At 43.4% G+C, this 72,089-nt stretch overlaps 1 protein-coding gene across 1 annotated transcript; it reads right to left on the bottom strand.

Moving 5' to 3' along the window:
* Positions 1-26,024: 26,024 nt before the first annotated feature.
* TNFSF15 (TNF superfamily member 15) lies at positions 26,025-45,618 on the bottom strand. Its single transcript, XM_030858894.2, has 4 exons — positions 45,337-45,618; positions 30,886-30,928; positions 29,884-29,931; positions 26,025-26,479 (listed from the first exon to the last, which is right to left on the bottom strand). The coding sequence occupies exons 1-4, from the start codon at positions 45,616-45,618 to the stop codon at positions 26,025-26,027; spliced, it is 828 nt and encodes a 275-aa protein (XP_030714754.2).
* Positions 45,619-72,089: the final 26,471 nt, after the last annotated feature.

The raw sequence follows: 72,089 nt of genomic DNA, 5'->3' as shown, positions 1-72,089 counted from the left end.
AATCTCTCTGCTTTGCCCTCTGCACCCCTGTTGCTGTGCTGTGCTCCGCGGCCCCGAAGCTTCCCCGCTCCGCCACCTACAGCCTCTACCCGCGAAGAGGCCTTTCCTCCTTCACAGCTCCCTCCCACTGGTGCACGTCCAGTCCCTATTCTTTTGTCTCTGTTTTTTCTTTTGCCCTACCCAGGTACGTGGGGGGTTTCTTGCCTTTTGGGAGGTCTGAGGTCTTCTGCCAGCGTTCAGTAGGTGTTCTGTAGGAGTTGTTCCACGTGTAGATGTATTTCTGGTGTATCTGTGGGGAGGAAGGTGATCTCCGCATCTTACTGTTCCGCTGTCTTCCCAGAAGTCCCTCTAATAACCTGTGATCTTAATTTCCCTACTTGTAAACACTTGAGGCCAAAGGGGATCATATGGAGAAGTTGCACAGCAGAAACACCAGGAAAGGCTCAACATTCCAATTTTCAAAAGCCTTATAAATTGGAATCTCTGAGATTGGGCCTGGATAAGTATTACTTTACATATTTCTATGTGAGGTGATTCAGAATCTCTGTTCTAATCCTTCCTTCTGCAGGGGAATAAGCTGGCGCAGCAAGCAAATAATGAATGATCCCATTCTCTTGCTTAAAACCTTCCAATGGCTTCCCATTGCAGTTAGAATTAAATGTCCACTGCGGCGATTTGCTGACTGTGATCTACAAGGCCCTGCATAACAGGACCCCACCTGCCTTTAACCACGCCCCTCCAGGGATTCTCAGGGACTTTGCACTGGCTGTCCTTGTGCTCATAATGTTCCTCCCAGAATTTTTTGTGCCTCACTCCCTCCTATCAGTCTCAGCTCCAAAGTCACCTTCTTGGAGAGGCTTCCCCCAACCGTAGCAAGCCTGAACCCTACCCCTGCTCTCATCACTCTCTCCGTTGTTCCTGTTGTCCACTCAGAGCATGTACCACTATCCAAAATCATGTTTGTTTGTTTCAACCCAATTAAGAAATGGGCAGGAGAACTGAATAGACATTTTTCCAAAGAGGACCTCCAGATGGCCAACAGGCACATGAAAAGAAGCTCAACATTGTTAATCAGAGATGCAAGTTAAAACCACAATGAGATACCAGCTCACACCTGTCAGAATGGCTGTCATCAAAAAGAACACAAATAATAAACATTGGCGAAGATGTGGAGAAAAAGGAACCGTTGTACATTGTTGCTGGGAATGTAAATTAGTGTAGCCACTGGGGAAAACAGTATGGAGGTTTCACAAAAAAACTAAAAATAGAGCTACCATATGACCCAGCAATTCCACTCCTGAGTATATATTAAAAAAAAAACCAAAACACTAATTCAAAAAGATACATGCACCCCAGTGTTATTAGCAGCGTTATTTACAATTGCTAAGATAAGGAAGTAACCTAAATGACCATTGACAGATGAATGGATAAAGAAGATGTGGGGTGTGTGTGTGTGTGTGTGTGTGTGTGTGTGTGTGTGTGTGTGTATGTATGTATATGTATATACACGCACAGTAGAATACTATTCAGCCATAAAAGTAATAAAATTTTGCTATTTGCACCAACATGGATGGACGTGGAGGATGTTATGCTAAGTGAAATAAGTCAGACAGAGAAAGACAAACATGGTGTGATACCACTTACATGTGGAATCTAAAAAATACAACAAATTAGTGAGCATAATGAAAAAGAAGCAGATTCACAGATACAGAGAACAAACTAGTGGTTACCGGTGGGGAGAAGGAAGGGGGAAGGGGCAATATAGAGGTAAGGGGTTAAGAGGAACAAACTATTAGGTATAAAATAAGCTACAGGGCTTCCCTGGTGGTGCAGTGGTTGAGAGTCCACCTGCCGATGCAGGGGAAACGGGTTCGTGCCCCAGTCCGGGAAGATCCCACATCCCGCAGAGCGGCTGGGCCCGTGAGCCGTGGCTGCTGAGCCTGCGCGTCCGGAGCCTGTGCTCCACACGGGAGAGGCCACAACAGTGAGAGGCCTGCGTACCGCCAAAAAAAGGAAAAAAAAAAGCTACAAGGGAGAAAATGGCAGCCTGCAGGGGACCTCATGAGGAGGAATATTCTCTGGAGCTTCTGCCTTTAGTGTCTTTGTCCTCACAGTGAGTCACAGGCACCCCTACCTCCCCAGGAGACCCTCCAAGACCTGCAGGTCCTCTGGGAACTTGTCTTCCTGGTGGAACAGTCAATAGAGCCTGCAGACACTTCATGAAATCCATTTCTTGACCAAGGGCCCTGTCTGTAGGGATCAATGAACCCCCAGAGTTTTGGAGGCTCTCATCCATGAGCCAAGCACTTGGAATGGAAGCCATGTGACTGACAGGGTCTTGGTGCTCCGGCCAGGTGTCAGCCCTGTGTCTCTGAGGTCAGAGAGCCGAGTTCAGGACATTGGTCCACCAGAGACCTCCCGGCTCCAAGTAATATTAAACGGCAGAAGATCTCCCAGAGATCTCCATCTCAGTGCTAAGACCCAGCTCCACTCAACGACCAGCAAGCTATAGTGCTGGACACCCTATGCCAAACAACTAGCAAGACAGGAACACAACCCCACCCATTATCAGAGGGGCTGCCTAAAATCGTAATAAGGTCACACACACCCCAAAACACACCATCGGACGTGGTTCTGCCCACCAGAAAGACAGGATCCATCCTCATCCACCAGAACACAGGCAGCAGTCCCCTCCACCAGGAAGCCTACACAACCCACTGAACCAGCCTTAGCCACTGGGGTCAGACACCGAAAACAACAGGAACTACGAACCAGCAGCGTGCGAAAAGGAGACCCCAAACACAGTAAGTTAAGCAAAATGAGAAGACAGAGAAATGCACAGCAGATGAAGGAGCAAGGTAAAAACCCACCAGACCTAACAAATGAAGAGGAAATAGGCAGTCTACCTGAAAAAGAATTCAGAGTAATGAGAGTAAAGATGATCCAAAATCTTGGAAATAGAATGGGGAAAATACAAGAAACGTTCAACAAGGACCTAGAAGAACTAAAGAGCAAACAAACAATGATGAACAACACAATACATGATATTAAAAATTCTCTAAAAGGAATCAGTAGCAGAATACCTGAGGCAAAAGAATGGATAAGTGACCTCGAAGGTAAAATAGTCAAAATAACTACCGTGAGCAGAAGAAAGAAAAAAGAACGAATAGACTTGAGGACAGTCTCAGAGACCTCTGAGAGAACATTAAACACACCAACATTTGAATTATAGGGGTTCCAGAAGAAGAAGAGAAAACAGAAAGAGACTGAAAAAATATTTGAAGAGATTATAGTTGGAAACTTCCCTAATACGGGAAAGGAAATAGTCAATCAAATCCAGGAAGCGCAGAGAGTCTCATACAGAAAAATCCAAGGAGAAACACGCCAAGACACATATTAATCAAAGTATCAAAAATTAAATACAAAGAAAAAATATTAAAAGCAGCAAGGGAAAAACAACAAATAACATACAAGAGAATCCCTGTACGGCTAACAGCTGATCTTTCAGCAGAAACTCTTGTTAGCCAGAAGGGAGTGGCAGGACATATTTAAAGTAATGAAAGGGAAAAACGTACAATCAAGATTACTCTACCCAGCAAGGATCTCATGCAGATTCAGTGGAGAAATTAAAACCTTTACAGACAAGCAAAAGCTAAGAGAATTTAGCACCAGCAAACCAGCTTTACAACAAATGCTAAGGGAACTTTTCTAGGCAGGAAACACAAGAGAAGGAAAAGACCTACAACAACAAACCCAAAACGATTAAGAAAATGGTAATAAGAACATACATATTGAAAACTCCCTTAAATGTAAATGGATTAAATGCTCCAACCAAAAGACATAGACTGGCTGAATGGATACAAGAGCAGACTCATATATATGCTGTCTACAAGAGACCCACTTCAGACCTAGGGGCACATACAGACTGAAAGTGAGGGCATAGAAAAAGATATTCCATGCAAATGGAAACCAAAAGAAAGCTGGAGTAGCAATTCTCATATCAGACAAAATAGACTTTAAAATAAAGTATTACAAGAGACAAAGAAGGATACTACATAATGATCAAGGGATCAATCCAAGAAGAAGATATAACAATTGTAAATATTTATGCACGCAACCTAGGAGTACCTCAATACATAAGACAAAGGCTAACAGCCAAAAGAGGGGAAATCGACAGTAACAAAATCATAGTAGGGGACTTTAATACCCCCCTTTCACCAATGGAAAGATCATCCAAAATGAAAATAAATAAGGAAACACAAGCTTTAAATGATACATTAAACACGATGGACTTAATTGATATTTATAGGACATTCCATCCAAAAACAGCAGAATACACTTTCTTCTCAAGTGCTCATGGAACATTCTCCAGGATAGATCATATCTTGGGTCACAAATCAAGCCTTGGTAAATTTAAGAAAATTGAAATTGTATCAAGTATCTTTTCTGACCACAACGCTATGAGAGTAGGTATTAATTACAGGAAAAAATTCTGTAAAAATACAAACACATGGAGGCTAAACAATACACTACTAAATAACCAAGAGGTCACTGAAGAAATTAAAAAATACCTAGAAACAAATGACAATGAAAACATGATGACCCAAAACCTGAGAGATGCAGCAAAAGCAGTTCTAAGAGGGAAGTTTATAGCAATACAATCCTACGTCAAGAAACAAGAAACATCTCAAATAAACAACCTAACTTTACACCTAAAGCAATTAGAGAAAGAAGAACATAAAAAACCCAAAGTTAGCGGAAGGAAAGAAATCATAAAGATCAGATTAGAAATAAATGAAAAGGGAATGAAGGAAACAATAGCAAGGATTAATAAAACTAAAAGCTGGTTCTTAGAGAAGATAAACAAAATTCATAAACCATTAGCCAGACTTATCAAGAAAAAAAGGGAGAAGACTGAAATCAATAGAATTAGAAATGAAAAAGGAGAAGTAACAACTAACACTACAGAAATACAAAGGATCATGAGAGATTACTACAAGCAACTCTATGCCAATAAAATGGACAACCTGGAAGAAATGGACAAATTCTTAGAAAGGCACAACCTGCCAAGACTGAATCAGGAAGAAATAGAAAATATGAACAGACCAATCACAAGCACTGAAATTGAAACTGTGATTAAAACTCTTCCAACAAACAAAAGCCCCGGACCAGATGGCTTCACAGACGAATTCTATCAAACATTTAGAGAAGAGCTATCACCTATCCTTCTCAAACTCTTCCAAAATATAGCAGAGGGAGGAACATTCCCAAACTCATTCTACAAGGCCACCATCACCCTGATACCAAAACCAGACAAAGATGTCACAAGGAAAGAAAACTACAGGCCAATATCACTGATGAACATAGATGCAAAAATCCTCAAGAAAATACTAGCAAACAGAATCCAACAGCACATTAAAAGGATCATACACCATGATCAAGCGGGGTTTATTCCAGGAATGCAAGGATTCTTCAATATATGCAAATCAATCAACGTGATACACCATATTAAGAAATTGAAGAAGAAAAACCATATGATCATCTCAATAGATGCAGAGAAAGCTTTTGACAAAATCCAACACCCATTTATGATAAAAACCCTGCAGAAAGTAGGCATAGAGGGAACTTTCCTCAGCATAATAAAGGCCATATATGAGAAACCCACAGCCAACATCGTCCTCAATGGTGAAAAACTGAAACCATTTCCACTAAGATCAGGAACAAGACAAGGTTGCCCACTCTCACCACTCTTATTCAACATAGTTTTGGAAGTTTTAGCCAGAGCAATCAGAGAAGAAAAGGAAATAAAAGGAGTCCAAATCGGAAAAGAAGTAAAGCTGTCACTCTTTGCAGATGACGTGATCCTATACATAGAGAATCCTAAAGATGCTACCAGAAAACTACTAGAGCTAACAATGAATTTGGTAAAGTAGCAGGATACAAAATTAATGCACAGAAATCTCTTGCATTCCTATACACTAATGATGAAAAATCTGAAAGGGAAATTAAGGAAACACGCTCATTTACCATTGCAACAAAAAGAATAAAATACCTAGGAATAAACGTACCTAAGGAGACTAAAGACCTGTATGCAGAAAACTATTAGACACTGATGAAATAAATTAAAAATGACACAGGCAGATGGAGAGATATACCTTGTTCTTGGATTGGAAGAATCAACATTGTGAAAATGACTCTACTACCCAAAGCAATCTACAGATTCAATGCAATCCCTATCAAAATACCACTGGCATTTTTCACAGAAATAGAACAAAAAATTTCACAATTTTTATGGAAACACAAAAGACCCTGAATAGTCAAAGCAATCTTGAGAACGAAAAACAGAGCTGGAGGAATCAGGCTCCCTGACTTTAGACTATACTACAAAGCTACAGTAATCAAGATAGTATGATACTGGTACAAAAACAGAAATATAGATCAATGGAACAGTGTAGAAAGCCCAGAGGTAAACCCACGCACATATGGTCACCTTATTTTTGATAAAGGAGGCAAGAACATACAATGGAAAAAAGACAGCTTCTTCAATAAGTGGTGCTGCACAAACTGGACAGCTATATGTAAAAGAATGAAATTAGAACACTCCCTAACACCATACACAAAAATCCACCCAAAATGGATTCAAGACCTAAATGTAATGCTAGATACTATAAATCTCTTAGAGGAAAACATAGGCAGAACACTCTGACACAAATCACAGCAAGATCCTATTTGACCCACCTCCTAGAGAAATGGAAATAAAAACAAGAATAAACAAATGGGACCTAGTGAAACTTAGAAGATTTTGCACATTAAAGGAAACCATAAACAAGTTGAAAAGACAACCCTCAGAATGGTGGAAAATATTTGCAAATGAAGCAACTGACAAAGGATTAATCTCCAAAATATACAAGCAGCTCATGCAGCTCAATATCAAGAAAACAAATAACCCAATCCAGAAATGGGCAGAAGACCTAAATAGACATTTCTCCAAAGAAGATATACAGATTGCCAACAAACACATTAAAGGATGCTCAACATCACTAATCATTAGAGAAATGCAAATGAAATCTACAGTGAGGTATCACCTCACACCAGTCAGAATGGCCATCATTAGAAAATCTACAAACAATAAATGCTGGAGAGGCTGTGGAGAGAAGGGGACCCTGTTGCACTGTTGGTGGGAATGTAAATTGATACAGCCACTATGGAGAACAGTATGGAGGTTCCTTGAAAACCTAAAAATAGACCTACCATACGATCCAGCAATCCCAGTACTGGGCATATACCCTGAGAAAACCATAATTCGGGAAGAGTCATGTACCATAACGTTCACTGCAGCTCTATTTACAATAGCCAGGACATGGAAGCAATCTAAGTGTCCATTGACAGATGAATGGATAAAGGAGGTTTGGTACATGTATACAATGGAATATTACTCTGCCATAAAAAGAAACGAAATTGAGTTATTTGCAGTGAGGTGGATGGACCTAGAGTCTGTCATACAGAGTGAAGTAAGTCAGAGAAAAACAAATACAGTATGCTAACACATATATATGGATTCTCAAAAAAAAATTAAAGTGGTCCTGAAGAGCCTAGGGGCAGCACAGGAATGAAGACACAGACCTAGAGAATGGACTTGAGGACACAGGGAGGGGGAAGGGTAAGCTGGGATGAAGTGAGAGAGTGGCATGGACATATATACACTACCAAATGTAAAATAGATAGCTAGTGGGAAGCAGCCGCATAGCACAGGGAGATCAGCTGGGTGCTTTGTGACCACCTAGAGGGGTGGGATAGGGAGGGTGGGAAGGAGACGCAAGATGGAGGGGATATGTGAATATATGTATATGTATAGCTGATTCACTTTTTTATCTAGCAGAAAGTAACACACCATTGTAAAGCAATTATACTACAATAAAGATTTTAAAAAAATTGCCTTCTACGTAATAAAAAAATTAACTCATCATTGGTGAGTGATTTATCATTGCTTGGCTAACATATGAGCCAATTGGAACTTACTTTTATTGTGGCTTCATTTTCGTTTCTCATTTTTGTGAGGACATTGTGCTGTGAGGACATTTGTTATTTCTAAATTTTCTAGTTCTTCTGACCATTGCTAGCTCACGCATGGGGAATATTGTGACAAATGCTTAGTCTTGTGATGTTGACATATATTGTATTCTTTTCATACAGTTATAGTGCCATTGTATAATAAACACACTATATTGCCATCTATTTGGCAAAAAAATAATCCTCCACTGTATCTTAAAGCGAGACCTCGGAAGTCCACTTGTTTTTTTTTTAACATGACAGATTTGCATTGGTAATATTAGGAAAAGCTGCATTACAGGTATAAGTATGAAACTCAAAATGCTCTAAATTATGACTGCATTACTGTGATTTACAGTTTACTGCACAGCTGTTAGAGGTGATGGGAGTGGCAAATACCGGTTCTGTTGGCCTGCTGTGCCATTATTGTGCAAAAGCAGCCATAGATGCTGCCTAAGCAAATGAGCATAGCTGTGTTCTATGCAGTGAGTGTTTTTATGGACAGTGAAATTTGAATTTCATATAACTTCCCACATGTTGTGAAATGTTATTACACTGTTGATTTATTTTCAGCTATGCAACATTAAAAAATTTTTATCTTTATCAAGCCATTTTACCTTGTGGGCTGTACAGAAGTAGACAGCAAGCCAGATATGACCTGCTTGTTGTAGCTTGACGAGCTCTACTTTAAAGTCAATTGTCTTTTTTTTTGGGGCGTATAATTGTTTTACAATGTTGTGTTAGTTTCTGCATCACAGTGAAGTGAATCAGCCATATGCATACACACGTCCCCTCTCTCTTGGACCTCCCTCCCACCCATCCACCCAACTAGACCATCACAGAACACGGAACTGTCAATGGTCTTTTAAAAAATTAACAAATAAGGGAAAATTTCTTTTATATTCCCTCTTATATTTGCCATTTCTGGTGTTTTCATTTCTTTGCATAGATCTTTGTTTCCTGTGGTTTCATCTTTCACAAACCTGAAGAAATTCCTTTAATATTTCTTTCAGTGCAGATCTACTACTGATAAATTCTCAGTTTCAGTATATTTTAAATGGTTTATTTTGCCTTCATTATTCCCACCCCCCCCTTTTTTTTTGATGTGGACCATTTTTACAGTCTCTACTGAATTTGTTACAGTACCGCTCCTGTTCTATGCCTTGGTTTCTTGGGTGTGAGGCACGTGGAATCCCAGCTCCCTGAACTGGGATCCACCCTCCTGCCCTGTCCCCACACTGGAAGGTGAAGTCTCAACCACTGGACTGCCAGAGAAGTCCCCATTATGCCCTTTTAAGTATTTTTATTTTCACAAAGACAAAAGAAAAAAGCAGTACACCAAATAATGACAATATTAATAACATTTTAAGGAAATTAGAAGCAGTTTGTAGTTCTATTATGTAATCACTCATTTATATTCCATCTTGGCCGTCATAATATCCAATACTATTAATTTCCAATTAGCATTCACACTGCTTATTAGATACATTTTTCTCCTTTCTTTAGTTCCAACATGATGCTGGTACATTCGTTTATGTGATAATGCACATGTCAAGAGGTGTGTGTAAATAGGTGTATGTGTGTGGTATGTGCATGCATGTTTTGGTCCTCTACCCACAAGTTTACGAATGTCAAGAAAATCTGGAGTTCCTCTTTTCTGGATCTTCTTTTGTGTTACACCCTCTCAGTTGTCTCCATCTTCATCAAGGCTTCGTGGAAGCTAAGGTCTGCTTTAATTCCAAAACATTATATTCCTCTGCTCTCAATTTAACTCTTTTTTAAATAACTATCAACCAGTTGAAGTTATTCAGTTAGATGAAAATTCAAATTCTTAAGGTTACCAAAATAAAATTCATGTGTGCTTAAAATTCAGCACATGGAACTCTCCATTAAGGAGAAGAAAGTGCAGAAGAAAGTGCAGTGGCTTTAAAGACTTTTTTTGGTGATCAAGTTTAAACTGAAATATTTTTGTATGTTTCATAGTTTTCATATACCTCAGGAATAGAATTAACATTTTTTGTAGAATGTTTATACTTCAATTTCAACTTAAAATTTTATCTTACAGACTGGCTATAATTAAAAACTATAAAACTACTTAGTGTAAATATTTAAAGATGTATAATATATGCATTCCTGCCTTTCAGGAAGCTATTTTCCAGTTGAATATTCATTCAACACATTTTTGTTACATAGTCACTATAGTTAGGGCGCTGTGTTAACTGCTGGGATTCTTCAGTGAAACGGCAGATATTCTACCTTATAAGCACTTAAAAATAAACTATGCAAGGTGACATGAAGGAAACAAAAGGGATGCAGGGCTACATGTAGAGTTTCAGGGAACTCTTCACTAAGGTAATCAATGAATTGGACGACTTTGAATAATGACTGATAAAAACATGGGTGAGAGGGATGGTCTCTGTGGGCCATCTGAGACAACAGTAGATTCATTTCAGGTTACTTGTAGCCATATGGAATCTAGTTTCCTTTCGTTCAGTCTTAGAAGCGTTCCTATGTGTGGCTGCTGAACTGGAGCTATTGCCTATTGCTACAGCTGAGCTGTATTACCTGCTGAAATGTTAGTTCATCAGTGCCCTGAAAGAGCTGCTGCTGGGAACTGTGGTCCAAAAGACCTAGGGTAGCTTCTGAAGAGTCCACTGGTACCTGAATACCAAGACTGTCAACTATAAAAAGTCCAGATCAACTTGTTCCAGGTGTCCAGATTCTGTGTTTCAGCATTTGAAAATTCTTCAACTAGGGCTTTATTACCTATAGAATTAGGAAGAGGCCACAGTTCATCTGGGGGGTTAGTACTGGGGCCCAGATGCTCAACTACTTCAGTTGAGAGACTTGATGACTTCTAGGAGTACACTTAAATCTTTGCAATTAACCTCCATTCCATTTGATAGATTTTTAAAATTTATTTATTTTTTGTTTTTGTTTTAAATTTTTAATTTATTTTTTTACAGTAGGTCCTTGTTGGTTATCTATTCTAAATATAGCAGTGTGTACATGTCAGTCCCAAACTCCCAATCTGTCCCTCTCCCCGACCCCCAGAATCATTATCATCATCTCCTTTTTTAAGATCTCTGTCCCCAACTCCATCACTTTCTCCATGGCTCCTATTGCCCATATAGAGCATGTGTACTATCCAAATTGTGTTTTTAAAAGATTCTCCACTCCCACCCTACTAGAATGTTAGCTTCTTTTTTTTTTTTTGCTGTACGCGGGCCTCTCACTGTTGCGGCCTCTCCCGTTGTGGAGCGCAGGCTCAGTGGCCATGGCTCACGGGCCTAACCGCTCCGTGGCATGTGGGATCTTCCCGGACCGGGGCACGAACCCGTGTCCCCTGCATCGGCAGGCGGACTCTCAACCACTGCGCCACCAGGGAAGCCCTAGAATGTTAGCTTCTTGAGAGCAGAGACCATGCCTATGTTGTTAATGGTTATAGTCAGGACACATAGAACACTGGTACAAGGTAAGCACTCAACAAATACTGGGTGAATGAATGAGCTGAATGCATTGGCCTCCTAAAACGATATCAAGCCCATATGTCCTTTCTGTTGATATGTTGTCAATCACAGGAAATTCACCCTAGTGAAATTCTCTGGAGTATTTTAAAAAGGGAATCCTAGTTACTCAGTTCACACAATGCTTTCTGATCGCAGAGGCAGTATCACATTTACTGCATTGTTTCCATGAAAAAAACCCTGTCCAGATTTTCTCTGTACCATAAACTGGAACACTGAATGTTGAGAAGTTTCCCATGCAGTCTCTCTTCATTTATTGTCCCCCAAGAAATGTGCCTTTTTGTCGCTTTTGTTAAGGCTCCCAAGGAATCTTTTTCCATAGAAAAAGTTTTCAAAAAATTTTGGTAGTCAAAAGCTATTTCTGGGTGAACAAGTAGAAGAAATTGCCCTTCTGGTCGTGTGTCAGTAAAGTTATCATCATGAGATTTTAACCTGAGATTTTAACCTAAGAGCTTGAGAGTCATGGTTCATTTCATCCACAGACAAACCTAGACTACTGCAATTCTCTCAGGTCTCCCATGCTGAAATCTAATCTCTATTTTGCCTTCATTTCTGAAGAAGAGTTTCACTGAATACAGAATTGTGTGTTGATATATTTTTTCCTTCAGCAATTTAAAGATGTTATTCCACTGTCTTGTTTCTGTTAAGAAATCGGATGTCATTCCTATCATTGTTTCCCTGAATGTAATGTGTAGTTTTCTCTGACTGCTTTAAGATTTTTCTCTTCTCCATTCATTTGAATATGATAACCTTCGTTTGGTGTTCTTTTTTTCTTTTTAAAAAACATATCCTGTTGGTGGCTTTAAGTTTCTTTGGTTCATGTGTTGCTTTTTTTCCATTAAATTTGGAAAAATTTTGCTATTATTTCATGTATATTTTCTGCTTCAGTGAATTTTCTTTTCTCTTTTGGGGACTCTCATTAAACATATATTGGACCTGATTTTGTCCCGCAGGTCACTGGGTTTCTGTTAATATTTTCAGTATTTTTTCTTCTTCTGTCTTAATTTGGTTCATTTCTATTAACCTGTCTTTGAGTTCACCAATATTTTTTTTTCTGCAATGTCCATTAAGCTGTTAAACCCATCCAGCAAACTTTGAAATTCGTGATGTGGTATTTTTCAGTGCTAGAATCTTCTTTTGATTGTTTTTGTAGTTTCCAGTTATTCCCTGAGAGTCCAGATGTTTACTTGTCATGTCCATCTTTTGATTTAAAGCAATGACCATATATATAATATCAAATAGATATTGTCCCCTATTTCCAACAGCTCTGCCATCTCTGGGTATGTTTCAGTGATTTTTTTTCTTTCTGGCTGCAAGTCACATTTGTCCTGACTTTCGCACATGTCTGGTGATTTTTATTGTATGCTGGATATTATGGATGCTAGGTTGCTGAGAGCCTGGATTTTTGTTGTCTTTGAAAAATGTTGAGCTTTTTTGTGTTTTCTTTTGTTTGTTTGTTTTGTTTTGTTTCTGGAAGTCTTGATCCTGTCAAGCCATGTTCAAAGGGCTTGTTAGGATGAGACTCATGTCTACTAACATTTATCCTATTCCTAAATGTGGTCTTTCTAGGGTCTCAGCTGAATGCCTGGGCTTACAGTCATCTGTCTCTACTCTGGTTGGTCAGAATTCCATCCTATCACAATAGTGTGTGACTTCTGTAATCTCCATTCAGCTCTTAAGCTCCCTGTAGCTGTTTGCTGTGATGCTTCTGCATTTGCACAGTTTAATATTCAACCAAAGGGACCTGCGTGAAGATTCCTGCAGCTTCTCTATACAACATCCTTCTTTCCTGTATCCTTCCGCACAAATTCTAGCTGTCCCCAAACCTGCTGTTTCCTCTACCTTGTAAGACTGCTGCTTTCTCTTTGGGTACCACTTCCCTGGGTCACTGTTTGGAAACTGCACAGGCAGGAAGCTGAGATGAATGTGGAGCACATCTCACATATTTCCTTTCTCTCAAGATCACAGCCCTATGTTGTCTGTTGTCCAGTGCCCAAAAGCAGTTGCTTCATATACTTAGTCCAGTTTTACAGCTGTGATGACAGGAAGTCTTTTAGTCATTACTCTGCGTGGCTAGAACTGGAAATCCCAATGTCTTCTTTATCTTTGTTCTCTCAGGGTAGTGCTTAGAGCTAGGTGCTGATGTTGGTTGAATGAGTGCACAATAATTCTGTTAAGTGACCTGGATAAGGGCATGCGGTGGAGCATTACAGGGACCCCATGTCTCTAGCCTCTTGCTTTTCTATGCTGTATTGTAAGGGGCTTCATTTTCTTCTCTCTGTGGTTATGAATTGGGGCCCAGCGTTCACCTTTGCAGAAAGAAGGCTTAAGTTCCCCCCGAATGACTTTTTCTTCCCAATTTAATGAAATTGACAACCACACTTGTGATGAAACCACTTTTAACCTTTCAGGATTCACTTTGGGGGACTATGGGGGAAGCACAGGCAAATGTCCAGTGTTTTTCAGTACTCTCTTCATAGCTTCCTTCTTCATTTACCAAAGCCATGGAACATTGCTTAGAGCATCTGTGTGATTCAATCAGGGGCTGCTTTTCTGTCTTCCTGAATAATCCTAATGATTAGCCTGGTCCATCTGGAGCAGCTATTGACTGGCTCACACTCTTTCGAGTTAACGCTGAGCCATCAATTTCTATTTAAGCCATTTCCTGGGAGTGACTGTGGGGGAAGCCGGGTTAGAAGATTGTGTCAGGTCAGAAATGTAAACCCTGGAAGGAAGAAGGCCTCTGGAAGCTGAGTTCTATTGCTTATGAGGTGAACAGCAGTGGTCAGTTTTCTTACAGCTTTCTAAGCCTCAGTTCCTTCATGTGTAAAACGGGAATATTAATACCTATCTTCTAGGTAAGGTTAAATGAGTTAACAAGTGTAAAGTGCCTTGTGTCACGCCTGCCTCAGGGGAGGTGGTCAGTAATGGCAGATATCCCTCCCTTTCCCTCCCCTCCCCTTCCCCCTCCCCTGTCCTTCTTTCTTCTTTTGGACACTTGGTGGAGGATGGCTGTGCCTCTGAAGTGCTAGGGCTCATGAATATATGGATGGGGAGAATATCCTAGGGGGTTCTAGGTATTTTTGCTGTGAGCTTCTTTGCCATAAACATCTTTGCCATGAGCCTTTTTGCCGAAAATATTTTTGCCGCATAACAAATTGATGGTAAGGCAGTTTTGCTGTGAAAGATAAGATAACTGGCTGACAGTTTGTTTTGACAGTTTGTTTTCAAATGGTTGGAATGAATAGCGTTCTTCCCAGTTAGCGACGTTATTGATGGCTTTATCAAGTTGACAGAGCGTGATGGTTTGCCCCAAGAGTTGGTTTCTTATTTTGAAACACACTACATTGGAGGTGAAATGGGCCAAGGGCTTTGAAGGCACAGAGTTGAACCCACCTTTCCCATGGGATGTCTATCAACGGACATGTGCCAGTATGTCAAGAATAAGCAACAGGCTTTCACCATGCAATACAGAGCTCCGCCACAAATACGCGTCCTAGTACTTGGAAATCTCTCTTAACGACAGAAGAAATTTTAGCAAAAAGGAAAATGTATGATGTGGTGAACGAGGAGACGAATCAATAAGCCAAAAAATGTATATTACTGTGAATGAAAGACTTGGAAGACAAGTTCTTAGGTACAACCCACAAAATAAAGTCAGCTCTTTGTGCAGTATTGCCATGAATCTACACACATTTTAAATATATTCAAATATTTTGTATTTTGCAATAAAGTCTTTAACTTTGTTATTCATTTTTCATGTTTCATTATGTTCTTAAGATTTGAGTTTTTTTGAATTTTTTTGAAATTTTTTATTATTATTATTTTTTTGCGGTATGCAGGCCTCTCACTGTTGTGGCCTCTCCCGTTGCGGAGCACAGGCTCCGGACGCACAGGCCCAGCGGCCATGGCTCACGGGCCCAGCCGCTCCGCGGCATGTGGGATCTTCCCGGACCGGGGCACGAACCCGTGTCCCCTGCATCGGCAGGCGGACTCTCAACCACTGCGCCACCAGGGAAGCCCTGAAATTTTTATTTTATGTTGGAGGATAGTTGATTAACAATGCTCTGTTAGTTTCAGGTGTGCATCAGAGTGATTCAGTTATACATATACATGTATCTGTTCTTTTTTAAATTCTTTACCCATTTAGGTTATTACAGAATATTGAGCAGAGTTCCATGTGCTATACAGTAGGTCCTGGTTCGTTATCCTTTTTAAATATAGCAGTGTGTACATGTCAATCCCAAACTCGCAATCTACCTCCCTGTCCCCCACCCTTCCTCCCTGGTAACCATAAGTATGTTCTCTAAGTCTGTGAGTTTGTTTCTGTTTTGTAAATAAGTCATTATGTCCTTTTTTTTTCTTTTCAGGTTTTTTTGAATTTCTGAATTTTATTTTATTTATTTTTTTATACAGCAGGTTCTTATTAGTCATACATTTTATACACATCAGTGCATACATGTCATGTCCTTTTAAATGTCCCTTTTTTTTTTTTTTTTTTTTTGCTGTATGCGGGCCTCTCACTGTTGTGGCCTCTCCCGTTGCGGAGCACAGGCTCCGGACATGCAGGCCCAGTGGCCATGGCTCACGGGCCCAGCCGCTCCGCGGCATGTGGGATCTTCCCGGACCGAGGCACAAACCTGTGTCCCCTGCGTTGGCAGGCAGACTCTCAGCCACTGTGCCACCAGGGAAGCCCTAAATGTCCCTCTTTTTTAAATTATTTTATCTTTTATGGCAAAATTGCCTTACAACCAATTGGCTATGTGGCGAAAAAGCTTGCAGCAAAGATGTCTATGGTAAAAATGCTCACAGTGAAAATACTGGACAAGGTCGTGGAGACGTGAGAAGGTCCCAGTGTGTTGGTCCTTACTCCTCTGTTCCTGCCTGCATCATATCTGCAAGCACTTACAGGGATTTAATTTTGCTGTGTAGACTTCCAGAGTGGGACATGTCTGGCCCTTCTGCTCAGGGACCACACCCTCTAGGGAAGCACTATAGAGGCTGGGAACACTGTATTGGTGTTGCTCAGACATGGCTCCCTTTATTCCTGTGAATCCTTGGGCCTGATGGTTTCCTCTCTAGGCCTCAGTTTACTTCTCTATAAAATGGTTACTGTCATCCAGACCCTATTCTCCTCTCCATGGAACTCTTGGGAGAAGGGATACATGCCACTAATTTTTTTTATGGTGTCAGGTTGTGTTTCTTAGTGCCAGGGCAATAACTGGGAGAGTTCCCTAGCACAGGAAGCGAAGTCCAGTTGGGTGTCACTTCTAAAAAACCGCAGAGAGTGCCAAGAAGCGTTCTCAATCCCCACGCAGTGGTACAGGAGAAATGTTTCCCATCTGAGAGCATGGAATGGAGCTCCAGGGATTGCTGGGGTGGTTGTTACCAGCCGTGCCAGAAGAGTCCAAGGTGCAGCTCATTTGCTTTTGGCTCAGGGACAGCTGGCAGCTGGCCAGTGCTCAGTCATCTTGTTCTTTGCCCCTGAACCTAGTAATTAGCAATACCCGCTGGCTGAGTCATGCTTGCTATCAGTCAGTAATTGTGTTGTGGAGCCATCAGTCCAAATGTTACTAAATCAGACACACTGAATCACCTATGTGGGTCCCTCTTGTTCTCTATCTTCGCACCCTGTTTGTTTCCTTTAGATGATGGCTTATCAGAATGTATTATTATTTTGTAATTCCTTTATTGTATCCCCCTCACGGTTTCAACTCAATAGCTTGGAAGCTTGGTGAGCTCAATAGCCATGCCGATTTCACTCACAACTCCCAGCAGGAGCCTAACACATGGAGGGTGCTTGTTAAATATCAGTTGAATGAATGAATAACCAAATCTGCAGCTCATCATCTACCCTACCCCATTTCATTATAATCTTATAATTTCCGTAATTTGCTTTTGCTTCCTTAAATGCGGAAGAAAAGAAATACAGGGAGCAGAATCTCAGGTCATTTTCTGACAGAATGTCAGCCGCCATTTATTGAGCTCTGAGCAGGGGCCATGCACCTTCATGGGCAATATCTCATTTTATCTTCAGAAGGACACCTGAGGCATGCACGATCGTCATTCTCATTTTGCAGATGAGGAAGGTCAGGCTCAGCTAGACTAACTAATCTGTCTGAGGGCTCACAGCTGGAGCAGGGTGGAGTTGAGAACATAAGGCGGATCTGTCTAGCTTCAGGGCCTTGCTTTTTGCTTCATAGGCCAGTGCTTCAAAAATTCTGGTTCAACTCTGGCTGCACCTTGGAATTACCTAGGAGTTAAAAAAATACAGTTGCTTGTCTTGCATTGTTGGAGATTCTGATTTAATCAGTCTGGGGTAGTGCCTGGACATCAGGTTTTGTTAATCTAGCCCCATTCCCCCACCCCAGCTCTGGCCAAAGTGTAGTCAAAATTGAGAACTATTGCCCTGTAAAGCATGAGATAAACATACAGCCAGACAAGCCGCTTTGCTTGGGGACAGAGCCCCCTGGGAAAGGCTTTGATGACGGTTCATCATGGTCCCCTGGGATGAGCGCACAACCTGGAGAGGAGAGGGATCTGGGTAGGATGTCCCCTTAAAAAGAAAGACCTGATCTTACTCATCTATAATATGGCGATGATGACAATTCTGGCGTTGCTCAGCTGGGATTCCGAGAATCTTAGGCTGGAAATGAACTTAGAAATTCACATTGTGGCCCAGAGACGTTAGATGGCTTGCCCAAGGCCACACAGTGGGTAAGAGGTAGAGACGTGGGCAAAACAGAGAAGCAGAACATGACGGTGGATAAGAGGTTGGGATTAGGCTGACTGATGGATCCAAATCCAGATTTATCACTCTGGCTGTGTGCCTTTGAGAAAGTCACTGTGCTTCCCTGAGCCTCAGATTCCTCATTTACAAACTAGCCATACTGGTAATAGTATCTACCCTCTAGTGTTTTGTGAAAACACTAAGAGGAAACTGTGTTTGCAACATGCTTAGCATTGTGCTTGGCCCTGGGTAGGTGCTCACATCTTTCTGGGGTTGACAAAAGCAGAATGGAGAATCAAGACAAAGGCAAAATGGGGCTCTAGTGGTAGGTGGTGATATTGGCAACACCCTGGGGCCAGTAGAGAAGGAAATCAAGTGAGCTGGAGCTGGCGTGAGGGATGAGTGTGTCCAGATTTAGGGCGTCCCAGCTGGGGTAAGTTTGAGCTGACAGGACAGTGGTGCTGCCAGTGTTCCTATTCCAGGTACCAGGATTAGGACATCAAGTGGGACGTGGTATTCAGGAAGGGAGGGCATCCTTGGATCCCTTCTCAGGTTAGAGTGGTTGTTCAATCAGTGGTATTACACTGCAGAGAAGACCCAGTCATCTTTGGAGGTCTGTTCCTGAGAATGCCAATCTCTGTGGGAGCAGATGTGTTTTACTGATTTGAGACTAGGAAATCAGCCTCTGACTGAGGATTAAATGAGATGATGCAGTGCTTATCTAAGTGCCCACTGAATGTCAGTGATTGTTATTTACTGCTAACAATAAACCCTGAGAGTTGGGCACTTTTATCCTGCCTGGGTTCAAATGTTGACTTAGCTGAGTAATTCTGGGCAGGTAAACTTAATCTTTTAGGCTTCATTTCCCTCATATGTAAAATGGGGTAATAGTGCAATCTCATCACATTGGGAAGTAAGATGAACTGTCTGAAGAGTTGAGTTCAATGTGTTCCATAAGGTAAGAACACAAAAAATGCCAGCTCTAAGCACGAGCGTTAAAGTCCAACCTCAGCCCGTGAGGGGCCATCCCTGTTAAGTGGAATGGTGAGTGGGCTGCCATACCCGGTGGAGAATTGGGGTGGGAGGGGCAGAGGGGCATGGGGAGTGTTGTCAGCATGGAACAGCGTTCACCGACCCTGGAGTTGAGGTCTCAGTTCCAGCTACCTTTCCATTTCATGCCCCGAAGGGGTAAAAAGTCCCTGTGTGCCAAGTGTAAGGTACATGAAGTGTACAGTACATGGGGAATTTTGCTTTCCCTTGCAGAAACCCTCTCCTCTACCCCCACACACTGAAAAAGGGAAGCTCGTTTGAAAGTCAAGCATTATAAGCATAGAATATTGAGACCAGTTTCTAAACTACAAATGGAAGGGGCTTTAGCTCACTTTATCCACTGCTACTCATGATTCTCACAGGAGGACGTTGAGATTCATAGGAATGAAGTGGTTGGCCCAAGGCCTCAGAATTTGCCAGCTGGCAGACCTGGGCCTGGAACGAAGATCTGTTGACTCCAATCCACTGTGTTTTCTACAATTCCACCCTGGAGCATTATTATTATTATTATTATTACTGCTGTTATTTTGGTGTGTACATGTGGGTGAGTGGAAGCAATGTGAACAGGGATGGTAAATAAAGATAGTCAGACTATCTAACAGTTGGTCAGTTTTGTCTCCTTGATCTAAAGTTGCTAGGGATGAAGAGTCTCTGAGAACTGAGTGCAAAAGTTGTGTTTGGTGAGCTGGATTAGGAGAACAATCTTTTTCATCTGGAGAACTGGCATTATGACTTTTGTAGACATTTGGCTTTTAATAAATTCAGGGCAAATAATTCATTTCTTTACATAAGGGTAAAAAATGTTTTGTTCTCATCACTCCCAGGAGTTGGGTACAAGCTAAAAGTGAGAACTGCACTTCAGAAGGACACCACTACATGCTTAGATTTCCCACTGGGAGGGGAAATTTTGAGACTGAGTTTTTGGAGGAGAGCGTTACCCTCTTCTCCCTTAATCCATGTCTCATTTTGCCTACAGCTATTAGCTGGAAACAAATGAAATTTCAGTGTGACCCTTTTTGACCCACAGAAATGGCAATTTAATATGGTCCCACGCTGTTATTGGCTGAGCATCAATGGTGACTAACTACTGCTCTGGGAAATGGAAAGAGATGGATGAGTTGAACCCTTTTAATTCTTGCTGATTGCCGTTTCATGAGTGGCAGCATGTATAGTGTCAGAGAGACCTGGGTCCAAATTCTGGCTCCATCAAGTACTAATATGACTCTCTCTGGCCTTCCTTTCTCTTTTTTTAGGGTTGTTTGCTGTGAGTTTAAGCCACTTAACCACAGAGTCTCCTAATTCATAAAAAGGAACTAAGTATATTCCCTCCTTCTCTTCCTTTCCCTCATCTGACCAGAGTGGCACAATCTGTGGGGTTTCATAGTCAGTTTGTCATAGGATTTATTATGACCTGTGAAAATCAGTTGCCATTTTGAATTCAAATACATGGAGAACTAGAGGCATTTTAAAACCCCAAGAGGTTATCCTTAGACCTTAATCTAGAAAGAAAAATAAATGAACAGATGGACAAAAGAATTGATCTAATTATTAAAATTCTGCAGCTTTCAATGCCAATTTATTAAGTTACATCTGTTAAATACTTTAAACACGTACGACATTTCATTCACAGTGATTGGAATCCATACAGTAGTGCTGGAAGACAGGGCACTTACATCAGTTAAATACATATCCAACAACATACAATATGCAATTTACCTTGGGTTTGTGATGTTTTAACATAAAACATAAAATCAGTAAAAGCACATGGGGCTTATCATTAAAACCACATAAACACCTATACTTGTTTAATCTTTTCACCCCTGAAACAAAAGGGGGAAGTTACATATTTTAATGACTTTACAAATAAAGTCATCTGATTAAGTTCAGCTACTTTATTTACTCAACATTGTGTGTCTCCTTCCTCCTGAACACATATGCAACATGGTAGTGGGACTTGCCTGTCATACTCCCTCTTGCCTTGGCTCTCCAGCATCTAGGTAAGTGCTGCCATGTGACATATGCTCAAGAAAATAACTGAGTCGTGGATGACATGGAAAGATTGCTGGGCTGGGTGTCAGGAGATATGCATTCTGGCCTCACACTGGTACTAGCTACTGTCTGGCATTGGGCCATTTACATCACCTTTCTGAGCCTTGCTTCCTTCATCCTTAAAATGATGTAACTTGGAGCAGATAAGCTCTGCAGATCCCGTCAGCTCTAAAATTCCATGATGTGCTCTATTGGTCAACATCTCAGAGTCACTGTGTTGGACAATCTCTGAACAAGTGGGAAATGGCAACCACTTCTAAGCTAGAAGTCCAGAACTCTTGACAAGACCTGTCAGGTTCTTAATGATCAAATAGAACACACAGAAGTCAATTGAAAAATGACCGTGTAATCAAAGATTTGGAAAAGACCTCAGAAATCCTTTGGCTCAATCCTTTCTCTCACCTCAATGAAGGAATGGTTTCTACAAAAGCCTTGAGATGAGCCCTTTGCTTGAATGTCTCCTGGGACTGAGCAATCACTATCTGGGGACATTTTATTTTGGGGTGGAAAGTTCATTTGGATATCAAGCCAGAAATGGTAACCCTGTAACTTCAACTTATTAGCCCTAGCTTTTTCCTCTAGGGAGACACGGAAGAAATTTCTTCCCCCTTTCTACGTCATCCCATAGATATTTGATAATATTTCTCATGTCTTTCTCCAATTTCTCCTCCAGTTGTTATTAATTACTATTTAATAAGAGCAGAGGGTAATTGGGTGAGCCTAGGATTATGATTCAGGGGAACAGTATCCTAGCTCTAGATCACCATTAACTCATTGTGTGGTCCTGAACAAGTAAGTCCTGTCTGAGCTGGTATGGTATTTTCTTCTTAAAATGGGTGATGGAATGGGTGGCAGGGGTAAATGTGTCTCAGAGCTTGGAAAGTTGTAAATATGGTTAACAGAGTGGAGCAGGGCATAGATGCGACTACTCTGACCCTCACTCTCTCACTGCTGGAGCAAAAGCATTCAGGGGTTAACAGTCCACTGAATTCTTCCCAGGCCCAGCTGTCAGTGTGATGCAATAGCTCTTAATATCCAGGACAGCGGTACATTGTTTAAAAAATTTCTCCTAAAAATGGCAGAATACTTCCAGGACTCTGGGTCTTGGGAGAGTAAGAAGTCTTGAGGCGAGTGGCTTCTGCATGTGTTTTGCAAAGTGTAACGTGTAAAGAGTCCTGTGCTGAAGAATTAATCCCCAGTGTCACAATCATGGAAACACGACGGGGAGAGGACTTGGGAAAATACCTTGTGAGAGAAACTTGGTAACAGACCTGCCGTGTCCACAGTGAGCTAGTTGAACTTTTATAAGCCAGAGGGGTTATTGATGATCGCAGAGGTGGAATTTCCTCTGGGGTGACATAGCCTAGACTGAAATAGAGGCAAGGGCTCTGGCATGCCTAGTTATTGAAATGAACCAGACACCTTTCTGGATGTGAAAGTGTACTTTTTCACATTCTACAGTATGTTAGTCAAAAAAAGCTAGGAATTTTAGTAGCTTAAGCAATTTTGTTCCAAATAGATCTAAACCAGGGTCAAAATACTAGTGACCCCATGCATTTTGATCATGGCTTCTGTATTGGCTGAGAAACACAGGCTTTTCAAAACATCTGGGTTATCCATAAAGTTCTAATATTTTCATGGGTGTTGATGGCCAAACTCTAGTCCAGGAGATAATAAACCTTTCTCTACATGTGGCTTAAATAATGGATTTTAGCACAGAAAGTACCTTTATTTTCCCCCCTTTTATTTATGGAGAACTATCCTTGAATAGCTATTTAAAAAAACACTTAGAGTAAACACAAGTCATTTTGTTAATGATCATCCTTCATCAAATGTCACCCATTTTCGTAATGAGAAAATATCCATGTGTCTAAAGTTAGCTAATTAATTAGCTAATACAACCAAAATAATAAAGGATCTGCAGACAGTGGAGGTGCTAAGCAGTTAGAATGAATACGTCTGAGACTAAAATAATTTATCTTTGTATCCCCAGGGCAAGTAGGTACTCAGTAAGTGTTTGTGGAATTGATTTGAATTCAGCCTTTTCAGAGACGTGGAATCGGTAAAACATTTTCTCCCTAAATTAACTATTTTCTAAAGCACATAAGCATGCTCCTTTTTCCCTTCCAAATCTTTGGATGCACCCCATTTACTCCTTTTAGGGGACCATCACATTCTTAAAAATCATTCTCCCACCTCGCTCTCCCAACTAGTATGCTAAGTTTTGCTATGGACATAATGCCTAGGAAACAGAAGTTCTGACTTGAGTTCCACTAGGAACGTCTGGCTGGGCCTATCTGAACAGTAAAAGAAATATCAGAGAGAATTTAACAAATTCAGCAGTGACGACTTGAGCACAATACAATCTTCAGTAAACAAGCTTATGACAGGAGCAAAGCAAATGTGTGGCAGGGATTTTTCCAAAGCCCCAAGGCTTCCAGGGTGGTAGGGAGTTCCTCTTTGTTGGATAAACTTCCAAATTCACCAGACTCCCTGTGGAAGAGAGGGAAGGTTTGAGGGCCCTTGGTATAGGGGTTCCTTTCAGTGGAGGGGACTCTGGACTCTTCTATGCATGCAGATCCTTTGCCACATCCCAGGTTGCTGGGTGTGCTCATGGAGGTGCAGGCAGAGCATTTTCCTTCCCTAATAGGGTGTTAGTTCTGATCTTGGAGCCAGACTGGAGTCATTGATAAAGCATTCCTGATTTAACAATAAATATTGTTCTAGGAGTCGGTTGAGGAAACATTCTCTCATCAAGCTGAGTTTGTATTTACTGAGGAACCTTTCCTTTCTGCTTTAAGTAAAGGGTAATTAGTCTGTCTGAGATGCCCTTTCCCTGAAGCCATCCGCTGCCTGCCCACCTCCTTTCAGGAGTCACTCAGGCTTCACTCCCCTTGTGAAGTCACTTCTGAACCAGGTGGAGGTGACCGTGCCCTGCTCTGTGCTCATGCTGGGCCTGTGCTGTTCTGAGAAGCTGAGGGCTTTAGAACCTTAACCTCCCAACTCAGAAATTAGAAGTTAATTTTTATTTAATTATAACTCAACAGATATTGATCAAGTACTGCTACACCAGTCATCATGTTCAGGAACCCCATAATGCATGTCTCTGCCGCTGTAGTCTCCTGGTGAAAAGAGTAAGTAAGAGTGATGTCATTGCCAAATTTGCTTTCAGACCAACCTGTGAGGTCTCTCACAATAGGGAACATTTATTATAGAGACCAAGGTGCTGGAGATCACTCCGCATGTCACACTGACATGTTCTCAGACTTCACAGAATGCTTGAAGTTAGCATGTTTCACCCCCATGAGCTCATTTGATCCTGGGAAACAGATTGGTGGATTCCTCCTTTACAGACAAGTCAACAGAGGCTAAGAGAGCAGAAATGCCTCTCCAACCCTTGACATATGAGTGCAGAAAACTCATACAGATTAGAGGATATGAACTCATTGAAGCAATGGAAGGACCTTCTCAATGTTCAGCCTCTTCTTCAGGAAAGATGCCTTGGCTGGGCTGCTTAGCCAATTCCACATTTAAATCCCTTTGAATATTTTAAGAGAAAAATACCCATATAACGCTCTGCATAGAAAGTTGTGAATCAAACCTCAGAGCAGATCTCGGTTAACATCTCCAGATGTGGTGACTGATATTTCCCCCCCAGGGAATAAATCCATTGTCTCTTGGCATCAGTCAAGTTTGTTATATAATTGGTCTGTTAGCTAGAACTCTGTCTTCAAGTTTTTTGAGTGACCTAATCAGCTGGTTATATTACATAGTCAGGAGAGCTTCAGAAATCTTCTGTAACAGTGTCTGATTTGTTAGAACTTAGAATTAGTCCTTGGAATATGTAGAGCGATATTTGACCAGAAGCCATCTAGTGTATTCATATACATTTGGGTAGAGTCTGTCTCAAGTCTTCATAGTGTCTTTTGGGTTAAGGTAGCACACACATAAAAGGCGCTCAAGAACACTGTTCTGAATAGATGCTATTGTTATATGTATTTCGACATACACGTGTGGAACTCACACTTGCTTGTTTTGATGCATGTGTACATAGTAAAGAGAAAGGTAGTTTTTCTCACTTGCCATAGATGGCGTGAAAATCAGTTTCTTTTTTTGAGAACATTTATGAGAAATATCAGCTCTCTTTTCACTTTTGTAGGCAAGGCATTAAAGTATGTGTTTAGAGGAACTGACGTAGGATTTTGCCTCTCAAGGGTTTACACTGTTTTCTAGGGCATTAGGTTTTGTTTTCAAGGTTCCTGAACCGAAGCAAATGCTTCATAATAAAATTGAACAGTATCTGGGCCCTCTGGTGACAAATGTGTAGTAGGAAGGCGTGGAAATGTTCCGTTCATCTGGTGATCAGTGTTTTAATGTTTAGAAACTCACCGCTCTTCCAAGAAACCATGATAATAGGTCTGTTCTCTTATGCCTTTTTCCAATTAGTATTCTCATCAGTAAGGCACATAAAGTGTGAACTTTGGGCCCCTAAATTTCATGGCTTAACCACTGTCTCTATGGATGTTCCAAAAAAACCTTCTAGTTATAATTACATATGAATGAGGAAAATTAGGAGCTAAGAGGCAGAGGACCTTCACACAACGACATCTGCCTTGCCACTATAGCAAGAAGGCTCCGAAGAAGGTTTTATCTTCTTTTGTGTAATCCACCAAAGAGATGTCACTGACGTTCACCATGAGCTTGTCCCCTTCATTCAGGAAGAACATGGCCCCTAGGTAGATGGGTTGGAACCAGTTGCTGCCTATTTCACACACTGACTTGGTCCCCATTAGGAGCTGGGTCGGCTCAGGGTAGCTGTCCGTTACCTTGGTGATGACCACGATGATGGAGTCTGGCTTGTTTGGTCGGCTCCCTTGGCTGATTTCACCACACTCGGATGTGGTCCCTCGGAATGTGACCTGGGAGTAAACAAAGTAGTCTCCTGACTCTGGGATCACCAGAAATTTGTTGGTGTAGTTCATCCGGTTCTTGGTGAAGGCCAAGCCAAGTTCATGTTCCCAATGCAGAGCTGGGAACTGATTTTTCAAGGACTGCGTGGGAGTTTGTCTCACAACTGCAAAGACAAGAGGGAGGTTTCATTTGCTTGTGTCAGAACCTGTGGAATTTGCTAAAAAGAGTCTTAAATCATTTTCAAAGAGTAAAGAGATTGGATAAAACCAACAGCTAGCAAGTTCCTTGAGGAGGAATGAGTAGAGGATGTGTGAGTGGACATACACATCTGTTCAGAGAGTAGCATCTTAGGTAGGTGACCTCAAGCAAATTGCTTTGCCTCTCTGAGCCTGAGTTTTCTTATTTGAAAATCTTGAATTTTTTCCTGAGCCCTGTGATCCTGGAAAAGAGTTAAGGTTAAAAAATCTCTTTACTCCTCTGTGTTTTGGAAAACAGCTTACAACAAAGAACTCCTCTTCCCCAGTGACCTAGATAAAACTGATGGATGACCTCCCTTGTTTAACTGTGCCAGGGCCAGACACCAGCCCCTCCCAATTCCCATTCTTTGCTTCATAAGTGATTAGCTGGACTGTTTTATCCTCACTGATTCATCGGAACAAAATGTTTTTTAACCAAACTTCAGTTAAGTTTCTCTCCTTCCTCCAGGCCCCTGAACTTTGGCCCACCCTCAACCTGACCCTCAACCTGAACCAGCCTCCTGAAAATAGGCTGGCCTCAGGGTAAAACATTCTCTGAGCCTGTCAAGCCAACCTTTCATCCCACTTCCCCACACCTGGTTCATTTCAGCTTTGTGTCCTCCTCTCTATAAAAGAAAAACCCTTTTAGCCTAACTCTTGAGACACTTGCAGACTTTATGGTCAGAGGTTCTCCTGCCTGCAGTAGTCCCTCACCTCCCCTACCTCCCCACCTTGTGATAATCCTTTTGCTTAAAGTATTTCTTTACTAAGCAAAGATTCGCTTTTTTGATGTACCTTTCCTTAAAAAACAAACAAATAAGAAAAAAAGAAGAAAGGAAAAGGAGATAATAATACCTGTGGAAAGGATTAAGAGATGGTTAATTTTTTTTTTAATGTGGAATTAAACTACATTTACTCTTGTTAGGCTTCTGGTTTCAGAAATGCTCTGCTACAGACAGAGGGCAGAGTCATGTTCCTTGTTACTCCCTTCCAATGCATGGTCCAAAGCCACATGAAACACAGGTAGTAATTAATAAAAATTAGCTTGCAGAACACCAGAGATCCAGAAGATTTTGTAAATGCTTCTCCCACATCAACAGGGCCAAAATGTAAGACAAAATATAATTGAGTTGTGGAGTGAAAGGGACTGGGGCTCCGGGCTTCCGACTCTGTATCATGTAGGTTCTTCTCTCTGAGTCTCACTTTCCTGTCTGTGAACTGGAGACAAAGCTCCCTTATAGTGTTGTTCTGAAGATCAAATGAGTGAAAGAGACATGGACATATTTATCATGGTGGCTGGATACAGTGTTACTCAATACATATTTATTTTCTTTCCTCAAATAAACTAACATCTTTCATTTTGACAGATTAAAAAATAAGCCTGTTTCATTTTATATATTTTTATATGTTTTTATGTTTGCATTATTTACAAGTATATGTTATATAGAACATATGAATGAATGCTTCTTGTGAGGTTATATCTATAGCAGAAAAAAAAGAATAGAATCACACCATTGATTCAAACCAAATAAGATAACCTGCAATAAAACTAATACTTTTCAGAAAAAATTAAAACACATTTTAATTTCCTACAACCTCTTTTGAAATCCATAGCAATTACCATTATGCACCGTTGGCCATAGTTTTGGGATAGGTCATATTTAAGTAAGTGTTCAGCAAACTTCTCACCTGGTAATTGACCAAAAACCTGGTTCCTGGATTTTTCTAAAGTGTCTTTCCCATTGCTGACTAGACTATGGCTTCTTTTGCAATTATGACACATGTTCAGAATGTGTGTGTCTCCCCTGGCCCCTGTACTAAGTGGCCCCTGGAGAGCTCTGTTGCTTCTTTGCAAGATCTGTAAAGGGCATTTTTATTAGTCACCTCTTATAGTCTCTACTCCTTTGTGGGTGATGCAATAGATTTAACAAATTCATCTCAGATGATTAAAAGCAAAAATCATGTATTTTCTAGACAAAGCAAGTTCTATTAACTTGGTATGCAATTAGGCCAACACAGCAGCAAGTAGGAGATTGGGTAGGAAGTGTTTGTAATGGAAACAGTTGGAGTCAGTCTCAGATCTCAACCCTCCTAGTCCTATGACTTGGGATAAGTGAATTTAGTTGTCTGAGCCTCAGTTTCCCCATCCTGTTTTGCTGATACGCAGATTGAAAGAGATCCTGGATGTAAACTGCCTACCACAGTGCTTGGTACATATTAAAAGCTCAGTAGAACCTAGATTCCTTTCCCCATTTCCACTCCCCCCATTCAATAGGAAGAGGGTTGGCATCTCCATACTCAGTTTCTAGGATTTTCCTGCCCAGCCTGTTCAATAACCCCCATTCTTAGATGCAAGTGGTAAGTGATGGTGACTGGCATCTCCTTGGTCCTAATCCTCACTCAGGACTCACCGCAGTTCCCTCCTGGTCAAACGTTAAGACAGGTGTTGTGGGCCACAAGGATATCCCCCTTCTGGGTTGCAGGTTTTCTTACAGCTCAGAAGAATATGCTTGTTTTTTAACTTTCTAGTTTTTCAATGGATTCAGCAAAGTTTATTTATTTATTTTAAAATTTGTATTGGAGTATGGTTGCTTTACAATATTGTGTTAGTTTCTACTGTACAGCAAAGTGAATCAGCTATACGTATACATATATCCTCTCTTCGTTGGACTCTTTCCCATTTAGGTCACCACAGAGCACTGAGTAGAGTTCCCTGAGCTATACAGCAGGTTCTCATTAGTTATCTATTTTATATGTAGTATCAATGGATTTTTAACACGTATTTCTGCACTGTCTTGCTCTTTTCTCTGGAGTCGTAGAAGTATATGTGACTCCAGATGTGAGGTGTCAGGAATTTCGACACTAGACTTGGGAATCTGGCCAACCGGTGATGTTAAGAGATTGCTCTTAATCTCTTTACATCAATGAAAATTCTTTAGAAATACGTACCTGAATCTAAGTGTCCAATAACTTCTTGAATGGACTCAATAAATTGGCTTAGGGGAGCTTTCATCTTTGACTAGATTCAAAATTACATGAATCTCTGAATCTGAGGAAAGCCATTTCTGAATGACTGAGTGTGAGAATGAAAGAGAGAAACAGTAGATAAGGAAGAGAGCTGATAGAATCTGGAAGAAAATGCCCAAGAAACATGGGGCTTTGGACACTTCGAGAGAGGAAGACATCTGAAGACCCTGACTGAGAGGAGGAGTCTGTTACCAAAGGGTGTGGTTTCCAGTTTAAAGCTACAAGAATGAGTTTTGGCAAACACTGAAAGAAACCTCAAGCCCAGGGCCCATAGTCTCCTGGAAAACACACCCGGAAGAATTACCTGTTAGGTGTGCCCTTGGCTTATCCCCACCGGCTCCAGGAGGTGCGTCTGTAAGGAAAGGAGAAAAATGCTTTGTATAAGTCAGAGGGTGATTGGAGTGAAGACAGCCTTTGGTGAGCTGCGCGGTGCCTGCAGCTGGAGAGAAACATTCCTCTCCTGCAGTTTGGTCCAGGTCTTTCTTGGGGGTGGGCAGGGACAAGGCAGCCTCAGGAGAAATAATCTTGAACACAAATGAACCTTGGCCCCATGACTTTGGACAAGTTATCCATCCTGTCTGAGACTCTGTTTTCTCGTATCTAACATGGGTACATCAATTCCTTCCATGGATGATGGGTGCTCAGAACGATTCCTGGCACATGCTTGGTGTTCAGCAAAGCTCACCTCGCCTCTCCTTTGCTTCTGTTGGTTCTGTGGGAGCTGGTTGGCCTTTTGCCTTCTTTGTAGTCCCTTTAACCATATCCACTGAGCCATCTGGATGTCCTAACAGAACTAGGTGGGGACTACTCTGTAGCTATATGACCTTGGCAAATCCCTTTCCCTCTCTGGACCTCTGTTTCCCTATCAGTTCTCCAGAAGGCCTCAGCATTTCCTTTTGGTTCTCAGAGATGACTATACTGGACAAGTGTGTTCTAACTACAGTGATAAAGATGATGTTATTGATGATAAAAGGAAAAATTATTGCATACTTTTGATGTGCTAGGTATTGTTCTAATATCTTTAAAGGAATTAACTAATTTAATCCACACTAACCCTGGGAGGTAAGTACTATTATAACCACTTTTATTGGTGAGTAAACTGAGACAGAGAAAGGTGAAATTATTTGCCTAAAGGCTGTCAGCTCCACAGGCCATGCACTTGGCCAGGGCACCATTTTGCCTTCTTAGAGACTGGGGAGGAGCCTCTCTTTTCCTCTGGGTCCTGCCTCTTAACTTCCCATGTACCAGACTATGAGAAATGTGCTTGTCCCCCACAAGAAAAGGCATAAAATATGAACACACTTACAAGATCGCTGATATGAAGGTCCAAGCTCCTGTCCTTTTGGAGTCTATTGGGAAAGAAAGATATGGTTCATATTATCTTGTGGTCCTTTTGACCCCATACCCATGCAGCTGCCCATGTTATGGGCGTGTTTAAGATGCTGCTGCTACCCAGCCTCAGTACTCAGAGATAAGGGAAATGGGAATGAGAATATTGAGTTGATGGGAATCTTGCACCCAAGCTCTCTTCTTTCATCTTCCAGCACCCCAATGACCTTTCTCTCTCCTATGCTTGTCTCTGAAGCTCAACTTTAAAGTTTTGTCCTGAGAGCTTTTCCTGTTCCATTCTAGGGCACTCTGTCATCTTATCATTGCTTCTTTTATTTGAACAAATAGCCTCACTTGCTTTATTTTCTTTTCTTCAGGACAATTTAAAAATTGGAACTGTTGCAAAAAGTGATACCAAAAAAGGAATAATGACTATGCTCTCTTTCTCATCAACCTCCAAAATCCTGCCTTGTTTCCATGCAATATATGAAGACTTTTTTATTCTTGCAACCCTAGTTTGTGAGCCATTTCAGATACCACATGGTAGTTAAAAAGAGTAACTGATTTGGGGGTAGACAGACCTGAATTTGAATCCTGGTTCCACCATTTATTAACAATATAATCTTGAGCAAGACACTTCCGCTCTGAGTTTTGGTGTCGTCATCTGAAAAATGGGAATAATAACAACCCCAGCGATAGATAACTCTCAGATTTGAGATGAAGAAAATGTATGAGTCAATGCAAAGAATGCATGGAAAATGAAGAACCACCATTCACAAGACCTGCGTATAAACTCAGGAGCAAAACCAAGCTCTTAGTTTAGGAATGACATCACTCTCTTACATTTTCCAATGTTCTCTTCTCTGATACAATTTTGACTCAATCCAGAGTCTTCTCATTTGATCCTCATAACTACACAGTCCCCAAGACCACTGATCCTCATATCACCATGAACACTTGTCATTTTACATCTTAAAATTCGTGTGTGTTTGTGTGAGTGTGTGTGTGTGTACTTGTGAATGAGAAATTGTATGTCCATGTGAGTATGAGAGAAGACAGCTTCATCAGTGGAAGAGGGTATGAGTCAATGTGTTTTTGCATCTGTGTGTCTACGTGTGTCTATGGTCTGGTGTTGTGTGCATGGATTCTCTACACGCATGTGTGGTTGTGTGGATGCAGCTGTGTCGTTGGTGAGTCTAGGTCTGCGAGCAGTCCTGTGATAACAGTGATCTTATTAGAGCCCAGAGCACCAGGCTCTTTTTACTCCAAGACATGTTACCTAACCTCTATTGGAAGCCCTCTTGAAGGCAGAGATCTTGTCTTTGAATGCCTAACTGACTTTCTCCCCTTTCCAGTGCTCTTTTTTCCACTTCCTAGTTCTGTTGATGGCAACACTACTGCCTCTCCTCAGTTACCAAGCCTGAAATTTCTTTCTTTCTTCTTCCGCAAACCCAAGCTGTCATTTCTATTTTGGAGTTTTTCTCATTCATGCCTCTACGCCAGGCCTCAGCACGCTGCTCTCCGGGATTCTTCCCATAGGCTCCTAACAGAGCTTCCTCCACCTGGTTCCTCCTTTTCTTGAACCCGTCTCTTAGCCTGCCTCCAGAGGGCTTTTTCTAAAGCATCCCTTTGAGACACGTCTCTGTTCATAAACCTTCAATGGCTCCCCATAACCTTTAACACAGTCCCGAATACTTATGTTGGCATTCAGAGTGCCAACTGCCATCCCAGTCTTGGTACCTACTGTTTATCCTTCTCCAGGTTCTCTGTACTCCAGCCATGAGAGGCGACCACGGTGAATGATTCAAGGGACATGAAAAAGGCAGTAAGTGTAGCTACCGTTTATTCACCGAGTAGCGGCGCTGGGCCGTGCCAAGCCCTTCACGTGCCTTATCTCCTTCAGCCTGGCAGTGACCCTCCACGGTGGATGCTGTTTATATCCTCATACTGAAAATTAGGCCTAGGACATTAAGAAACTTGCCCAGTGTCTTATACCTGGAAAGCGGAGGAGCAGGATTTTAACCCAGGTCAACTGACTCCAGAATCCCAAGCCCTCAGCCATTGCTCCTTATAACTTCCAGGCAAGCCCCTCATCCGCTGAGGTGGATGGATAAGTACTAGTGGTTCCCTGCACTGTGACAGTGGGGGAAACACAGAGACCAGAAAACAGGAACCTGGCCCAGAAGTGGGAGAATCAGGGGGGATTACACCTGAACTGCATCTTATATATACTCACAGGTATATAATACTCACAGGTATTAACCAGGTAATAAAGATAATGACCATTTCAGACAAGGCTAAAAGCTTGTGCAAGAGTTAGGAGGCCCAACAGAGCACAGGAGCAGTTGGGAAACTGCAAGAATTTCTGCTGCCAAGTGAATTTATTATACGCTTTTAGCATAGGGTCATGAGTACCATAGTCTTTGAAAACCTAAACCCAATCGACATGACTGCTTATCCAGCATCAGTAACTTTGATGATCTTGGGAGGTGGAGAAGCAGCCTAGAAATGGCCTTATTCTGTAGACTGTTTCCTTACTTGCTATTGACAGAGCTGACAAAGAACTCGATCCTTTGGCAAGGCAGAAAACTGAAGGTGAACTCAAAAAATTTGCAAGAGCCTGGTTGCATCCCCTTGTGTAGGAAATGGCTGCCTTGGTTGGCCACCTTCTACGTCATTTAGTTCTCTGCTGAGAAACCTTCTTGAACATCCTACTTATTTTTGTCTAAGCAGACCCTCAGCTAAGAGTCTGGAGCATTTCTTCTGGTTCAGAGTCCCATTGTCATTAGCAAGAATTTGAGAGTGAACACATTTCCTTATTTGCTCTGCTGGATTTCTGTAACTTAGACACATTTTATTTTCATATATGGATGGATGTGTGTGGGTTTTAAGTGGCCCACCCGGAATACTACTAAACTTCTGGAGGCTAAGATAGTGCCTGTTGGCAGGTTTGAAGAACACAACATTCCAAGAGTCTCCACGAAGAACATCAGCTGGGACCCTGTTTCCAAGAACAACATCTAAAGGCTTCCATTGCTGTTTCTCTTAATAATCACTCTGTTTGTCATGGGAGGAAGATTATTGTGATAAGAAGCAGGAATGAATGAAGAGGAGATTTGAGAGGATGAGCTAGTAGGTCTTTGAGGAAAGGTTTATGCATGTGAGCTGGCTCAATGCCTGCTCTCGAGATGGTTGCTTATAAAAAAAGTCAGTAAATGGCTTACTGTCTTCCAGCTCTGACTCATGTCCATCACTTCTGATTATTCTGGGATACCAAGGAGATGATGGCTCCCGAGAGATGCTGGTCACTGCAACATTAGCTTCCAAATCTGAATAGACATGGAGTCCAAGAACACCCCTGAAGAATGTGATTTATTTCCCCTTACATACCTTCTCAAATCACTAGCTGAGAACCAGGGTCCAATTTTATTTCCCCTTCGGAGCATTTATTACTCCCTCAAGTGATATGACTTATTTGTGTGCTATTGATTTTCTCTCTCTAGCAGAATTCCAGCTGCCTGTAGAATTCTGCCTGTCTTGCTCACCACTATATTTGTAGCACCTCAGACAGTGCCTGGCACTCCCACTGGATTAGCCAGTTGGCAAAATACACTGATGCTCGGGCACCAGTGAGACAGGCAGGAAACAGAGCAGAAGATGGAGTCAAATTCAGCTTCAGTGACTGTAGCCAGAGTTTTACAATTAAAAAAACTAGGAAAGAGACCCTGTAATTTTAGAATACATGCAGAGTTTTGAGTTTTTGTTTCAATTTAAAAACGTGATTATGTAGAGGTGGGTAGCCATAATCTTTTAGTACTGGGGCCTCCAGAGTTTTTCATCAGGCTCTGCTTGGAGCATAGCCATGGCTCTAGAAATGCTTGTTGAGAGTCGTGACAGTTGGCCAGGATCAGAGCCAGAAAAGGCAGATGTGTCTGCCGATGGGCATACATATTAGTGGGAGAGTGGGTTGCCTGCCACCCTGGTATTTATTAGCCCGAGCAAAGTAAGCTGGTGCTTTTCACCCCTTAGTTCTTACAGGTCAGGGAATTTTCAGTCTCACTTGATTTTATTTCCTTTTTTCTTCTTGCTTTTTTTTTGGGGGGGGTGGCTGCATATAGATTGGTAAACCCCAACTCAAACTAACCATGACCTATTACTTTAAGCATTTTCGGAATTCTCTAATACTTCCAACAAGGAACAAAGAAGGATGGAGGGAAGGAGGAGACTACTGTCTAGCTGAGGGTTTCCCTGTGCCAGGTCCTTCTGGTGTTTGTGTGGGCTTCTCAGCTAGTAAGTACTCCAGCTGCTCTCAGAAGAGGTTATCACCTGATAATAGTCTTTGTAAGCCAAAGGCAAAGAGTACATGAAAGGCCTGGGAGCTAAACCTTTAGACCAAGTACAGACTGGCACATATCAGGAGCCCCGTAAACGTTAGCTGACTACATAATGGATGAGCCTGAAGCGATGTGGTCTTTGAGATTCTCTTATTGGCATTTCCCCAGAAAAATCCCCTGAGCGTATTTTAACTAATGACCCATTTAGCCTTTCTCCCATATTCTGTACTCACTCTCTAGTATATTCATAAACAGGAAGAGATAGCTATTTCTTGCCGTCATAAATGCCACAATTGCAAAGGCATAAACGTTTTATGATCCATAACATCCTCCCAGCACTTCTAGGAGAAATACACAGACATTTGCCTTTTCCTCTTGCAATTTCCTGTTTATACTTGCACAAGGATACATCCAACCTGGACGTGTTTGATTCCAAGGTGGTTTCATTTCATCCTCCTCTAAGGTGCACTGGACGGTGGTGTTTTTTTCCCCCAGATCTTTATTGGAGTATAATTGCTTTACAGTGTTGCGTTAGTTTCTGCTGTACGACGAAGTGAATCAGCTATATGTATACATATATCCCCATATCCCCTCCCTCTTGAGCCTCCCTCCCACCTTTCCTATCCCACCCCTCTAGGTCATCACAAAGTATCTAGTTGATCTCCCTGTGCTATGCAGCAGCTTCCACTAGCCATCCATTTTACATTTGGTAGTGTATTTATGTCAATGCTACTCTCTCACTTCATCCCAGCTTCCCTCCCCACCCCCATGTCCTCAAGTCCATTCTCTACATCTGTCTTTATTCCTACCCTGCCACTAGGTTCATCAGTACCATTTTTTTAGATTCCATATATATGTGTTAGTATACGGTATTTGTTTTCCTTCTGACTTCACTCTGTATGACAGACTCTGGGTCCATCCACCTCACTACAAATAACCCAATTTCATTCCTTTTTATGGCTGAGTAATATTCCATTGTATATATGTGCCACATCTTCTTCATCCATTCGTCTGTCGATGGACATTTAAGTTGCTTCCATGTCTTGGCTATTGTAAATAGTGCTGCAGTGAACATTGTGGTACATGTATCTTTTTGAATTATGGTTTTCTCAGGGTATATGCCCAGTACTGGGATTGCTGGGTCATATGGTAGTTCTATTTTTAGTTTTTTAAGGAACCTCCATACTGTTCTCCATAGTGGCTGTAACAATTTACATTCCCACCAACAGTGCAAGAGGGTTCCCTTTTCTCCCCACCCTCTCCAGCATTTATTGTTTGTAGATTTTTTGATGATGGCCATTCTGACTGGTGTGAGGTGATACCTCATTGTGGTTTTGATGTGCATTTCTCTAATGATTAGTGATGTTGAGCATCCTTTCATGTGTTTGTTGGCAATCTGTATGTCTTCTTTGGAGAAATGTCTATTTAGGTCTTCTGCCCATTTTGGATTGGGTTGTTTGTTTTTTGATATTGAGCTGCATGAGCTGCTTGTAAATCTTGGAGATTAATCCTTTGTCAGTTGCTTCGTTTGCAAATATTTTCTCCCATTCTGAGGGTTGTCTTTTCGTCTTTCTTATGGTTTCCTTTGTTGAGCAAAAGCTTTTGTTTCATTAGGTCCCATTTGTTTATTTTTCTTTTTATTTCCGTTACTCTAGGAGGTGGGTCAAAAAGGAACTTGCTGTGATTTATGTCATAGAGTGTTTTGCCTGTGTTTTCATCGAAGAGTTTTATAGTGTCTGGCCTTACGTTTAGGTCTTTAACTGGATGGGTCTTTACATGCAACACTTAGAGTGGTACAGAGCAAAGAATGTGGTGTTTGCAGCCCAGCAAATGTGGAAATCCCATCTCTATTATTTCCTAGTTGTCACTTAACCTCAGTAAGGCTCAAGTTTCCTCATCAATAAAAGTAAACAATGGGGCTTCCCTGGTGGCACAGTGGTTGAGAGTCCGCCTGCCAATGCAGGGGATGTGGATTCGTGCTCCGGTCCGGGAGGATCCCACGTGCCGCGGAGCAGCTGGGCCTGTGGGCCGTGGCTGCTGGGCCTGCATGTCTGGGGCCTGTGCTCCGCGGCGGGAGAGGCCACAGCAGTGAGAGGCCTGCATACCCCCCCGCCCCCCCCACACACAGTAAACAATGATTCTTTCCTCCCAGGACTGTTGTGATGGCTAAGAAAGACCAGACGCATAGAGTGGATAGCCAATTCATTTTCCTTCTGTGTTTGTGCTCAATCAATCCTTGTGGTATGTATTTTTGGTTCCATATACCTTCCCCTTGGTCCCACCACTGTAGTGGTACACAGAAGCCACCTGTGTGTCTCTTTATGACCAGCGGCACAGAGATCATTTCGGAGCTCTGGATGGCTTCCCGCTTCTCCCAACAGGAGGGGCCTCCTCAGTCCACAGTTTGCTTCTGGACTCCTGCCGTTTCACAGTCTCCAGGAGTTTAGGGAATGGGATATCCCTCCACCCATTCATACTCCATGCTTGTTGCCGCTGTCAGCTCCTGGGCCTCATTAAGGACACCAGGCTGGGAGATGACCTCTTACAGCCACGGTGCTGCGGCTGCTGGGCTGCCTGTGGTCTGTTAGATGAGGAAGCTGGGGTTGAGCGATGTGCGTGTTGATTTTAAAGGGGGAATGAATGGATCGTGGAATCACCAGCCAGGAGCTGCAGCGGCGGTGTGGGATTCACTCTCCCTGCTCGCTTGCCCTCCCTTCATTTCATTTCGACAGCGCACCCTCACCTTCTCTGGATTCTCTGTCCTTTGCCCCTGGCCTGACCTTGGGAGTGAGCTGGGCTTCTCCTCCAGCTGTGCCAGGGCTCCCTGAGGCTACAGCAGAGGCAGCCACTGAGTGCTCAGTGTTTTGCAAAGGGGCTTATCGTTACCATCCTCATCCAACAGAGGGAATAGCTTGAGTGAAATAAAAGGCTCAGATGTGGAGTCTGTAGAGAAGTAATGTCTGTGGAGCATCTACCTTATGGCAACAGCTTTCCGGACTTGTCCTTGCAGAATTCTCAGCAAAATGCTATGAAGAAAGTGTGTTACACTCCCCATTTTGTAGACAGGTAGTATGACTTAGGGAGGTCAGGTACCTTGTGCACCTCTCCATCCTTCTCTCCAACTGGGGAATGCTTAGTGAGTGCCTCTGTATGCCAGGGATAGCTAGGTGTCCCCAGGGGAGGAAGGGAACTAGCATTTATGAGCACTTACTATGTGAAAGGTATTTTCTAGGGTATCATTTTTAAATCCCCCTGACCACCGCCATCAAGTGAATAATTTGCTGGGTTTATACTCAGAGGCACACTAGCGTAGTGGCTAGGAGGAGCATACACGTGGGTTTGAATCCCAGTGTCACACTCTGTGTGACTTTGGACATGTGGTTTCGATTTTCTAAGCCTGAGATTCATCTTCTTTAAAGTGGAGATAACAGTAGTACTTTCTTCATTGTGCAGTTTCAAGGATTAACTGAGATGATGCATGAAGTACCAACGGTAAACATGTAGTACACAGTGTTATATGCCAGACCTCACATTAAGAACTTTATATCATGATCTCATGTACTCTTCTCAAAACGCTAAATATGAAAAAACTTAGAATGGAGTCTGATATATAATAAATTATTATAAGGCCACAGTTGTGATGTGGTGGGGCCATGGCTTTCCTTCTAATCTGTGTACCTCTGAAGCCTGAGCTGGCCTCACTGTGGGGTCCTGCTGGTCTGGATGGAAACCAGGGCCTCTCAGGGGAATGTGTAGGAGAAAGGAGGTGCAGGGAACAAGGACTAGGAGCCTTGCGTGGATTTTCGGGAAGGGTCGAAAGTGAGATTGGAGGGGACCAAAGAGAGGTGAGGAGAATGTGTGCAGATGATTCTAGAAGTAGGACTTGGAGGGAAGGGCAGAGACTGACAGTGGTGCAGCCCTGGGAAGCAGTGCCTCCCTTGGCATCCCTGACTCTTCATTGCACAGTGCTGAGTCCCCGTTCTGTGCTGGGCTTGGGCTGAGCCAGTGTGGTGCATTCAGTTATGCCTGGAGCATAGAGTCCTGTGTTCTGGAGCAGTGCTTGGGGAAGACAAAGGCCTGGCCTCTGGGGACCTGTGGGCCAGAGCGGGGGCGGTGGACCTGTCCTGAAGGCAATGGATGCCACTAAGGACCAAAAGAAGGCCCAGGCCATGGTCAAGTGCAGCCGGTAAAGGATGGATTGGAGCGTGGGTTGAGGGTACAAGACCAGGGTGGAGAAGGAGGCACGAAGATAGCTCACAAATATCAGGGGCCAAGAAAAGCCCTCCAGTGCCAGAACCTGCTCCCTGGACTGGTGATGGCAGATTCCAGGGCAGCTGCAGAATTCGTTCTCTTTGACATAATTTCCATGAGCAGGGAAGTTCCGAGGACATAACTGTTACACTTGCTAATCCTCCACCCCCTGCCAGATACTTTAAGGGTTTTATTTCTAATTATCTCTGTTTCATACATTAAAAAACGGAGGCCAGGAAGCTTAGGTAACATGGCTAAGAAGTGGCTAAGCCAGAAATCAAACTGGGTTTGAACTTTTGACCCATGGTTTTTCCACATTGCAAATCTATCTAGCATTCTCCAGGAGTCTAAAGATCCTAAAACATTTTACTGTGTTGCTCTCTCTATATTTTATATATATATATGTATTTTTCTGTATAGGTAACATATACATTTTGTACAAAAGGATATAGGTTCAAAAATGTGTCCCCATTTCCCTTGTTACCCAGCCACCCAGTTTCCCCATCTGGATGCTAACAGAGTTACCAGACTCCTTGTTCATCTTCCTGAAATAGTCTATGCCTTTATAAATACATTCATATATATTAATGTACATTATTTTTTCAGAAAATGAAGTGTTTCACATTCTATATGCTGTTAATGTACTTTGATTTTTTCACTTAATATACGTCTTCAAGAAATTCCCTATCCTTACACGTAGAGATGCTTCATTTTAATTTTCCATTGCATGAAAGGACCATGATATATTTAATCGATGCTATATTTATGGTCACTTCATCTAAAGGCAGTTAACCCAACCTTCTCAAATCTAATTTTGATTTCTGCTCTGCAACTTACTGGATAATAAGTTTGTCATGTTGAATCTTTCCTTACACAACCCCTGAAGGAAGAGTCCAGTTTAAAATATTTTTTAACAGTCCTGGTGACCGTTTTTGTTGCTGCTAATAAAATCCTGGAACATTACTCACAAGTTGCTGTTGCTTTTCCACAGTCTGGTCTAGGGACCCAGCAGGAAAGGAGTTGGTCCTGCTTTCTGGTAGAACGAGGCCAGGCAACATAGAAATAGTATCTAGTTCTAGGTCTGCCCCCAACCTGCTCTGTGACCCTGAACTTTTCCTTCCCTTCTCTGATCCTTGGCTTCTTCAAGTGTAAAACGAGGAGATTAGACTAGATCAAGGGTCAGCAAACTTTTCCTGTAAAGGGCCACATAGTAAATATTAACTTTGCAGGTCATATGGCCTCTGTCACAAATACTTAACTCCTTTGTTTAGTGTGAAAACAGCCAAGGCAGTACGTAAGCAAGTGGGTGTGGCTGTGTTTCAATAAAACTTTGTTTATAAAACATGCAGTGAGTGAGATTTGGCCCATGGGTCATAGTTGCTGGCCCTGGGACTAAGGGCACTTCCATCTCTTAATTTCTATAAATCTGTGAAGAGCTTTTCCACTTAGGGGAAAGAAAGGGACAAATACCCAGCTAGTGCCCATATTGCAAGCACTTGTGAGGGGCTTTATAGAGATTCCTTAGAACCCTCACTGCACTTCAGTAGGGTGGGTATTATGGGAAGACTGAAACTCGGGGAGCTTCTGTACTTTGCTCACTCTCTTCCTTTCAAGTCCTTTTGAGCCTTCTCTTCTCAAGCCTCAACTCCCTCCTAAATTAGAGTAGAAAAGATTCTCAGGGATGCTGGCCTCCTCTGGTTGCTACAAGGATGGAATGAGGAAGTCCCTTAGGGCAGCCCTGGCAGAGGGAACGGCCCCGCTGAGGACTGGGGACAGGAGAGCACTGGAGTCCTGAGGGAACTGAGGGAAGCCGGGGTGGCTGAAAGGCCAGAGGCAGGAGAGAAGGGAAAGGGGTAGAAGATGAAGCCACAGAGGTGACACAATGCAGTGAAAGCTTCCAAGGAATAATTTTGGCTCCTGTGTGGAGAATCAAGACCAGGCCCATCTTTACAGGATTTCCTGTTTCACAGAATACTCCTGTTTCCTGTCCTCCTCAACACATGAGGGTGATCCCCTCATTCATCCACAAAAAGGGCAGATGGAAAGTATTTTCGTTGATCGAGAGCTTGACTGTGGTTGGGGAGGAGGTGGAAGGGAGGCAACAGGGAAGCCGAGAGAAACCGGATTTGCCAACTGAGACTTGGCTCCGTCCCTCCCCGCTGCGACCTTGGGTGCTCACGCAGACACTCTCTCTCCAAGTTCCTCGTCTGCCACACGCCACTGCTCACCGTCTTACTGCATCTCTGGGTTGGTGTGAATATCCCGCGGGATCATGTTTGGGAGAGCTCTCTACGAGTCTGAGGTGGGAGCTCATATCGTGTCGTTATTATTGTCATTATTATCATCAGCTTATCCTCTGCTGCTGCCGAGCCAGCTCTTCAGGCCTGTGAATGTATCTGAGGGTCTGTGTGGCCCTCCTCTCTCAGTTTTTCTTGTGTTAGGATTGAATTGCCTTTTGCCTGGCCACTGTGGGAATGGAAACCTCATTCCATAAACAATCTCAGATTCCATGGATCTCATGAAGGCTGTGGGCAGAAGAGGAGGACTGTGGGGCTGCGTGCGGGAGGTGAAGAGGAGGGGGGAGCAAGGCTGGGACACGGGGGAAGCGGGTGTAGGTGGCGGCGAAGGTGGCTATTGGCCCCTAGGTGAGTCTGGGGGAGTCCACGCGGGCAGATCACAGTGGGGCTTTGTATTTGCAGAGCTCGTGGAATGTTCCAGGCTTTGAGGGAGACAGATCTGAGTTTGAGTTCTGGATCTAGGTCTTACTAACTGTGGGGTCTAGATCATAAGAACAAGTGCAAATGAAAAATAAGAGGCTTAGTTCCCCCTGTTGAAAATAAGGGACGAGATTTCTTTCCCTTCCTTTTTCCTAGAGCATTTAGGTTAGAAAACTTGTAAGTACTTTCTTCTTGCTTTGAAATGTATTTAAATCCTTTTGAAGAACAGATAGGCCTTTTCTTCCCCCCCTGCCCCCGTGACCTGGGAGCATCTCTCTGAAATGTGAACACCAGGAGAGGTAATGCCCCCACCTCCCAGTTTCTGTAGGAAGACAGGTGCCTAATTTAGGTGGGCACCTTGCTCCAATTTGCCAAACTACCATAAGGAAATTAGAAGTTGGTTTTTCCCCTGGAGAAAGCCAATTACCTAACACAGATGGTCACTTCAATTAAGAGGAGAAGTTTGGACGAACTCTGCGTGACAAATGGTGCTGTCGAGTCCTGTTACTGCGTAATTGTAGCTCTCCCCACATTCCCAACATATAAACTGCTCCTGCACATACCTTATTAGTGCTGTCAGAGAACTGATATTAGTATCTTTTTTTGGTAGAAAGAGAAACAGACTCCAAAAAAAAAAAAAAAAAAAAGCCATGTGCTTATTTACACAGCTGGAGGTTATGGAGCTGGGAGTCAAACTCAGGTGACTAAGAGTCCTGACATTTCATTGTTATGTCCCCAAGCTGTCCCGGTGACCTGGTTTTCCCACTTGAATCCCATCTTCTTGCATCTCTTTTGAGCTGGTTATTGTCTGTTAGCCCCTGCGGATCCACTCTATGCCCTGAGCCCTCACTGACCTCCTGGCACACTTGCTCCTTGGCTCTTTTGAGCCCGGCTTCCAATTGAGTCTGGCCAAGGGGATGAGAGGCTGGGGGCAGACTGGTCAGAGTTTTCCCTCGCTGCTTTCTGTTCCCTCCCTGCTGCTTTGGCAGATGGCCTTCCTCAACTCAACCCTCAGCTCCTCCAGGCAGGCCTTCTCCTACGTTTTAGGTCTCCTTGGGTTCCTCTAAAACGTTTCCCTCTATTTGCCTCTTCAGGCCAAGGGGTGGTGACGAGCTTCATACTGTGGTAACCCCAGGATGCTTCCGGCCCTGCGGTTCTCATTAATCCGTCTGCAACTCAGTAAATTGACCTTTCTTTGAACTCTTTAAGCACTCTTACTTAAATCTCTTCTCTGAATGGGCCAGGTGTTTCTTTTCAGTACTCCCTTTGTTTCATGTGCCCCAGCCTTAGCCCCATTTTCCTTTCTTTTTCTTCTGACTAAGTTATATAGCTTGGCCAAACCACAGCTCCAAAGGTCCCCATGACAGAATGGGGTATTGGCCTTTGCATCTCTTTTTTTTTTTTTTCCGGTACATGGGCCTCTCACTGTTGTGGCCTCTCCCGTTGCGGAGCACAGGCTCCGGACGCGCAGGCTCAGCGGCCATGGCTCACGGGCCCAGCCGCTCCGCGGCATGTGGGATCTTCCCGGACCGGGCCACGAACCCGCGTCCCCTGCATCAGCAGGCGGACTCTCAACCACTGCGCCACCAGGGAAGCCCAGCCTTTGCATCTCTTGAGTGCCTGCAACAGGGCAGGCATGCAGCTCCTTCCCTCGAGGGGCTTCCTGGGCAGCGCCAGCTTGTGCCTCACACTCTCTTCCTAAGCACATCACTGGCCTCCACTGTACCGTGGCATCGCACCTGATGGACTTCTAGATCAACACAACATGGGCAATCTCAGACATCGTTTGGGGCAGAGGGAGCGTTTTCATCAGAACGCAGGAGAGCTCAGGTTACCGGAAGCCACTTACTGCCTCATTCAAGAACAGCCATCTCTTTCTGGCTAAAGAGGGACTGAGTCCAGAATGCTGACTGCACGCTGCAGTTTGACTTTGTTGGAACCAGCCCCATGGCGGTCTAGGCATCACAGCCTGAACCCCCGTGCCCTCCCATTCTCCTGGAACATGAACAGCATTTCCAGTTGTCTGCATATTTCTACATTTCCTGAATGATGGCATGTGGCCATGGATGTTGCTGTCTGAATCTCAGTCTGTTTGCTGACCCTCATGGGTGGTGAAAGTTACACATTAACCATGGCTTGCTCATGGTCTCTGCTTTGAAGTTGCCAGCAGTGCTTAGAAAACAGGTTTCCAATTAAACCAACTGAAAAACCTGTTTTCCCCTCTGGAATTTAATACTTTGGACCGAGGTTGAATTGCCTACCAGAGATTATGTAGGAGAGTTGTTTTTGGTTTTTTTTAAAGGGTATCCCTTGAATGACACATTCTTCAGGTTTTAAGGTTTTTGAAGTTCCTAGTCTAGAACTATGTTTTCCCCATCACCTGTCAGCACCTGCCCACCATTGCACCATTGTTTTCCCTAGACCCTGTATTCTTTTTTGACTAAGCTTCCTGACATCCCACCCCTACCAAGACCAGAGATAAATAATCAGGTGGGAGATTCTTTCTTGGGCTTCGAAAAAGAATATTTCTAAACCCAAGAAAGGGGAGTTGATTGAATTACAGCATCTACATACATAAGAATACAATACAACCATCTGTATCATCATGCTGCTGTGAATTTACTAACAATAAACAAAATCATAATAGGAGACTCAAAACAATCCCATCTTATTAAAAAGTATGAAATTATATATCCCCAAATGTTAATAATGGTCACTCTACGCAGTTATGGGTAATGATAATTATCTTCTTTTCCTTATCTGTGTTTTCTACCTTTTTTCAATGACTATGTATTAGTTTTGTAATTTAGGTTTTTTTTTTTAGTTTTTCATTTTTTTTAGAGAAAATGAATGTTCCCAAATTATCAGTGCACTATGATTATAATTATTTAAAATAAGTGGCTTGTGGTTGTTTCCATATAAACCTAAAAAGGCACAATTCATCCCCCAGAAATACTGAGAATAAAATCCAAATTGGAGTTCTCCACCTTTCACATTCTACCTTTCCTTTGCATATGGAAGCAGGGACCATGATGGACCAAGAAGCTCTGTCCAGAGCTGCGATAGCGGCCAGGTGGCCCCAGGGGGGTCTGCTGATCCCCCAGGTCACTGCGGAGTCTTGCTTACCTGAAACACACAGGCCTCTCCTTGGGCCCGGAGCTGGCCAACGAGCAGGTAGGCGGTGAGTCCTGCCAGGATAGGGAGCAACACGAGGCAGCAGGTCAGAGCGCAGCGTGCACTGTTGCTCCTGGATGCTAGCCCAGCTCTGGCCTTGGGCCTGCAGCCTCCGTCCTCGGTCAGCATTTCGACACTGACTGTTTCCCCAAAACCCGGCCCTAGATCCTCTGCCATGCCCCTGATGGTCCTAGAGTTGCCTCTAACTCCTTCAGAGCAGAGAGACCCCCCCATTAAATAGAAGCCCAGCTCTCACAGTGGGTGAATTAATCACTGCCTACTCCTCCCCCTGCCCTCCCCACTCCACTTTCCACAGCACACTGTGCCCCACCCTACCCTGCTAGGGAATGCACCGCCTACAACAGAAACCAAGTTTGGTTTAAGAAAAAAAAAAAAGAGAAGGAGAGAAGAAGAGGAAAGCTTTCCCAAGCATATTTATATATACAGTGTGCTCATGTGCACCTTCCTTCATTTACAGAAGGAAGTTAGGAAAGTCCCTGGAGGAGGAGAAAATAAATTCATCAATTCAAGTCAGTGGGAGGGGCCAATGAAAATATACCTGCTCCCTGAACTGGAGGCCTGCCAGTGTGCCAGTCTGGGGAGTGTGCTTCTTCCGGAAGTGAAAGTGAGTATGGGTGGTGTGGCTTGCAGACTGGGAGATGGAAACCACGTTTGCATCACCAGTTTGCTAAGTGCCGCCAAGCCCTCTGTCTTTTTGAGTCTCCTAGGAGCTCGTTCCCATTGCACAGATGGGACTACTGACGTTCTGGAAGGAGAAGGCACTTGCCCTAGGTCAGCCAGGGATTAAGACGGAGGAGCCAGGAAGAGGATCTAGTTTTTCCAAATCATGGTTTAAGGTTCTTGCCTCTACTACACGGTTGCCTGTGAAAGGAAAGCGTATTTCTAGCTTGTGTTGACCAATTGCCTGAGGAAAGAGTATGAGGTCATAGAGGTGACTGTCCATAAGGGGAGGACATTGACTTCTACTCTCTGATGAGTCCAAAGTTGACTGAGCTTACAGTTGGGTGTGTACGGGGGCCACAACATGTAACAAAGGCTAAGACTGATTAAACGCTGGCTTTGGGCCAGTCACTCTTCTGAGTGAGTTAAATGTATCCATGAAATTCTTCCACCCTGAGATAATCTTTTGACATAGAAATGTTGTTATTTCCACCTGACAGATAAGGAAACTGGAGCGTAGAGAGTACGCAGTAAAGCCAGGCTCGGAACTGGGGCAAGCTGGTCCTAGAGCATCCTGCTGATTACGCTATACTGTATGTGATGCTATACAGCGCACCTGCACAGACACCCATACCCACTCTACCCGGAGTAGGTCATATCCTGATGATTACGCTATACTGTATGTGATGCTATACAGCGCACCTGCACACACACCCATACCCACTCTACCCGGAGTAGGCCATCCCTTCCAGTTAGGGGTTGGGAGGCTTCCTAGAGAAAGAGGTGTATTGGAACAAGGTCTGGAAACTTAGGGACGGTGATAGTGGACAAGAATAGAGGGCCCTGCAAAAAGATGGGTCACAGAAAGAGGAAAGCTTAAGGATGTCCTGTGGCATTTGGTAGAAACCAGTCTGACTAGTGCCTCCATTCAGTGGCTGTATCTGCTTATATCATAGCCTAAACCCTTCAGGCTACTTGGAAAAGCCTTTCATGACCTGCCCACCATCATCCCTCCTCGGCATCCAGCTCTTCTCTTACTACATTCTAAGCTGCAGTTTCTCCAAATGCACTGTGGACTAGCTGCACTGTTATATCTGCTGTTCCCTCCACTGGGAAATCTTCCATTCCTTTCCTTTCATATCACCAAGCTCCCATATTTTTTTCAACTTCATGTAGAAAACTTTCCTGCATCTCCCTGCCTCCAAGATGGGGTGAGATGCTCATCTATGTTCTTACAGCTTCCCATTCTTCCTCTGTGATTGACTACTTCATACTGGACTGTGATTGATTGTTTTTCATCACCCTGATTAAGGTAGCAAATCTAAGAGGGCAGTCACAAGCCTTCCCTGTAGCTTCTAACATAGTAACTGTCACACAGAAGACTCTTAACCAACATCTATTGAAATAAGCATCTAACATATTTTCAAAGAATTCCAGCAAAGGATGATTTTTTTTGTGTTCCGTGGTTACCCATTCTTGGTTTAACAAATCAAATAAGAAACTTTTCCTTGAAACTAACCTAACTCTTTGCTGTTGTAACTTTTAAACACAAAATCACACTTAACATCAAATCATCTTGAAGGGATTTACAGGTGTGTTCTTACCCTTGTATTTCTTTTTTAGAAAGTTGCTGTGCTTGATCAAACCAGAGTCTTAAACGTGGTAAATGTATGGGTTCAAATGAAGAGATGTGTATTCTCATCCATAATGCAAGAAGGCCTTAAAAGATGGTGAATACTAAAAACACCAGACTGGGGATTGGGATACCTGGGTTTTAGTCCCTTTATTGTGTGACCTTGAGAACTCTAGCAGGCTCTCCTCATTCTAATGTATCTAGCTATCTGCAAAAGAGTTTGTGCCTGGGGAACTTCTGTGGGAAGAGGATAAAGAGTTTTAGGGCATGGACCTACAGACCTTTATTTGAGATAACTGTAGAGGTAGATTTACATATAGTTGTAAGAAAAAATAGAGAGAGATTCTGTATACCCTTTACTCTGCTTTCCCCAAAGACAACATCTTGCATAACTATAATATTGATATAATACCACAACCAGGAAGTTGACACTGATACTCAGATTCTATCAGCTTTATATGCGCTTTTTTGTGTGTATGTATTTAGTCCTGTGATGTTTATCACATGTATAGAATCCTGTGACCAACGCCACAGTCAAGATACAGAAAATCTCCATCAGAAAGATCCCTCGCGCTGCATTTTATGGTCACAGCTGCTATCCTCCCCCTCTTCCTCTCTTAATTCCGGGCAACTACAAATCTACTTTACAGCTTGGAGTTACCTTATTTGCCAATGTAATATAAATGAATCATGTGGTCTGTGTCTTTTGGGGACTGGCTTTTTTTTCCCCACTCAGCATCACTTCCTTGAGGTCTATCCAAGTTATTGTATGATTAATACATCATATCTTTTAATTGCTGAATGGTGTTCCATGTATGGATGGACCACAGTTTGTTTAACTAGTTACCCACTGATAAACATTTGGGTTATTCCCAGTTTAGAGTTATTATGAATAAAGCTGCTATGAATACTGCTGTACAGGTTCTTGTGTGAACACGTTTTTATTTCTCTAGTGTAAATGGCCAAGAGTGAAATTGCTGGGTCATACAGCTGGCGCATATTTCGTTTGTAGGTAACTGCCAGACTCTTTTCCAGAGTGGTTGTATCATTTTATTTCCCACCAGCAATGTGTGAAAGAACCAACATCCTCTCAGCATCCTCTCTCTAGAATTTGGGGTTACTACTCTTTTTTTTTTTTTTTTGCGGTACACAGGCCTCTCACCATTGTGGTCTCTCCCGTTGCGGAGCACAGGCTCAGCGGCCATGGCTCACGGGCCCAGCCGCTCCGCGGCACGTGGGATCTTCCTGGACTGGGGCACGAACCCGCGTCCCCTGCATCGGCAGGCGGACTCCCAACCACTGTGCCACCAGGGAAGCCCCTACTACTCTTTTTTATTTTAGCTGTTTTGTTAAGTGTAGAGTGATATCTCACTGTGGTTTTAATTTGCATTTCCCTAATGGCTAACAACATTGAACATCTTTTCATGCACTCATTTGCCATCTGTATAACCTTTTTGGTGATACAGACATCTATTTTGGCTGCTACAAGGTACTTCTCCCTTCCTTCTTGATTCTCAATGGATTCTAAGGCAGAGGTAAATAGCTTACAAATAAATAATGAGCTATTGTACTTGAGCGCTTACTATTGGGTACAATATAGTGTTCTAGGTGATGGGGTAAAGCAGTGATGAAAACGGATAAAAATCCCTGGTTTCATGAAGCTCATATTCTAGTGGGCGGAGATGGCCAGTAGACAGCAAAAATAAGTTACATTTATAGTATAGTAGATGACCTTAGTGCTTTAGAAAAAAATTAAAAAACAGAAAAGAGAGCCAGGGAGTTACCTTAGTTGCAGTTTAAAATAGGGTGGTCAGAAGAGGCAACCTTTCCTGAGAGTGGACATTTGAGTGAAGACCTGGAGTGAGGGGAAGCTCTGAGGGTGTCGGGTAGAAGATTTCTCCTGGCCTTGAAGCAGGTGTGTTCAAGGAGCATCAAGGTGGCCAGGATGGCTGGAGCAGTGTTGGAGGAGGGTGACCACACAGGACTTCTGGGGTGAGAGTTGGGTAGGACTTGGCTTCTCCTTCAGTGAGTTGGGGAGGCTTTGGAAGGTGTGGTGCAGAAGGGTGGCAGGTTCCGATTTCAGCTTCAAAAGGATGATCCTGTTTGCTCTGTTGAGAGTGGCCTGAAGACAGGAGGGTGGCATCAGGGAGACCACGTTGGAAACTACTGCAGTTTCCTAGGTGAGGAATGATGGTGGATTGGATAGGGTGGTGGCAGGGAGGATCGCAAGAAATGGCAGATTCAGAATATATTTTGTAGTAGAGCAGATATAATTTCTTATTGAGCTGAATGTGAATGAGCGGGAAAGATAAGAGAGAAGTCTGAGTCCAAGTTCTTGGTTGGAACATCAGAAGGATGGAGATGCCTTTCATGGAGACAAGGAAGACTGGGGGAGGGAGTTCAAGATCTCGGATCAAGATGTGCATCCTTGGGGCTTCCCTGGTGGCGCAGTGGTTGAGAGTCCGCCTGCCGATGCAGGGGACACGGGTTCATGCCCCGGTCCGGGAGGATCCCACATGCCGCGGAGCAGCTGGGCCCGTGAGCCATGGCCGCTGAGCCTGCGCATCTGGAGCCTGTGCTCTGCAACAGGAGAGGCCACAACAGTGAGAGGCCCGTGTACCACAAAAAAAAAAAAAGAATGTGCATCCTTTAAGGTGATTTAGACACCAAGTGGAGAGGACATGATGAGGAGGCAGTTGGATGACTGGGGTCCTGGGGAGAGGCTTGGGTGGAGATATTAAATTTTGGGTCACTTCTGAGGCAGTACCTATCACATAGTTAGTGATTTAAAATGGAGGCTTCTTTTGTAATCACAGGTCCTCATGTCCTTAATGCAAAATCCTCGGGACCAGGTTTTAGAAAAGCATTAAATTGAATATGAAATTGCCAATATCTGACTATTCTTGATGTACAATAATAATAATTTTATTATTTCACTGTACTATTTCACTGTAATAGTACATTCCAAATGCCTTATATTATGTAACACTCCCAGTGCGGTCTGGAAAAGTACTCTATAGTCAAGCATGGAGGTATTTCTGTAAGTCCAACATACTCATACTGAGTGGGATTTATCTGCACACACACACTCACCCTTTCAGGTCAGCTTTGCTGCCAAAGGCATCATAACAGTGTTTTACATTTGTGTCTCACATTTTTAGATTTTGGATTGTGAACTTGTATTATTATCGTTGTTGTTATTATTATTTTACCATTCTGTGTGGTATCCACAGAGTTGAATGAGTGGAAGGTACTGAGAGGCATATTTCAGCTCAATTTTAAGCCTGTGTCAGTACTCTTCAATGATAAATCGTGGTGCTTCCAAAGGTGGGAGCTCTCTGTCTTATCAGTAAATACAAGACCTGAATAACCACTTATTGAGGGATATTTTAGGAGAAATTCAATCATTCGAGAGATGATTGGAGTTGATGTCTTTTACAGTTCTTGATCTCACTGAGACAGGATGACTAAATCCTTTCTACTCTTCAGGCCTCATTCTCTGCATCTGTAAAATGGGGACAGGGAGTTGAACTTTGTGAATGCTGAGGTGCTTTTGGCATTAACGTTTTCAGGGTCTCTCTGATTCTCTGTATCTTCTCACTGGTTTCCCCCCCCCCACACCATCTCTACACATCCTTGTCTGCTAAGTAACCCTTGTCCATACTGTACCATGGCAATTTCCCCACGATGTGCAATGAGGGATTAGCATGGGCAGCTGGGAAAGGGAGGCCGAGGTTCCCCTGTTGCTTCCCAAATTGGGAAAAAGTCATTTTTCAGGAATTACTTCTTGACCTCTAAGAGTGTTTTGACTTGTGCAGCATCCGCAGTCTTCCTGGGAGATCGCTAATCCAGGGCACAGCTTCACCTTCCTGGAATGGTGTTCTTGTTGCAGGGCCTCCCCTTTCCAGTTCTGTTGGGAAATGAGTTATTTGATGAAATAATTTTTCTTTTTTTAAAAAAAATATTTATTTATATTGAAGTAGAGTCGATGTACCATATTATATAAGTTACAGTGTACAATATAGTGATTCACAATTTTTAAAGGTTTATAGTCATTATAGAATGTTGGCTATCTTCCCTGTGTTGTACAGTGTATCTTTGTAGTTTATTTTTTACATAAGTTTGTAGCTTTTAATTTCCCATCCCTATATTGCTCCTCCCCTTTTCCCTTTCCCTGCTGGTAGCCACGAGTTTGTTCTATCTGTGAGTCTGTTTCTTTTCTGTTATGTTCACTAGTTTGTTGTATTTTTAAGATCCACATATAAGTGATATCATGCAGTACTTGTCTTTCTGTCTTACTTATTTCACTTAGTATAATACCCTCCAAGCCCATCCATGTTGTTACAAGTGGCAAAATTTCATTCTTTAAAATTTTTTTTGGCTGAGTACTATTCCATTGTGTGTGTGTGTGTGTGTGTATGTATGTGTGTGTGTGTGTGTGTATATATGTATATATATATATATATATATATATGTACACACACCACATCTTCTTTATCCATTCATCTGTTGATGTACTCTTTGGTTGCTTTCATATCTTGGCAATTGTAAATAATGCTGCTCTGAACATTGGGGTGTGTGTATCTTTTCAAATTAGTGTTTTTGTTTTTTTCAGATATATACCCAGGAGTATGTATCACATGGGTCATATGGTAGTTGTATTTTTAGGTTTTTGCGAGCCCTCCATACTGTTTTCCACAGTGGCTGTACCAATTTACATTCCACCAACGCTGTACGAGGGCTCCCTTTTCTCTAAATCCTCGCCAACATTTGTTATTTGTGTTCTTTTTGATGATAGCCATTATGACAGGTGTGAGGTGATATCTCATTGTGGTTTTGATGTGCATTTTCCTGATGATTAGTGATGTTGAACATCTTTTCATGTGCCTGTTGGCCATCTGCATGTCCTCTTTGGAGAAATGTCTATTCAGGTCTTCTGCCCATTTAAAAAAATATATTTAATTAATTAATTAATTTTCTTGTCTGTGTTGGGTCTTAGTTGCAGCACGTGGGCTCTTTCTTTGCAGCACACGGGCTTCTCTCTAGTTGTGGCGTGCGAGTTTTCTCTCTCTCATTGAGGCGCATGAGCTCAGTAGTCATGGCTTGTGGGCTTAGTTGCCCCACAGCATGTGTGATCTTAGTTCTAAGATCAGGGATCGAACCCGTGTCCCCTGCATTGGAAGGCGGATTCTTTACCACTGGACCACCAGGGAAGTCCCTTCCGCCCATTTTAATTTTTTTTTTTTAATTTTTTTTTAATTTTTAATTTTTTTTTTGTGGTACACGGGCCTCTCACTGCTGTGGCCTCTTCCGTTAAGGAGCACAGCCTCCGGACGCTCAGGCCCAGCGGGCATGGCTCACGGGCCCAGCCGCTCTGCGGCACGTGGGATCCTCCTGGTCCAGGGCACGAACCCGTGTCCCCTGCATCGGCAGGCGGACTCTCAACCACTGCGCCACCAGGGAAGCCCCTGGCCCATTTTTAAATTGGGTTGTTTGTTTTTTTTGATGTTGAGTTGTATGAGCTATTTATATATTTTGGATGTTAACCGTTTATTGGTCATATCATTTGCAGATATTTTCTCCCATTCAGTAGACTGTCTTTCATTTAGTCAATGGTTTCCTTTGCTGTGCAAAAGATTTAAGTCTAATTAGGTCCCATTTGTTTATTTTTGCTTTTATTGTCTTTGCTTTAGGAGACAGATCCAAAAAAATATTGATACTATTTTATGTCACAGAGTGTTCTGCCTGTGTTTTCCTCTAGGAGTTGTATGGTTTCCAGTCTTACATTTACACCTTTATGCCCTTTAGACTTATCAAAATTCTCAAGCAGGTTAGAGCCAACTGGTCCACTCCTAGGCACCTGCTCGAGAGAAACTCTTGCACACATTCAACAGGAGGTACGTACAATGACCTTTGTCATAACAGTCACCACGGTAGAAAAAACCTGGGTGTCACCAGGAAAGGTGGTGAATAAAGTATGGCAAAGCCACCCAGTGGGGCATTATACAGCCTTCCAAATGGAGGAACAATGCAACATGCCTCAATATGGATGAATCTTAGCAAAATGATATAAAGTGAAAGGTTATATACAGCAAGGTTATATAAAGAGGTTGTATCCAGCAAGATTATATAAAGTTGAAAACAATGCATGTGCCTGTACACACACAGAAATACATACGATACAACTAATTAAAAAGGAGAATAAAGCAATGATGAACACAGGACCCAGGATGATGGATACCTGAGCTGGGGCAGTTAATGGGTGGCTGCAAGAGGTTTCATGTAGTGTCATATGATCCCCTCAAGGTCCTGGCTTTCATTTTACATCATTGGTTAATTGGTATTTACAACGTTATAACTAATTAATTAATTACAAGGCAGTCCAAGCATGGACCATGATGTGTGTGACATGATCCAGGGATTATGACAGTTCCAATTCTGTCTTTTTGAGATCCAAAAATAGACAAGAAATAAGAATCAGTGGGTGCTGCGTCTGGTCCTAATAGACTTTCCAACGAATCACGTGGATGGGTGTTAGTACATAGATTTCAGGGTATCTGTTCTGGCCTCACAGAGGAATGTTTTTATTTCTTCTTAGTTCTTGATTCTGGTCCAGCAGCTGATGTTGCTAGATAAATGAAGTCTTGTTGAACCTGGTCCCATTGTTAAGTCTTTCCTTAAATCAGCATTCCTTTAAAAGGGCCAGGAGTTATGATTGTGTATTCGTTGACCACTTGATTATGGTAAGAAAATGGTGGAGAGCTGTCTCTGGACAGATGACATGTTCTGGTTGGGAGGAGAGTGCTTGGGTGAAGAGAGGGTTGGAGCAAATTTGGAGCAGGCAAGATGGACACTGAGTTGTCTTGGCCAAACAACTAGACTCTTCCCTTGAACTCTTTCTTCCTTCTCTGGCTTTTATAGTATTCAATCAATAATGTTGCTAAGTTGTGAGGCCTGGCTGTGGCTGTGGGCATTCTCTGATTCCTCGGATACCTACTCTGTGGCCCAAACTCAACCAGAAACTGGATACACAGATGTGACCCAGATCTGAGGCTGAACACCATTATTATTTTGCCCTTGTCTTATTCTCTCTCAACACGGACAGCATTGGCTCTTAGTGCAGCATTGCATCAAGTGGATCTTGCAATAGAGGAGCAGAGGGCTCAGCTATGCAGCTGCATTCACAGTGGTAGCCCCAGGCAAAGTTAGAGCTCCCTCCTCTCAGTATGTCTAGCCCACACCTCAGTTACTGAAGTCTTAACCACACTGCATTGTCATGGTGCATTTACACAGCTCTCCCGCCCACTAGCCTGTGAACGGCTTAAGGGTAGAGACTATGCGTTTTTCCTTGCCAAGTCTCCCAAGTTCAGGACAGAGTGTAGATGCTACATGAATGTTGAGGGAGCATCATGCATTTCACCTTGCCATCAGCGCCCAGTGACTGGGACCTCAAAGTGCGGACAGATTGTCACTGTTTGGAGGAGTCCAGGGAAGCTCAGAGATAAGTGGGGGGTGGTTTGGTTTGGCCTTTGAAGTGGATTTCATGGATGGAGATGGAAGGGGAAAATGGGGAGGAGTGGTGGTGATCTTGGGGTGGGGATATTCAAAGTAAATAACAACTGGAACTGCGTGCCTGCTGATCCATCATATTTGGTGGCAAATATCAATAATATTGCTGTCCCGGGGTCTACCAGCTGCAGGTCAGCCAGGGAGACGAGGAGGGGCCTGGGGTTTGGGTGGTGAAGAGGTAGAACAGGAATAAATGTTTCCCCATCAGCATCTTTGTTCCAGCTCTGCATCAGGAACTTCCTATACATGATCTTATTTGATTCTCACACAACTTTGGCAGGTAGGCACTATGACTCCAATTTTTAAAAGTAGGAAAGAGACAGTAGAGGGGTGATGCAGCTTGCTCAGAATTACCCCAAAAGTGAGTAGTAAAGCTGGAGTTGAAGTTGAACCCACACCCCCAAGTTCCTAGCGTGTGCTCTGCTCCCTCTGCCATCCTGTCACACTGCCACGTGTGGAGGGTGTGGCCAGTGGAGGTCAGGGTGAGCACCAAGGCATGAGGCAGGAGCCATTAGACACATCCAGAGGACTGTGTGGAGGAGGGGCAGGAGTGAGGCTGCAGCAGAGGGCTGGGCCGCTCCTGAGGCCGGGGTGGGTGTCCGTGGTCAGGGACATTCTATGTATAGTCTGTAAACCTTCACCCTTCATCCCCGAAAAAGTCCGCAGTGGCCACACCCTTGTCATGGGCTTTCTGGGGAATGTTTCTGGAACTGGACAGAGAGCTTGGGCAGGGAAGGAGGGCAAGGCACTGCCCTGGAACCAGGGCCAGAGATGATTCTGGAATTTAGAAGGGAGAGGTTGAGCACAGGTTTTCAGCCTTTGGGGCTGGAGATGAGTAATGTCTGGTTGGGGGAGGAGCTACAATCTAGGGATGAAAAGGAAGTGAAAAAAGAGAATCAGAGGCAGAAGATGTGACTGAACAAGTAAATGGTTTTAGTTCCAGTTCTGGTGGGAGAGAAGCCCAAGGACTAATTTCAAGGGGTCGTCAGAAAACGTCTGAGTGGTATATTGATGGAGACAGTGTATGTGGGGGAGAGATAGAGTGAAGATTGGGAGAGAGGAGAAAAGATTCACAGGAATAGAGAGACAGACTGAGGTGGAGGCAGAAACATACAAAGGTAAAAGGAAAACACAAAGACACAGAGACAACACCCTGGAGATCCAGATGCACATAGAAACCAGGGCAGTGAGAGAGAGAGAATCAGAAGCAGAGAGATAGGGACAGAGACAAAGAGAGAAAGGGGAAGCTACCCAATGGATAGCTGTGTTTAATGGAAAAAAACATATAAACTTCTTGAGAAGGACTGCATCCTGGCCCTTTGGGCTTCCTGGGAGGAAGGGTTCTTTGGCTTACCTGAGGTGCTGGATAGTCCTAAGTCTCTGTGCTTTCCTCACTGACAGGTGGAAATGCTGGGGTAAAAGGCCACCTACAATAGAGACTTCCCCTGTAACCACAGCATCCCAGTCCCGGAAGAGGCCTCAGTGCTGTCTCCTATCGTCCCATCTCACACCTCTGCTTACAGCCCTCCAGTGAACTGCAAAGACCAACCACTTAGTACTAACTCTCAGAATATTATTCTTTAGGCTGAGCCACCTCCCCGCGACTTTCAGTTTGGGAGCATCACGTGAGCAAATCTGGTGCTGCTTTTCCACTTGGCTCTTCAGGTTGTTGATGACAATGACTGTGTTCCCACATGGTCTCTCTTCTTCAGGACCATGATCTTTGGTTCCTTCACTGGTGTTACCGGTCAGGACAGGCTAAGTTATGCTGTAGTAACAAACAATCCCAAGATCTCCGGCGTTCTCAGGAACAAATAGTTATTTCTTATAGTAAAGAAAAAATAATCTTCTAACTGTTAAAGAAAAAAAAATTATTCATGACCCTTGTTAAAGAATAGTAAGGAGACTTTATTCAAGGAGGGTGGTGGTATTTTGATGGATGTAGGGGCCACCACAGCAAAGCCTTGCAGAGACTGGACCCAACTCCAAATATAGTATATGGGCAAGTGGGAATTTATAGCCAAGGAGCAGGGTGGGGATCAGTGGATGGAAAGTTGCTAAGGAGAAATATCAGGAGTAAGGGGGATTCTGGCTGACAGGACCTAACAGGATTCTCACTGAAGGCGGGCCAGGGTGACCACACCGTCACCTGGGTGGGGGGTGGAGGATGAAGACCTGAATAAATATTGAGAGCCATCAGATATGCAGGATGGAGGATTCTGGCTAAACTGACTTGGCAGGATTCTTGCTAAAACTGGACAATGCAAAGATGAGCACTGAAGCTCGAAAGTCAGAGTCTACTTGGGAAGACAGTTCCCTAGAGCCTGAACAGAGTTGGCCGAGGAGAGAATCTTTGTCATTTGCTCACGCTGTATGTTCACTGTGGGCCAGAACAACGGCTCCAATTCATATTCATTCCAGGACCCAGGCTGGTCAAGCAGCCTCTCTCTGAGCTCCTGGGAGTCCACCTAGGAGAGGAGGCTGGGCGCACAGGACAGCGGAGCATGCGCGTTGCCTTCCGTCCGCGATGTGACGCAGCACACGGACGCCCTCCGGGTCGTCCCCGGCCCCAAGCCAGGCGCTGCCGTGTGCCGACCGCCAGAGGAAGCGCACCTTTAATCTGATCGTTCTACCTAAGTTCTACTGGGCTTTACCATTCAGTGCCTTTTAAAAATCTCATCACTTGGGGTCTAGAAGCAATTGGCTCTTCTGTAGCTCCAAGATGGAAAAGGGCATCTTATCTTCTTTGGGCTTTGAATGAATGAGAAATAAACCTTTATTGTTTTAATCCACTGAAATTTTAGGATTTATCTGTTTTGACAGCTACTGTTAATTATTTTAATGCAGAAATTGGTAAGAAGTGGAGTGCTCCATAACAAAAACATAAAATATATGATATCTTAGTGATCGGGGACAGGTAATGGGGAAGTGAATTGGAGACAGGAAAGATGGAGGTAAGAGTATTCAGTGACAAGGTATTTGTAACGTTGTTGCTTGTGGTGACTTGAAAATGCAGAGCTTGCACTTACTGTACTTGTCATTCCAGGGAAGGTGTAGGAAAATAGAATGATGGTAGCGTGGCTGCATTTGGCAAGGTATTTATAAGTATGAGATGAGCTCAGAAAATTCTAAGGTGGATTGCAAGCAGAAATTAAGGAGAGAGAGTCCAGAAATGTGAGGCCTTGAGGGTGGAATAGCATACTGCTTTAGACATCACACAATAAGAGATGGGATTCAATAAGGATTTAAATGGCAAAGGCCCAGCAAAACCTGTCAGTTGGAAAAATGATGCAGGGCATAGATCAAGTGAAAAGAGCAGACTTCTCATTGATTTTTCCGTATAGTCTCAAGATAGCTGCCATTGGCTTAAGAGAGAGAGAAGCAAGGCATGAGAAAGCAAGGAAAAGGACAGATTTGAGAACTATATCTTAAAAAGAACTTTGGTTGTGGTCAGTGGAAATAGATCAGAAACCTATTACATTACTGGGTGAAATGCAATGCCAAAGAAACCGTGAGCCTGGTCTAGAAAATCTTTGAGGCTTAAAACAACCCTTGGGATGCCAACCTTCCACGAACAGAAAGTAGACTAAGAAAAAGATACAACACCCAGGAGGGCATAAATCCCTAATACTTACTTCATAAGTGTCTAAGGCAGGTCATGGCTCCTAAAAGGGGGACCCTGGGGTCATGAGAACAGTGGATAAGCATTGGTTGCTCTGAGAGGAAATTTATTCCCCCTTACCCAGAGCAGGAGGCTTCCTGAAGTCTGCCCAGCAGGATTTCGGAACTGCTCCGGATCTGTGACTCTTGTATGTTTCCCATTCTTTCCAAGCAGGTATGTTTTTTTAAAAAAAATTTATTTTACTTTATTTTATTTTTTATTGGAGTATAGTTGCTTTACAATGGTGTGTTAGTTTCTGCTGTACAGTGAAGTGAATCAGCTATGTGTATACATATATCCCCTCCCTCTTGGACCTCCCTCCCACCCCACCCCCATCCCACCCATCTAAGTTGTCACAGAGCACCGAGCTGAGCTCCCTGTGCTCTATAGCAGGTATGTTGATTGTGATTATCCTGCCCCTTTTAGCCCATTGTATTTTGGATAAGTGGTGTGTATGTTGGGGGAGAGGGATGGCTGGGAGAGAGGGATATATAATTTGTCCTTTTAGATCTTACGTGTAAGGTAGTGATTCTAAACTGGGCAACATTTGGCAGTACCTGGGCATTGTTGATTGTCACACTGGGGGAGGGATGCTACTGGCATTTCTTTAATAGAGGCCAGGGATGCTGCTAAACATCCTACAATGCACAGGACAGGCCCCCCCCACCCCCAAACAAAGAATTGTCCAGTCTGAAATGTCAATATTAGGTCTAGGGAATACACTTTGGTCTAGGGAATAAAAGTTGTAGCATCCTGACCTAATAGCAAGATTAGTGAGCTTCACCTGCAAATAAGAAAGCCTGAAGTGGAGTTGGTGCACATTCCTTCCTTCAACACTTAACTGAGTGCCTGCAAAGTTGGGGTGGGGTGGGGAATTGTCAGGTATTAGTGCTAGTTGCTGCAGTAGACAACCTCCGTGAGTCTTAGCGTCTTAAACAATAAAAGTGTGTTTTTCGCATCATGTCAAGGAAAACCTGTTTTTCTCCCGAACAACTAATATGTTTTTTTCTTAGGGGCATTGTGAGCCCAGTAATAGACTGATTTTCCTCCTTGAGTTGGCTACAAGGAAGCTCATCATAACAGCTGTTCATTGCTGTTTACTCACGTTCCCTGGCTCATCTTCTGATTTGACACTCATTTGCCCATGACTTCGATTTTTTTCCATCCCCGCCCCCTAACATTGCATGTACTTTTGTTTGTTGCCTCAAAATACCAAAATACCTTTGGGGATGAGGTGAGCTATAGGGTAAATGAGTGACTCAAAAGCATTCTTGCTGGAAGATGGCTGCTGTTAAAGGGAAATTAGGGAAAGAGTAAGTATCCCTTTCCTTCTTTAAAAAGGAAAGTGGAGCTTTGGGCCCTAGCTTGAAAATTTTCAGAATTGAAACTGTTGTTTGGGCTTGGGATCTGCAAATAGCTTCTGTTTTTCATTCTGCGGTTTTACTTACCCCTTTTGAGTTGCTGTTTTAACAATCCAGACTCCCATTTGCTTCAGCTGGCAGAGGGAGACGAGGAAACCTTTTCTCCAAAGTCTTTTGGGGAATCACTGCATGCAAATGTCTTTGTCTCAGAAGGAAGCTGTCCTGAGGTTAAGTCTCTGTCCGCTCCTGAGAAAGCAGCATTCAGAGTTGGTGTTTTTCCTTTTGCTTTTCTGTTTCCAAATATGAAACAGTCAAGGAGTCAGGAGACCAGTCACAAACTCGCCGTTTCTGATCTCTGAAAAAAAAGTGGGCTGAGAACCCACCCAGCTTCACAGTTCTCGTCTGTGTACCAAAAGAGTAGGCTAATCAGTGAAATGTGCTTTCTGATGACTTTGGCTGAGTGGAATTTTAGTGACACCCAAACCGTGTGTTCAGAAGAAGCTAGCTCTGCTCCCTGTAAGCATGGAAAAAATGTTGGGTTTGGAGGCCCAGGCCAGGGTCTCTCTGGTGAGCTTTGAGAAGTGGGTCAGCGTGAACCTAGGGGCCCCACCGCCTGGCTTCCAGTCCCTCCTGCATCTCTCAGTTGTGTAATCTTGGGTAAACCACGTTGCCTCCTTAAGCCCCAGTGTCTTCATTAGCCACAGTGGGATGACAACAATAGAACCACGTGTCATAAAAAGTAAATGACATATTACTCATAAAGTGCTGGGCACATTATGCCACATGTATTCGTGATTGCTTCCCTTAATTGGGTAGGACACTGCTGGATTGGAGTGTGGCCACCAGAAGGACTGAGTCAGGATGGCCTCACCCTGGGCCCCTTGGACCTTCCTTTCCCCTCTTCAAAGAGGTCAGAAAAGAAGTGCCCCAAATGGGGAGCAGGAAGGGCATAGAAACATCCTCATGGAAAGCTTCCAGAAGTCCAGCTCTTAATCTGCAGAATCCTCTTCCTCTCCATGTAATCCCTCCTTGGGACATGAGTTGCTTTCCCTTTTCTCTTTTTGTGCAATGAATAGGTTAAATTAGATCATCTCTAATCTAACGTATTTCATTTCACCCCAGTTTAGATACTTTGCATTAAATTAAAGCAGGATTTCTCAACCTTGACGTTATTGACATTACTGGGCAGATAATTCTTTGTTGTCCTGTGTATTGTAGAATGTTTAGCAGCAGCGCTGGCCTCCACCCGCAAATGCCAGTAACATCTCTCCCCCAAGTTGTGACAACCAAAAATGCCCCCAGACATTGCCGAACGTCCTGAGGGGTAGGGGCAGCACAATTGTCCTAGTTGTACACCACTGACTTAAGAGTACTTAAATGTAATAATGCTGGTCACCTTTATCGAGTACTTCTTTATGCTCGCCACAGTGCTGAGATTTCCATGCTGGAATCTTATCCAATCCTCACAATATCTTGTGAAGTAGGTATTGATAGCTTCTGCTTAGCAAATGAGGGTGTTGAGCTACTAATAAATGATAAAACTGGGATTTGAACCCATGTTTTCCCAACATCAGCACCTGTAATGCTTCACCACTTTAAATGTTTAGAAACACAGGGGCAGTCTTTTGAAAAGTACGGCAATAGGGTTTATTTAGTAAGAACACAGAATTTGGAAACAGACAGACCTCATTTAGAATGTCAGCTCCAAGCTGATGAGCTCATCATCATGTCCTCAATGAGCTCCATTTCTTCCATTGTTAAATCGAGGGTAATACCAGCCTCGTAGGTTGCTGGAGGAGAGAGACACCTGGCACTCCAGGTCCTTCTCCAGCTAAATGATATGCTCGACAGTGATGGAGAACACTGTTGACATTTCTCTCATTCCTTCCCTGCAGCCCTGGGTGTGCTGTCAGCAGCCCTGGGGTGGATGAAAACCTCATGCCATCGTGTGTCACCTCATGACTGGCCCCACCCTCATTTGGGTGTCTACACCTTTCTTCTGAGCTCCAGACCAATGTAGACAGTGGTCTTCAGAAAATCTATACTCAGTACAACCAGAACTGAAAGTGATGCTGTCCCTAATCTACTTCTCCATTGTGTCCCCTTCCTCAGTGACCCCAGTCACCTAAGAGAGGACTCTGGGAGTCATTCTTGACTTCTCCCAGCTCCTCACTCCCCGTAGCCAAGCAGTAACCAGGTACTGTCCATCGCACCTGCTGAGACCTGCCTGCATTTATCTGCATCTCTCATCCTCTCTGCCTCTGCCTATGCCCCTCGCAACCCCCTTCTCCCGCCCCGCCAGCCAAGTCACCATACCTTGCACCAGGGTGCTGACAGTGCTTTCAAGCCAGTCTCGCTTCCTCCACACTTGCCCTCACAATCCATCCCCAAAATGTGGCCAGAATAATCCTTCTCAGTTGTGCTTGTGCGTCTGACCAAGTCTCTCCCTCCTTATTCTCAGGATAAAGCCCAGTTCCGTAACTGGCACTGAAGCGCTTCTCATTCTGGTTCCATCTTCTCTTCATCCTCACCTTTGGCCTCTCTCTCCATCTTTTTCTCAGTTTCAGCCATGTGGAGCCACTCATAATTTCTCAAAGGGGCCATGCTCTCCCTTCTCTTTAGCCATCTGTATATGTTTTCGCCTAGTAGAGAACACTTCCCTGCCCCTTTTGCTCTGGCCTAGATAACTCCACCCAGCCTCAGCTTAGAGCTCACTTCGCCTTGGGAGCCTTCTCTGATTCCCTAAACCTGGTCAAGCACTTCCTTGGACTTCCCCACTAAGGCAGTTACTGTACTGTGCTGTCACCACCTGTGGACAGGTCTGTCTCCCCCACTAGACTGCAGTTTTTCTGGGCGGCCAGTGTGCCTTTTTCTATAATCCCCAGTATCCAGCACAGGCTTTGTTATAATAAATGTTTGTAGCACAAATGAATGGTACTCAGTGTTGCATAAGTTAAAGAGTGGCTGTCAGAGGAGGGAGGAAACCAAGGCAGTGAGTTAACAGAAACTGGTCCTGAAACTAGCTCAGAGACCCCTCTTTCCATCTTGAAATCTCCAGGAATTCAACAGGAAGATTATCCTATTTGGTGGAAATGTGACTCAGGTACCTTTATCTTTGACATTAAGATAGATAAGAAACCATCTTCGTACCTGACAAGGAACTTGTGTTCCTTTTTGTGGTATAAATGTCAGATGGAGAGGGTCAAAGAACCAGGAGCGATATGACCTAGGATTCACTTTCAGCTTAGCTGTCAGAGAATTTATGAATGTGTCTTTCGGATGCTGTAACTTGAAAACCTAGATGAGCTTTTGGTATGCTTTAGAGCAGAATTTATCAACATTATGGTGACAAAATTGGCCCTGGTTGAGAATCATGGAACTAGAGGAATTAGAACGGGAGTCCATCTGAAGGAGGCAAAGGAGCACTGGATGAGAGTTGCATTTAAAGTTCATTGCCAACTTTGCCATTTACAGAAGATGTTTCTCATAAATTCTATACGAATCCAAAAGTAGGATGTTTGACTTTGAGGAAATCAGCTTGATCTCCGTGGATTATAGCCTCCTCATCTGAAGTAATAGAATAATGCAAGTTCAGAATGTTTTGGATCCTTCCAATTTCAGTTTTGGACTTAGGAGTGATCAGGGAGGTGGAATGAGCTCAGAACTGGGAATGAGGACCTATGGCCTGGCAGCTCCAATCAGCCGATGACATTTAGGCCTCTGCTTGCTCAATATGGCCTGTTTCCACAGACCAACTCGGCTCTCTTCCTAGAGCTTCTCAAGATCTCTCCCAGGAAGCACTGTCTCACTCAGTCATTTTTGGCTGTTCTCCCTCCCCAACAGCTAAGACTGCCAGAGCTGGAGAGTGCTTAGGAACGTTTGGTCTGAGCCCTTTGTTAGAGAGGGGGAATCTGGGACTCAGAAGAGGGATGAGACTTAGCTGAGGTCACACAGTGAGTTCGAGTAAAGGCCTCTTACTGACCAAGTTTCGTTCTTTCTTTCTTTTTTTTTTTTTTTTGCGGTATGTGGGCCTCTCCTGTTTGCAGAGCACAGGCTCTGGATGCACAGGCTCAGCGGCCATGGCTCACGGGCCCAGCCGCTCCGCGGCATGGGGGATCCTCCCGGAGCGGGGCACGAACCCGTGTCCCCTGCATCGGCAGACGGACTCTCAGCCACTGCGCCACCAGGGAAGCCCTCTTTTCTTTTTTTTTTATTAAACTGCTTTGTTGAGGTATGATGACATGTAAACGGTGTACATATTTAGTGTATATAACTCAGTGGGTTTGGGGATAAAGTATACACCTGTGAAACCATCACCACCCTCAAGGTCATAGGCAGATCCATCACCTTCCAAAGTTTACTCCTGCCCCCTTTATTATTATTATTAAATTTTTTGGTGGTAAGAACACTTAACTAAGATCCATACTCTTGGCAGATTTTAAGTATACAATACAGCATTGTTAGCCATAGGTGCTCTGCTCTAGAACTAGTAGAGCTCTAAAACTTACTTGTCAGTGTCAGTTATGACCCAAGTTTCCTTCTCCCGCTCTGTGCTAACTCTGGGAGCTTACCTGTGTCTGTTCAACTCTTGGTGGAAGTCTTTATTTCATTGAAACTTAACATGTCTTTGGTTTTATGCTTCCTATATCCTGATTTCTGCTTGGTGATAGCCACCTAATGCAAACATAGGACCATAACGCTTTAGCAAGAAATAATGTGTTTACCTCCAGCGAAACATTTGGCTTTTAATTGAGCTTTGAAATGAAAGCTCAAATTTGAGCTAATGAAATGAAACTAATAGTAGGAATTTGAGGCACCGGGCTAGGTTTAGAAAGACTTTTGGAACAGCTAGATCCTTTTGGGAAATTCCCCATCTTTGGAGGTCATGTAGTCTACCCTTTCATATAGAGCTGCACACTGGGGTTGTTTCCCATCATGTGATTTAGAGGAAAGAACCTGGGCTGTGGACATAGGTTCAGATTCCAGCTCCACCTCTTCATAGCTGTGTGAATTTATCACAAGGATAACACCAGTTTTGAATGGCACGTGTGGGCTGGTCACGTTACATTATTATTATTATTATTATTTTTTTTTTTTTTGCGATACATGGGCCTTTCACTGTTGTGGCCTCTCCCGTTGTGGAGCACAGGCTCCGGACGCGCAGGCTCAGCGGCCGTGGCTCACGGGCCCAGCTGCTCCGCGGCATGTGGGATCCTCCCAGACCAGGGCACAAACCCGTGTCCCCTGCATCGGCATGTGGACTCTCAACCACTGCGCCACCAGGGAAGCCCCTACATATATTATTTTATTAATTCTTATGACAGCTGTGGGCAGAAGGGTTCAGAGTTTATGAGTGAGAAAACTGAGTCTCAGATGGTTTAAGATACAAAGGTACATTGACTAACAAAGTTAGAAGTGGTGGTGTGAGGAGTTTAACCCAGGGCAATCCGGGTCCAAATTATAAATGACCAAACTGAGATTAAAAACAAATGATTAGGCATAACATAACTTCCTGGAACTTTAGTTTCTTAATATGCTAAATTGCATTGATAATGTCTCCTTAGAAGTATTGCTGGCAGGATTAAATAAAATAATGCCTGTATAGCACCTGGTACCCACTGAGTGCTTGATAGATGGTTAGTCTTCTCTTTAGCTCATGTTAGTTTAATGTCAGTTATGATTTATGAAGTGCTAACTTGGCGTGGGCAAAGTGCTAAGTAAGTTTACAGACGTAATTTCACTAAATTTTGCAAAAGTTATGTGAAGGAGGTTAGTATCATTTCCCCCTATTCCCACTGAACGAATTGAGGCACAGAGACATGAAGGAAACTGCAGAGTCAACCAGTGAGGAAATGGCAGAGTCAAGATTCGCATTCAGGCCTGGCTGACTCCAAAGCAGTGCTCTTGCCCCCTTGGCTATGCTCACCCTTCTAACTGCTCAAAGCCACACCTGAGCTTCAGAAAATCTCAGATGCCCCAAGCTGTCCCCTTGGCATGCTTTTCACCTTGTGAGACTAAAATAAATGCAAATTTCATCTTAATTAGTAGATCTCTTACTGTTGGTGCCTTGAGGACCATCTGAGCTCTATTTTTTTTTTTTTTTTTTTTTGCGGTAGGCGGGCCTCTCACTGTTGTGGCCTCTCCCGTTGTGGAGCACAGGCTCCGGACGCGCAGGCTCAGTGGCCACGGCTCACGGGCCCAGCCGCTCCGCGGCATGTGGGATCTTCCCGGACCGGGTCACGAACCCGCGTCCCCTGCATTGGCAGGCGGACTCTCAACCACTGCGCCACCAGGGAAGCCCTGAGCTCTGTTAAGCCTTGAGGATACTGGAGTCAATTCTTGCTTTATCTTCGGTGAATGTCTAATTCAGACTCATATCCATCCCTCTTCCATCCTGCCCAATATGGCCTCAGGGACTTCAGACTAATCTTCAGCCAAATTGCAGTGAGATCTAATTAAAACCGTTCATGGTCTGCACCCAGCTCACCCAGCCAGCCTCATTTCCCAACATACTCTCTCCTCCTGGAGCCCCCTTGCGAATCCTAGCTTCCTCTGAGCCCTTTAACCTGTCAGATCCCTGTTCCTCTGCTCGGAACAAACCTGTCTTCATTTGATTCAAACTTCTTCTCTCCAAACCCATGCCTGCAAGTGTGAAAAAGTTGGGTAGGGTCAGAGTCACATTTTTTTTCAGACCAAAATGATGAGACTGGAAGCCAATTTTCTCTTCATTCTTTATCTGTAAGAGCTCACTATGGTGCCAAAACCTGTAGGCCCTAATAAGTGCCTGGTGATAAAAGAGGAAACTTCACATGGCACACAAGCAAGGTATGGAGGCAGACAGACCTGGGTGTGAATCCCAGCACTTCTTATCTCTCTGGTCTGAAACAAGTTATACTGAACCTCTCTGTGCCTCAGTTTCCTTACCAGTAAAGTAGGGACAGCAATGTGGTTGTTGTTAAGATCCAAAAAGGCCACATCTGTCATCTGTAAAAGCACTTGACACTGCTGTATTTGATCGGAGCAGATGTTTGCTAAATCATAGTGGGACCATGAGTTGCTCTTCTCTGATCTGACCTCACGGCATTTTCTCTATATCTCTTCCAGCCACTGAACACTTTCCACCTTGGTTGTGGTAAACTGGATGTGTACAGATGTTCTCCTGCTACTCTGAGCTCCTTGAAGAGAGGCCTCATAGCAGACTCGATTTTGACTTCCTGGTCCACCAGGGCCATGCCTTATATAGAAGTGGTTAATAAATAGTTCATTAAGAAACAGAATAGATGAAAGAGAAATTTGCTCCAAAGAGGAATTTGTGATAATCACCTTCTGAAGGTTGGGATCAAGTCTACCTTGGTCCACAGCTGTGTCCTCATCACTTGGCACAGGGACAGGTGATAGCCAGAGTTTAACAAACGCCTACTGAATAAATGAATATGGGGTCCAGGAATATTTAACTTATCAGAGTCCATGGAGCTCACTTGGACTGATGCCTACCTAGTCTCAGAAGGAGAAGCTGAGGCCCAGGGAAGGGGAAGGACTGCCCAGTTTCACACAGGGACTCAGCAGCAGGTAGTTTAGAATACCTGGCATATAAGATTTTCTGTAACCTGGTACAGCCATAGCTCTTGGTTGACAAAGACTGACTCTGTGTGGCCAGTCAGAACTGAATCTAGCTTAATTCTCGTGCGCTTCAGTGATTGGCAGGAGCTGAACAAACCAGAGGATAAAGGGGACTAAAGCATTCGAGGGGTTCTTTTTGGGCTGAGATTCAGTGCATTCCTAAATCAAACTGAGTCTTGGTTATTTTTTCGTTGTGTGCCTTGACTTTTACCATGTGGAGTTCTACAACCAGATTCTGCCTCTTTTTTTTTTCCCCCAAGTTGTGCTAAACCATCTAGTTATGCTAGTTAGGCACATTCTCCTTGGGAACCAGAGTCTTGCCTTACAAAGCATCAAGGTATGTTGTGTGGCCCAACACAATAGTTAGAGTCAAATTCTGTTTTGGTTTTCTAATTCTGAACTCACTTTGTTTCCTTTTCTTCATGGCTTTTCTGAAAAATAAGTCTTTCCTGTGATTCAGATGGGTCCATAAAGAATTACATAAGAAACTAGAATGTAAGCTTCATGAGGGCAGAAACTTTGTTTTGTTGCTACTGTGTCCCCAGTACCTAGAATAGTGGCCCTAATGTTGGTGGGAGTTGAAAGAAAGAAAGAAAGGAAGGAAGAAATGAATGAATGAATGAATGAGTGAATGAATCCGCTGTTCCTTGAGCATGCAGAAGAACCTTAAAGACTGGTGCTGAGAGATCCTGAAGACATCTGTACTTTTGCTTATAACTAATTGTGCGGCATTGGGCAAGCATCCTCACGTCTCTGGATTGCTGATTGGTCTGTAAAATGAAGTGGGTGGGATGAGTGGATATGAAGAGGATTGAGTTCAGTAATGGATATGAAAGTATTTGGGAAAAATACTTTGCTTTCATCATTTTCCTTTCTTTAAACTTTCTCTATAGGAGACTCTCCAGATATGTTTATTTTTGGACTCTTGTGGACAACCAGCTGTGCACCAGGGTGGATTGTGAAGACGTTGCTGGATGGTTTATGGCAGGTGTGTTATAATCAGATCAAGTATGTGTAAGTGGCAAAGACTGAGGTATTTTCTGGAAGTTTGTACTGGGGGTAGTGTTGTGTGCCTCCCTGATGGGTTATGCTCAGAGCTGCATCCAGAAACCATCGAGGAAGCTGGAGAGGCAGAGAGAGCAGCACAGAAGTTCGTTGAGCTGCTTTGGAAAAGCATATCAGTAAAAGTTAAAGTTGAAACTTCGGGTTGTTCAGGTCAGATTTGTATCCACAAAAGGGTGGGAGAAAAAATGAGGAAAGGTGAATAATATAGGGCTGAGAGACGGAGAGAAAGCAAGTGAGGAAATGAGGTTATCAAGAGTTGATTCACACTTGACCTCTTGTAGTTGTATGACCTTGGACAAGCCATTTTGAGAAGAGCCAAGTGTTGTTTCAGGCCCTCTGGGGGGTAGAGATGAGTATAACTCAGTCTCAGCCCTCACAGCCCCCGGAGATGCAGGCAGGCAAGGCAAAGATGAGTGATGACTGCAGAGCTAAAGGATGTATAAGATTCTGTGGGAATAGAAAAACGGGAGGGAATTAAACCTTCTTAAGTGGTTCTGGGAAGGTATTAAAGAGGAGGTGGTGTTTGAGATAGGCATTACGGGAAGAAGAGACCTTTACCAGGTGGAGTAGGAGTGATGATGGGCCAGGTGGCACTGTTCTCAAAGGAGAGAATTACTTGCATAAAGCTGGAGGCAGGAGGTAGCATGGTGTCTTTGGGCAATCGATTGCGATTGGGTACAGCTCCATCTTAGGTAATACGGAGAAGAAAGCAGGGAAGAAGGGAGGGCACAGATCATAAAGATCCAGTGAAACCAGGCTCACTGGGACTTTTGTACCTGTAGACAGTGATAAGCTATGGAAAAATTGTAGGCAGAAGAGGAACACGGTCACATTTACATTTCAAAACGATCATTCCACTGCTGTGTGGAGGTTGAGGTGGAATGAGAGAGGCTGGCAGGAGGGCCACCAGTGCCTGTGGCACTTGTCCAGGTGAGAGATGATTAAGGCAGCAGCCAGGGATATGGGATGGGGGCCTCAGATTCCCCATATATGAAGTCAAATAAAGTTAAATACTTTTGAACCCAAGTTTCTATGGTAGCCTCAAAGACAAAAATAAAGTGTTGGAGGTTGGAGATACCTGGGAAATGAGTGTCCTCAGGAGGAATATCATTTTGTAGACTCCATAATTCCATTGGCTGAGTGTATTGGGGGGAGGGAGTGCTCCAGTTTTCATAACAGCCCTGCTAAAGGGTGGGGAAACCATGCTGTGAAACTCGAAGAATGGGAGCTGAGGCTGGGTATATTTGAACGATTGTAGGAGAGTCTAAGTTTGGAAGAATCTTGAGAAGACAACCTGTTGAGTGCTCTCAACCTCTCTACGACATGATTACTAAAGACATTGCCCAACCTCTTCTTGGTCCTTCCTGTAATGAGAAGATATTCACCTCCTGAACTGCCTCTTCCATTGCTGAAAAGTCTCAACACTGAACATCAACCCATCTATCCCATTTCTACCCCGCCTTGGCCAGGGAATGGAGTGTTTTTGAAAGAGACTTTCTTAAGAATCCTTGCACAAAAATGCCTGATTAACAAAGGCATTACAAAAGCAAGCCATTGCCTTGATTGAAATTGATTTTCATTTTTTTCTCTTTTGAGACCCAGTAGTATTTCTAGCTTCATGTCAGAGAGAGACAGAAACATGGTTGAGCTCAAGGAGGATTTTTGTCAAAATAGAGCTCTGGGTGTCAGATAATTCTAATGCCAGCTGTAGCTGAGGTGGGTCCATCTGTGATGAGGAAGGAGTACACGTGGGTCAGGAAGGCCACAGGGTACAGGCTGAGAAAGCCAGAATCCATTCTTGGTATTTTAGGGATGGTGTAAAAGCCCTGTCCTAGGATGAACATGGGAACTGTTAAGAAATAAGGAAGAACCTGCTGCAGTGAGTGTGACTAGAGGGTGGGAAAACCATTGAGGCAATGACTCCAAACGCAACGGACTGCTTACTGCCATCTCTCACCCCTACTTCCTTTATTTTCCTCCTACTCCCAACCTCTTCTTCCTGTTTTTTCCCCATAGTCCCCTGTCTAAATTGGCTAACTTCTCCCTCCTTTTCCCATCCAGCTCTTTCTCACTCCAGGTCTCTGTCTCATTCCTCATATAGAGGCAATGCCTTATGTGTTTATGATGCTTTGCAGTTCACAGAGTCAGTTGGAATACATGATCTCAAAAACCTCACAGCCACACTTATAGGAAGGTGCTGTCCCCATTCTGCAGATGATGAAAATGAGGCTATGGGAGATGAAGTCACTTGCCAAAAGACGCATAGCCATGTGGTGGCCAGAGGCAGGTGATGACTCATGCTCTTTTCTCCAGATGTCACTCCATCACGCCAACTTTATAGATTAAGTCTCTGGTATTCCAGTGTGCTGACTTATGCTGGATCTTCCCTGAACATAAGAAACCGAATGATCTCCTCATTTAAAGACCCCAAAGGATGATTGCTTTCTTCTGGAGAGATTTTTAGAGAAGGTCAAAGGAGAATTTGTCTCCCTGAAAGTTTTCTTGAATTCTGTGGAAGTCTCACTGGCCATCGGATTCTTTTAATGTCCAGGCCCACTGCATTTGCCCAAACTCCATTCTGATGATACTGACACTGTGGGCAGAAGTAGACTAGAATCAGCATTGTGCTGGAGCCAGTTCACACTGGTCCGTTTGTTAAATTTTCAGGAATTTTGCAAGCTGGTTGTGAAACACAGCCATTATTGAAAATTATATAAACTTATAATCAAATGAATTATAATGAAAACAAAGGTAAGGGAATATTCAAGACAGCACTTCTTAATTATTTTACTACATTTTACTGTTACTATGATTATTTTACTCTTGAGGTTATTTACGTCTGTTGTAGCTGAATGGTAAAAATATGATATAATGATATTACTCATCTCTTACCAACTCTGTGCTCCATATCATCACCTTGGCAGCTTGAAATTGGCCATGGGAATATTTACACCATGGAAATTGGCAAAAGCTACAAATCAAGGCCCTTTTTCTTCCTTAGAGAACCAGTTATTAAACATGTACTAGCCCAGCACTGGCTAGGATAGGTGAAAGTTTATGGTAAGTGGGCCTCCAGAATCCTGAGTGCCCAGCTTGGTCTTCCTCCCTGACAGCA

This window comes from Globicephala melas, chromosome 6 (genome assembly GCF_963455315.2).
Source record: "Globicephala melas chromosome 6, mGloMel1.2, whole genome shotgun sequence".
In the NCBI taxonomy this organism is placed as follows: domain Eukaryota; kingdom Metazoa; phylum Chordata; class Mammalia; order Artiodactyla; family Delphinidae; genus Globicephala; species Globicephala melas.
The sequence above is the reverse complement of the archived record's forward strand: the minus strand, read 5'-3'. Positions and strand labels throughout refer to the sequence as shown.

Coding starts and splice junctions, on each gene's coding strand:
- TNFSF15 (XM_030858894.2), bottom strand. CDS start 45,618: ATGGGGGGGTCTCTCTGCTCTGAAGGAGTTAGAGGCAACTCTAGGACC. Junction 30,929..45,336: donor GAGAGGCCTGTGTGTTTCAG/GTAAGCAAGACT, acceptor CTTTCCCAATAG/ACTCCAAAAGGACAGGAGCT. Junction 26,480..29,883: donor GCCAAGGGCACACCTAACAG/GTAATTCTTCCG, acceptor TTGTCTTTGCAG/TTGTGAGACAAACTCCCACG.